At 33.7% G+C, this 72,089-nt stretch overlaps 1 protein-coding gene across 1 annotated transcript; it reads left to right on the forward strand.

Moving 5' to 3' along the window:
• Positions 1-26,781: 26,781 nt before the first annotated feature.
• LOC149555950 (malate dehydrogenase) lies at positions 26,782-33,341 on the forward strand. The gene is made up of 7 exons (XM_089830075.1): positions 26,782-26,875; positions 30,916-31,074; positions 31,283-31,458; positions 31,824-32,101; positions 32,246-32,381; positions 32,494-32,605; positions 32,856-33,341. Exons 1-7 carry the CDS (start codon positions 26,833-26,835, stop codon positions 32,948-32,950), a joined length of 999 nt encoding a protein of 332 aa, XP_089686201.1. The 5' UTR covers positions 26,782-26,832; the 3' UTR covers positions 32,951-33,341.
• The last annotated feature ends 38,748 nt before the right edge of the window (positions 33,342-72,089 follow it).

Here is a 72,089-nt window from a genome sequence, read left to right on the forward strand (position 1 = left end):
AAGAGTAATAATAATTAATTATATACAAACTAACACCTCCCCTTAAGTGAAACTTAGGGGAATACACTTAAGCACACAAAGCTAAATGCAAGATGTAATAAAGAAGAGATAAGTACAATTAAGAAGAGAAGAGTCATGTGACCCCCCCTTAGTGAAATATCCAACACCCCCAAGAGATCTTGCAAATGAAGATACTTGACCTCAGTGAAGGGCTTGGTGAAGATATCTACAATCTATTGTTCTATAGGACAATACTAGAATGCAATGACCTACTCATGAATCAGCTCTATGATGTAATGCATATGAACCTCAATGTGTTTTGTGTGTTGATTTTGCACTAGATGTTTTGAGATTTCAATGGTACTCTGATTATCACAATGTATGACTATGGATCTAGGTGTTCTCAACCAAACTTCTTTAGAATATTTTGTAACCAAATTGCTTCTGTAGCCATAGTGATAGCTCCTTGATACTCAGCCTTAGTAGATGAAAGGTCAATAGTATTCTATTTTTTGGGTCAGAACCAAGATGAAACATGTATCTTGAAGTGCTTTTGCAAGAATCAAGATCCCCTACATAGTATGAGTCTGTATAACCCACTAATTGTAGTCTAGCACCAGCTGCATAGCATATCCCATATGTATGTGTAGCCTAGATATAGTGTAAGATGTGTTTGGTTGCCTTCTAGTGAAGTTCATGTGGCTTTTGCATGAAGCGAGAAATCATGCCAACTACAAAGGATATGTCAAGGCATATATGTGTCAAGTAGATGAGACTTCCAACCAACTATCTATACAAAGTAGCATCAACAAGTAGAGTGGAACATTGTGCTTCTAACTTAACACTTGAAAGAAATGGAGTAGATGTAGTCACTCATGCAAAATCGAGCAAGTAGATCAAGAGCATACTTGGATTGAGATAATGTGATCCCTGATGAAGATTGTTGTATCTCAATACCAAGGAAATAATGAAGTAGACCCAAGTCTATCATGGAAAATCTATCTAGCAAAGCAGACTTGACACTATCAATGATGGATGTTGTACTTCCTGTAATGATTAAGTCATCAACATAAATCATAAGTAGTAAGTGAGAATTATCCCAGTAAAGAATGTAGACATTCAAATTTGAATGACATCTGGTGAACCCTGCTAAGAGAAGGAAAGAATCCATCTTGGCATAGCAAGCTCTTGGAGCTTGTTTTAGTCCATATATAGACTTTTTTACTTGCAAACCAAAGTAGAATCCTAAATGAAACCCTATGGTTGCTCCATATAAATCTCCTCATAAATATCACAATTCAAGAATGCACTCTTCACATCCATCTAATGAACAACCCATCTCTGAGCTATAGCTATAGCTAGTGTCAAATGAATGGAGTTCATTTTTGCAACTGGGGAAAAGGTCTTAGTGTAGTCAATACCAGTCACCTGAGAAACTTTTTGCAACACATCTTGCCTTATACTTATCAATACTTTCATCTGTTGCAAACTTGTTCTGATAGATCCACTTACACCGAACAAATTGTCTTCCCTTAGGAAGAGAGATTAAATCCCATGTGTTGTTTCTCACAAGAGAATTGTATTCTCCCTCCATTTCTTTATCCCATTTTGGAATTCCTAAAGCTTCTTTGAATGATTGAGGATTGGAAGCAACTATAATATAAGCATGAGGGAGTGATTTGTGTTGTGATCTTGTCCTCCTAGTATCTGAACGATTCCCTACCAATGGTCCTGTCGCATCCAATGTCTACTGAGCCCATTTTGGTCTAGTGGAAGAAGATGTAGAAGTAGAAGGGATTTCCTCAACCTCATTTGTCTGTTGTCTTTTTTTGGTTCATGGATGGACATCTTCCAAGTCACTATCATCACTGTCACTCTCTTCAATGGAGGAAGAAGGATGAGTTGAATAAGTAAAGCTTGGACAACTTTCTTCAAAGTACACTCCTCTCATAGAAAATTTCATGTGTCTCTAGATCCATCAATTTGTAGGCTTTATGAGTGATCTAATTAGGATCTAGGACTATTACAGAGGAATGCTAACTAATTAGATAAAGTTAATTTAAAAATTTTAATGAATCAAATTAACGTAATTGAAAAGAAAGAACAACACAAGATTAAATGAGATAATGAGAAATGAGAGATAGGGACACAAGACATTTGATCTCGGAGTTCATCCAGTAAGGACTACATCTTCGGGTCCTACTCCAATAGGGGGACCAATCTGATTAACTCCAAAATTAGGTACAAGTGTTTACAAAAATCACTCCTTTTCAGTACAACAACATCACGATGTTCCAAAGTACAAGACTGATCACTTCACAAATCTCCCTTACTCTCAGCACTTGGACATTCTCTCCATTTTTCAAATGACCGAGAAGAGTCTCCTAACCCTCTTTTTATACAAAAAAAAAGCCAAAATAAGGGTATAACAATAAAGTATAAAAGTAGGGCCTCTAACTAATTACATTTCGTAAATATCCTTTTACCCATTTAGGAGATTTGGTTGTATCTTATTTTAGGGGTTGAAAAATAACCAAATAACCTTAATTTATAAGGTTGAACAATTTTTTGCTTCAAAGTTAAATTAAAAATCATCTCCTACCACTTTAAGTGGCACTAATGGTGTAGTAGTGACCAAAGTTTTGGTTGGCTGGTCGATTAGGGGTTCAAACCCTGCTGATGGCCAACCTTCCAATGGCTTAGGCTTTTTTTTTCTAATGTTTAAATAAAACATAATGCTCTAAAAATTCAAATTCAAATGCATGGTATAGTGGCAATTAGTTTTCACTTGTAAAAGGGTAGTTGTGGGTTCAAATCCCACTAAAAATTTTTGCCACCTGCTACCTAGTTGTCCTATCAAAATGTGATGTCATGTTGACATCATCCAAATTTAAATTTTTACCTAAATTTCAAACTGTTATATCTTTCACATACATACTCTGATTTTGACGAAATGAATGTCACTAGAAAGCTCTTGACGAGATCTTCAATTTGAAATCCATTGTTGACCACTTTTGAGATGATTATTTTTTTACCTTTCGATGACCTTTGTGCCTGGTTTGACCAAATTTTGACTAGCCATAACTTTTGCATACAAACTTTATTTTCATCCGTTTGAATTGCATTGGATTTAGAATTTTGAGAACTTTAGCATGGTGCTGATTTTTGGAGTTTTTGAGATACTTCAATTTTGGTGAAAATATCCTCCAAATCAATCCTCCCCACTAAAGAGATTTCAAACCTCCAAAAGTTTGGATTACTCAGAAAGTAGGCGAGGGTATAGTTCCCTCACTTTAACAATCTCCATCCATCTTGCATTGCTTGGATGCATCCCCTTCAATCCCACCCAAAAGTATTCAACTGGTCCTCTTCATGAAGTTCTGACATTCCTGTCTAGGATAACATCTTCTGGCAATTCTGACATATACTCGGGTGAAAGATCATCAACTGATGGAACCTGAACACTGATGTCTTCATCCAAGATCATTAGAGGCTCATACAACTTCAGATTCTCAACATTGACAACTGAGTAAATTTTCATGTATGGAGGAAAATTAAGGTGGAAAGCATTGGTACCAATCTTTTCCAAGATCTCAAAAGGACTATACCTGATAGGCTTGAGCTTCCTTCCTTCACCTTGCATTCTTTCCTTGCTAATATGTAACCAAACTCTGTCACCAACTTGGAAATGGTGATTAATGTGATGCTTATCATGGTGAGCCTTGTATTTCTCCTAGCTCTACTCCAACTATGCTTCTACTACCTGATGGATTGCTTGGACCTTTTGGATGAACTTTAAAGCCCTTTCTACATCATGGCATTCATCGACAATATTGTCCTTCCAAAAAGCAAAATCTATTGGTGTCTTAGACAAATAACCAAAGCAAGTCTCAAAAGGAGACCTCTTTGTAGAAGAATGTGCTACATGGTTGTAAGCATGTTGAACATAATGAAGACTTTCATCCCACAACTTAGGATGCTTTCTGTAGTAACCTCTAAGAAGATGCACAATTGTCTTTTTCACTACCTCTGTCTGTCTGTCGATCTACGGATGAAAGGTTACACTTTTCTTTAACTTGGTATCCATGAGGCCCCACAATGCTGACCAAAATTCCCCTAAGAATCAAGAATCTTGATCCGATATAATGGAAGTGGGTAACCCAAAATGAACCCATACATTTTGAAAGTACATATGTGTTGTTAGTTCGGCAGTGACCTATTTTTTAGAAGGCATTACAATACACATTTTGCTGAACTGATCAACTACTAGATACAAATAATCATGAACCTTCCTAGGCATAGGTAATCCTCCCACAAAGTCCATAGACACACTTTCTCATGGATGGGATGGTACAGGTAATGGTGTGTACAAACCTAATTTCCTACTACTTGGTTTGCTACTTGCACACATTATACATCCTTTTATATAGTTAGTGATAATTTCTTGCATATAAGGCCAATAACAATATTTTTGCAATTGAGTCAATGTTTTACTTACCCCGAAATGTCCTACAATCAAAAAGGTATGTGCTTCCCAGATTAGATGTGCATGTTCATCTTTTGGAATGCATAGTTTTCCCAAGTGGTACAAAAAATTATCCTATACATAGTAATCTTTCTCTTCTACATGTTTACCTTGGATTAAAGCTACATAGATATCCTTAAAGTTCTCATCATTAGCATATTTTTCTTCAAAACTTTCATGAACTATAGAACTATTCTAAAGGATTATCAAAGAATTCATAATAGGAGATCTAGATAGCATGTTTGCTACTTTGTTATGAACACCTTTCTTGTACTTAATCACCAAATGAAATTGTTCTAGGAAACCCATCCACCTAAAGTGCCTATTTTGTTGCAACTTAGATTGTGAGTGCAAATATTTTTGTGGCTGGTGATCAGTGTGGATTACAGTTTCCTTTCCCATTAAGTAGTGCTTCCATTTTTTAACACTCTAAACTAAAGCATAAAGTTCCTTATCATAAGTAGGATAGTTACTACTTCTAAAAAAGTTTTAGAGTGGTAGCAGACTAGTTTACCTCCTTGCATGAGTATAGCTCCCATGGAAAACCCACTTGCCTCTGTCTCAATCTTAAATGGTTGATGTAAATCTGGTAAAGCTAGAACTGGTGTAGTGCTCAACTTTTCCTTCAAAGTGTTGAAAGCCTTCTATTTTGGACCTCTCCACTAAAAAGTTTCCTTGGTACTAGTTAATGCATGCAACGACGATGCAATGAAAGGGAAGTTTGTAATGAACTTCCTCTAGTATTGTACTACACCTAAGAAACTCCTGACTTTTGTAACTATCCTTGGCTTAGGCCATTTTACAATACATTTGACCTTCACAGGGTCTATTTTCAATTGACCATCTCCTATGACATAGCCTAAGTATACTAAGGATGTCTTAGCAAATTCCCATTTAGACATCTTTACATATAGTTTTTCTTTTCTCATTATGTCAAATACTTTCTTACATGAATTACATGATCATCCCAAGACTTACTGAATACAAAAATATCATCTAAATAGACTATGACAAAATCATCAATTAAACGATGAAAGACATCATTCATGACTCTCATGAATGTAGTTGGTGCATTACAAAGCCCAAATGGCATAACCAACCACTCATAAAGTCCTTGTTTTTTCTTAAAAGCAGTTTTCCAAATATCACTTTCTACAATTCTTATCTGATGATATCCACTATGTAAGTCTAGCTTAGTGAAATAAATTGCATGTTTCAACTGATCAAGTGAATCATCAATCCTAGGAAGAGGGTACCTATTTTTTATTGTTATCTTGTTTAGAGCCTCATAGTCAATGCACGTTCTCTAAGTCCCATCTTTCTTTGGAACCAACAAAATAGGGGAACCACAAGGAGAAGTGTTAGACTGGATAACTCCCTTCTTGACTAGCTCCTGCACTTGCTTCTTCATTTCTTCAATATGCAAGATTGTTAAATAGTACATGTCAATATTAGAAAGTGGCACATCTGGTTGCAACTAGATCTCATGTTGTATCTCTCTTTTAGGAGGCAATCCCTTCGATTTTCGAAACAAGTCATCATAAGTGGAAACAACTTTGACCATTTCAACTTTATGTTTTGGATCACATCCCTTAAATGCCTCAAATGTTTCATATTATTTGGCTCTTACAATCATCAACAAAAAATTCTTACTAGAGTTGACTAACCTTTTCATTTGACCAGCATTGACTAATGCTAGATTAGTCTTAACATTATGGGCATGTACAATGTATTCAATTTTATCTTTAAAAGATGATACTTATTTTCCCCCCTATAGAAGATAGCTTGTTGATCATACAAATAGAGACTCTTGAGTACAAGACAAAAAATATCTAAAGGGACTACATTAGCTTCTACCTCATCTACAAAGTTTGCAGTGATAGCAAATCTTAACTTGCATTGTTTAGTTACCTATAACTATGCATCATTGCAAACCCATCCAAGAGGATATGGTTTTGGATGAGGTGTTGTAGTCAAATTAAGCTTCTTAGCAACTTCCTTAGATATTAAATTAACTTGAGAACTTGCATCAAATAATGTATCGACCTTAGTATGCTTGATAACAACTTGAATGTGAAATAATTCATTCCTTTTCTTATCATTCTTAGGAGAAGATTTTTTACTTGTACTTGCACGTATGCTAGAAGAATTTGTAGCTAATGAGAGAGATATACCTTTTCCCTTACCTTGAATCCCAATGGTAATAATCCTTGTTTCATCTCTAGAGTCAGATCCAAGATCCTATTGAACTATAGTAGTAGTCTTTAGCCTCTTTTCAAGATGCAGCTTCCAGCACTTAGAGTCATCATGCCCTTCTTTCTTGCAATGTGAGCATGTGGGTTTCTCAACCTCTTTCTTTACTATAGCTATCTTTTTACCCTTCCCTTTGCCTTTGGACTTTTCCTCAAACTTAGATGGCTTTTTATCAAACTTATCAATAAAAGTACCCTTACCTCTTGACTCTAAATGTGTTGCCTAGACACATACTTCATCCAAATTACAAGGATTCAGGATGAGAATAGAATGCCTTAGGTAAGAATAAAGACCACCTATGTACTTTAGTAAAGTATCCTAAGTATACAATGGGACATTTAATGAAATAACCGTTTTACAAAATTCATGGGTATAATCCTAGATAGTTTGATCTTTCCCTTGCCTAAAATGTTGCTAGTTCATCATTAACTACTACATATGGCCTAGGGGGTAGAATTGCTTCTTTAAAGCACTAAAAAATTCTAACCAAGACAAATTGAACTTACCATGTTGTGAAGTTTCATCTTGAGTCCTACTCTTCCATCAAGTTAGAGCTACACCACCTAACTAAAGAGTGGCTAACTGAATTCTATCAACATCATCTACAAGGTTTTGAACTCTACATTAGACTTCTACTTGCTAAATCTAGTCATCTATTTTCTCAGCATTTAACTCCCCACAATATTTTGGCAAGTCAAACTTTACATCCAACTTAATTCGAGGCTTATGTCCACCCTTAAAAATATTAGAAGACTCAGAATGGGTAGAAGAAGGAGAAGAGCGAGGTGTGTTTGGAGGATCACAATCACTACTTTTCTTTTCCCTTTGTCCTTCCAAGCTACACGTCTTCACATATTTTCTTCTCTTTCTTGTACCAAAACTTCTACTATTGTCTACAAATTCTAAAGAGTCTTCTGGATACTTCAGTCTTCTAAACCTTGTCCACCACCTTCATTTGTCATTTGTGATGATGGTTTAGTCCTTCGTTTTCCAATCTCAAGATTTTATTCCTCGAGCTTTCCTTTGCCTTTCTCAATCCTAGATCTTGTTAGTATTCAAATCTACAATACTAGTCACACAAGGGCTTTAATACCAAATTTGGTCTAATTAGGATCTAGGACTCTAATTAGGATCTAGGACTATTACAAAGGAATTATAACTAATTACATAAAGTTAATTAATTTTTTTTAATGAATCAAATAATATAATTGAAAAGAAAGAACAACACAAAATTAAATGATAGAATGAGAAACGAGAGATAGGGACACAATACATTTGATCTTGGAGTTCGTCCGGTAAGGACTACGTCTCGAGGTCCTGCTCCAATAAGGGGATCGATCTGATTAACTCCAAAATTAGGTAAAAGTGTTTACAAAAATCACTCCTTTTAAATACAATAGCATCATGTTGTTCTAAAGTACAGGACTGATCACATCACAAATCTCCCTTACTCTCAGCACTTGGACATTCTCTCCATTTTTTGAATGACTGGTAAGAGTCTTCTAACCCCCTTTTTATACAAAAAATTAGCCAAAATAAGGCTATAACAATAAAGTATAAAAATAGGGCCTCTAACTAATTACATTTTGTAAACACCATTTTACCCATTTAGGAAATTTGGCTCTATCTTATTTTACGGGTTGAAAAATAACCAAATAACCTTAATTTATAAGGTTGAATGGTTTTTTGCTTCAAAGTTAAATTAAAAATCATCTCTTACCACTTTAAGTAGCACCAATGGCATAGCGGTGACCAAAGTTTTGGTTGGCCGGCCAATCAAGAGTTCAAACCCCGCCGGCGGCCAACCTTCCAACGGCTTAGGCTTTTTTTTTTTTCTAATGTTTAAATAAAGCATGGCATTCTAAAAATTCAACTTTGAATGCATGGTATAGTGGCAATTAGTTTCCACGAGTAAAAGGGTAGTTGTGAGTTTGAATCCCACTAAATTTTTTTGCCACCTACTGCCTAGCTATCTTGTCGAAATGGTGATGTCAGGCTAACATCATCCAAATTCAAATTTTTACTTGAATTTCAAACTGTTATATCTTTCACATACAGACTTTGATTTTGACAAAACGAATGCCACTAGAAAGCTCTCGACGAGATCTTCAATTTGAAATCCATTGTTGACCACTTTTGAGATGATTATTTTTCACCTTTTGGTGACCTTTGTACCTAGTTTGACCAAATTTTGACTAGCCATAAATTTTGCATACAGACTCCATTTTTGTCCATTTGAATTGCATTAGATTTAGAATTTTGAAAACTTTAATGTGCTACTAATTTTTGGAGTTTTTGAGATACTTCAATTTTTGGTGAAAATATCCTTTGGATCAATGAGAGTCCACATAACCAACAAAGATGCAAGGTTTACATTGATGTTCCAATGCCTTGTGTTTCTATGGAGGTATTTGTGCCCATGCTAGACAACCAAAGACTCTAAAATGCTTTATAATAGGCTTCTTTCCATTCCAAGCTTCAAAAGGAGTTAAACCATCCAAAGCTTTATGAGGACTCCTATTCTAGATGTAGTTTGCACAATTCATTGCTTTAGCCCAAAAAACTTGATCAAGAGACTTATGTAGTAGCATGCAAGCGATCATCTCCTTCAGGATTCTTTTCTTCCTTTCTATGATGTCATTTTGCTATGGAGTGTATGGTATTGAATGCTAAAGGTCAATTCTCTCTTGAGTACAAAAATCTATAAGTCTTGAGTTCACATACTCCCTTCCACTATCTGTTCAAAGAACCTTGATGGCTTTCTCTGACTTCTTTTCTACTTGAGCCTTGAAGGTGAGAAATTATTCAAACACTTCACTCTTATGAGCCATGAAGAATACCCAAGTATAATGAGAATAGTCATCAATGAAGGTGAGTGCATAGAGAGACTTTCCAAATGATGGCATTGGAAATGGGTCTGCCACATCACTATGAACAAGGTCAAGAACACTTTGTGCTCTCCAAGACTTCCCCTTGTCAAAAATTTCTTCTGGATGCTTCCCACATGTGCAACCTAAACAAACACCATCTGAGAACTAGACTTGAGGTAGACCATGAACCATGTTCTTGCTGCTAAGCTATTAAATATACTTGTAGTTGAGATGTCCAAACCTCTCATGCCACAGTTTTCTTTCTGTATTCGAATGAATTAATAAGGCTTGTGCATTAGATTTAGGCACAAAGGAAGAGCAAGTGTAAAGCCTTGAATCTTGTTTAGCTTCACCTATGACAACCATAGAATCATGTTTGATTCTTTTCACAACAACTGAATTTGGAAGAAATTCAACGTTGTTTCCACCTCCATAGTGAGTGATTTGGTAGGCTAAAAGAAGGTTGGAGATAAGATTAGGAACATAGAGAACATCATTGAATGCTCCACTTTCCATCTCAACTTCACCTTTTCCTTCAACTTCTACTTTAATATCACCCCCCACAAAGATGTGAGGTACCTTTGAAGGTGTTATTGAAGAGAAATCTCTCTTTGAACCTCCCATGTGATGTGTGGCACCTGAGTCAATAATCCATTCCCCCTAACTGACAGTGTGTGTGAGTAAAGCTTGCCCTTTTCTCTTAGACTATGAAGATGAAGACCCCTTTTGCTTATAAGCATTAGGCGATGGAATATTGTGCTTCTTCATGATGTTTTTCAATTCATCAATCTGCTTATGATAACACTCATTTTCATCATGACCAATTCTTTTACAATAGGCACACTTCTTCTTTTCCTAATTATTGTCCCCCTTTTTGTTGGTATTAGGAGAAGACTTGCCTTGTTGTTGATTTGATTTAGGTGGTGACTTTTCTGTGTCCCATTGTTTGTTATCTTTCCTCTTCTTCTTTTTACCCTTGCCTTTGTTTGAACTTTCACCAGTTGGATTTTTGGAGCTCTCATTGTTAGTCACCAATGCCTTAGACTTTGAAGACTTGAGAATCCCCATTATTATCAACTTAGCTTGTTCATTTTCTGACAACTAGACATATTCATCAAAAGTGAGTTTCTGATAAGAAGCCCCTAAGGTTGCCTTTGAGGTATTGAAAGTAGAGACAAATGTGGAGTAATATGATGGAAACTTATTCTGAATTAGATAAATCAACCTATCATCCTTAATGGGACTACCACAATCATTAAGTTTTTTTCTCAACTCATTCACCTTAATGATAAAATCTTGGATGGAATCGAAGTTCTTAGGATCTAGGGAGATAAGTTCATCTTCAATCTTGTAGACATCCTCCTTAGTCACTTTCCCATATAGCTTTTTAAGGGCATACCAAGTTTCCTTAGATGTATCATATTTTATGATCTAATAAAGGATCTTTTAATCAACCCCTAACCTAAGGATTCCTAGGGCTTTACTATCTGCTAATTCCCGAGCATGGATATCACTTTGAGTTACTTTATCACCTGTGGGTTTAGGAAGAGATCCGTCTACATATTGAGAAACTTCTTTGTTCATTCACACCATTTTTTAAGTGACCATGTGGCATAATTATGTGGTGTTAATTTTGAAACCTTAATATTTCCCATAATGCAAGGAAAGAAAGATAACAACAAAAAGAAAGCAACACAACACCAAGAGACACTCCCCCTCCCCATTTCAGTCAATCAAATAACACCCCCCTCCCCCCTAAATGAATGCTTTAGGCACTTTATACTTAGTGCGATTATAATAGCCACTTGCCAATTTAGGGCTTAAGTGGACTTCTGATTTTGTTGTTTACAACATCCTCTTGGAGTTCAAATCTAGTACTTAGCAATGTTTCTTAGATATACAACAATTTTGAAGTTTGATCAAAGCAATACAATGCAAAAAATGATCTATTTATGAAAGTGGTATTTATGTCCACACAAGCCTATAATCTGATTGCAGATATGGAAAGTAGACAAAAAATTATGCACTTTCAATAAAAATAAAACCTAAATATGTGTCCAGATGAGCCTGTACGGAGCCTCTGAGGTTGTAAAAATTGAGATTGGCAATTTTTAGAAAAATTTAGGAATAGAGATCACAAATAGCCTACACCAATGTGTAGATCATGAAATTCTACCCCAAAACAAAAAACATTGCTTGAAACAAGGAGTTCATATGAGGGAGATATCGCTATTTGAAAATCACCTTTGTAATTATTTTTCCTGAATCACCACCATCACACCTCCAAAAATCAAATGACTCTAGATTTCACCTCAAATGTCCAATTTTGATGAAACAAAAGTTGATTTGGGGGTTTTTGACCTTCTAAATGTGATACCAATATCTGATTTGCACTAGCAAGCTCCAATCTTGACCTGCAAAAACAAATCTCTCCAATGGCTATGCAATGAAGCTCCCGTGGCTCTAATACCATGTAAGAATTTTCCTAAGGAAATAATTCAACACCAAGATCAAGAAGCTCAATAGATAGCACAAGAGAGACTAATGATTATCAAATTAAAATCTGGATATCAGATGAATACACACTAGAAGTGCCTTGTATATAAAGGTAATTAGAATGAATAGGATTCAACAAAGAGATAAACATCACAACTAAGCACATGTCCACCAAGAGTGGATTATCCTCCATTGAGCACAAAAGTTTGTGCAATGATGAGAGGATAAGTTTACATAGGAGTATCTCATAAAGAGATGTTATAGACACTATGTGCTCAAATAAATTGCTAACTGCTATGTTGTCAACAAGACAACTCATATGTATATGCATATTCCTAAGTAAACTTAAGTGTAATAATAGTTAATAATTTACACTAACACATGTATACATTTTCACACAAACTTACACACACAATTTTCTAGAGAAATAATTCTTTTCTTGATAAAATATATTTGATGCAGTGAAATGCAAGAGAATCCCCAAAACACATGTCCTAACCCCCAACAAATAACCACACAATAGAATATACACAAAAACATAGAGATTTAGATCCAAAATAACACCAATTCTCATAATAGAATCATCATATTTTCATGCAACATGCCTGACTATAAGGCCTTCCAAGTTACAATCAAATACAAAGTAATTACAATAGTAATTCTGCAAGACCTTGCAAGATCCAACCACTAGCTAGTCTAGATCAACACTCTAGTAGAGAAATCCAAGAAGAATCCAAACTTGTGCTCATAAGCCACCAAGCAACCTTCTTGTTTCCTAAGCCACAACTACTCCTTGCTCCCTCTATGTTCGATGATGATAATGATTCTAGAATCCATAAAACCCTCTACTTATACTAAACCAAGCCACAAGTCAACCTATCAACCCTTACATTAAATAAACACTCATATTAAACACACCCTCAAGCTACAAGTTGACTTGGCTACAAACATTAAATATATGAAAGTAATGAAATACTTAGGACAAGCCCCAAGTTTACAATGCATAACTAACTAAAGCGACCACATAATAATTTGTACACTTAGATATAGGTTCATGTGTCATCCAAGGATCCAAATCCAAGAGTGCCCGAGCTAACTCCCACAGATCGAAGCTCACAAATACAATCTCCTTTGCTAGAAAATTAGGAACACTTGACCAAATGTCACCAAAATGGCTCTAACTCCAAGATAATAACTCCAAACTCTATGCGCACTTAGGGAAAGGTTGTCCAATATGTCTCAAATACATCCATAACTGCGCAAACCATAACTCCACAACTTCAAGCATGAAGCTCCTACATACATGATTGTTGACTTCACTAGGATGCTCGTACATCAATATTTTATTTTATTTTTTCTTAGAGGGTGTCCTCACGATCCAAGCCTAGTGGGTTCCCTTTATGGGGAGAACTTGGAATGAGACTAATCCCTTTGGCCATAGGATAACTAGCACCTTCCCTAACTGTCCACAACGGGGTAATAACAAGCAGGGGAGCCGAACTCATGACCATGGGGATCACCCACAACCTCAAACCAACTCACCTAACCCATGGGGGATATTTTATTTTATTTTAAAAGACAACTATAATTCATGGATTTTGTATTAATCTTTTTTCCAAACCCTAACTGGTGAATTCATATTTTCTAATTCCTTTTCCTATAAGTATCTTAAGAAAACCTAGGGTTTTGGCAGGTTGTAAACATAGTTTTCTTTAATTTGAACACAAGAATTTCTAGATATGTATTGTTACCAAAACAAATTCTACAATGAAATCTATAATTGCTCTTACAAAATTTCTCAAAAAGAGCATAACAATACCAAATTGATTCTTTTCTCCTTACAGTGAGCAACAAGACCAATTCATAGTTTCAACACCCCAATTCATGCACAACCTAACAGACAGAAGGACATAATCTTTTCAAAAGGAAAGATTACAAGAGGTTTCAAACCCTACCTTAATTCCTCTTGTTGATCTATAACAACAAAGGCTTGATTAACAATTCTAAAATACTCTAGTTTAAAAATAATTCTTTAACTTCAAACCTAGACCCATAAAACCTATAACTTTTAAACCCTATGTCTAAAATGACCAAAAAGCCTATAACCTCCATAACCTTGATAACATGTCCAACCTTTTTTTAATGACCAAAATAATTCCAAAAAAGAAAACATAATCCCTTATAGTTTCTAGAATATGCAAATCCTAAAAATGGATAACTCAACTTAAAATAAAATAAAATAAAATAATCATTTTAATTAAATATTTTTCCTCATGCAAATAACTTAATTTTATTAATGTATTCTTAGAACTCACTTGATTAATTGTATGTGCAATCAAATCACATAATAATATTTTAGTTAACAACTAATATTTACAACTTTTTTTTTTTATCGATAAGAGGCCAAAGCCAAGGCTAATTATTATTATTTATTGTTATTAATTATTTCAATTATTAGTTAAGCTTGAGTAGATTCAAACCCAAAACTTCTCAATTAAGAGGCTCACAATTTACCATTATGTTGTAGGCTCTTGCCTAATATTTACAACATATTAATAATAATATACCAATTATTATTTTAAAAAAAAATTGTAACATATCACACATTTATTGTTACTAATTACACAAGGAATATATAGAAGCATTTTCTCTCCTTTTTCCTTCTCATTATAGACTTAGTAATCTTTTACCTTAGTAAGAAATTGATTCAGTGTAAGGGATTACTAGGCTATCGGATTCAAGAGTAGGGAAAGGTCATTCTAAGGTTATAATTCACTCTTTTATGAGTGTTCTTATTAGGGTTATGTTGTCTACCCTATATGTTTTTGTTTCTTCATAAACTTTTAAATTTAAATTCATGACAAGTTATAAGCTTTATTATAATTTTGAAGATGTTTATAGATGTAAGTTTCGAATTCAAACTAATTTTTAATAGAGGAACTTATTATTTAAGAGGATAAATTATTTAGTGTATATTTTATAAACTAAATGATAATCATGATTTATTTTTATCTTTTATGATATATATATATATATATATATATCATTTTATTCATTCAAATTCTTTTGTCATATCTCTGCCAAACATCTGCAATACCATATTCAACTTGTGCAGGGTATTCTTGTAGATCTTCAATTTTTATGCCCCATCTCTCTCTTTGTTTACATTTAGGCTTTCTCACTACCCTTTCTATCTTGACCCTGTTGTCTTCTTGTCAATCAGTTTGCCTTGTATAAGTTGCCTAACATTTTTCTTATTTTCTTCCTTATTTATCCCATGTATAAAAACCTATCTTCAAGTACACAATATTCAACCTACTTCATGCATCTTATCTCATAGCTCTCTTTTCAGTTTTCTTTTTTATCTTTTAGTAATTTATGTTATTGGTTTCTCTTTGTTGGATGGAATCTTGCATGATTTTAAGGCATTACGAGCTATCTTGTAAATAGTAATTTAAAAAAAAAAATTCATAACAGTTTATCTAGATCAACTCTTTCTATTGAGATTTTGTAGCCTAGATAATATTTTCCTTCATTTAGGAAGAGATTATAAGGTTATAATAATCCAATGGAAAGTATTATTTATGATCTCATTGAATCTATTTATTTTATTATATTGTAAGTGATTCAAATCATCCTTAACTTGCATGAGATCTTTATGTTTTATGAATCAATCAAATTTTAAAATGATAACATACATATAAAAACTTTAGTCTTTTACCGTTATGTTATTTATGAAAGATCCAAGTTGATTTAAATTGTAAGAAGTTAAAATTAATCATGCAGATTTAGAAAGTATATCAAGGATAATATTCCTAACAAGTTAATAGCTAAAATGTTTTAGTTTGTTAATCTTATATGCTAAGACATCTCATAATAAATATTTATTTTTTTCTGAATCTTTCTATTAATACTCTCTAACAATGATCTTAGCCTTTTGTATGGAGAATTTTGAAGACCTAGTATTCATAATGTTTACAAATTGATGGCTCAAAAACAATCCCAAGTTTCAAGGAGTAAAGATCACCTCATTTTAATTAATTAATGCTTATGTAATCCTAATGGAAATGTATACTAAAATAATTTATTTTTTAAAGATATGGATAAAAATGTATGCCTTCTTAAGACCCCAAACTCATATAGGGGCAAAAAAAAATTGTAGTATTTTTAAAATTAATAAAATAATTTGGTAATAGCCTTTTATTGAGCAAAGGACAATTTTATATATATATATATATATATATATATATATATATTATGGATTTAAAGTTTAATTTACATTTAATATTTAACTAAAACCTCAAATATTATAATTAAACTTTTTAATTACTTCTCTTAACTAAATATAAGTATTTAATTAATTCTATTTAATTAAATATCTTTATATTTTATAATTCAATATTGTCAAAGGAATATATCGCCAAAAATGTACAGAAAGCAAGTAATAATCTAGATAACCTAGGTATTAAAGCTAACATACAAGGATTAGTTCATCCAAAATGTGGGTAAACAAAGTAGGAAAAGAGGTAGAAAATCCTTAGCCGCACTTAGAGCAGCTACAAGTGTGGCTGGCAACCAAGAAAAAAATTAACAATCTGTTGAATGTGGGAAAGGGGAAGCTCTCTTCTACATAATCATGAAGTTAACAACCTGGAACATAAGGGGTCTTAATGTCCCTGATAAAAAGTGTTTACAAAAATGTAACTTGTCATTATTTGAATATGATATAATTTTAATTCAAGAAATAAACTTAATAAAGAAGGAAAGAAACTCAGAAGATATTGGAGTTTTGGAAAACATAATTGGTTGAATCAACTAGGGCCTCTAGGGGGATAGGTATTAAATGAGATCCTAGGAGGACATAATTCAATCCTCCCATTTCAAGAAGTAATTGGCTAGGGAAGAAGTTAAAATCTTTAAAAGAGAAACTCAATTTATTCTAATAAATGTATATGGACCAACTCCATCATCGAATAAGAAAGAATTATGGAATAAAATAAGTAATTCTCTAGAAATAAATCCTTTTGAAAATATTTTTATTGGGGGAGATTTTAATACTATCCTAGAAATTGGAGAAAATATAGGTGGAACCTCAACCATTTCCTACGTTATGCTAGACTTCAAAATTTGGTTTGCAAAAGCACATTTTATAGATATCCCAACAACTAATGGAATTTTCACTTGGAAGAATAGGCGAGTGGGTTTTTGTAATATAGCAAAAAGATTAGATAGATTTATATTCAAAGGAAACTTAATCTCTTTTAATCACCCTTTTGGTACAATCATTCTTCCTAATGCAGGATCTAATTATTACCTGGTTAGGCTAGAAATAGGCGAAGCACATAAACCATTAAGAAATATTTTTAAATGTGAAAATATGTGGGTTTTAGACGAAGATCTTTTCAATAAAATTAGGTAGTGGAATGACAAGGATTTTGAAGGATCACATATGTTATGTTTTATATCAAAACTAAAATCTTTAAAAGAATAAAATTATAAATGGAATAAAGAATATTTTAATGGTCATTTTTAAAGAAAAAATAGAGAATGGAGAGGAATTAAGAAATTTAATTGAAGAAGTTATCAAGGGAGGAATGGACAATGATAAATTTATCAAAGAAAAATAACTTTTGGATAAACATGAAATTATTCTAACAAAAGAAGAAATATTTTGGAAATAAAAATCAAGGAAAACATGGTTGTTAGAAGGAGATATGAATACAACTTTTTTTCATACTAGTACTATTAATAGAAGGAATATAAATAGAATAGTAAAAACCAAGGATCATATAGGTAGGGTAATGAAAACCCCTAATGAGATAACATCAAATTTTGTTAAATGAAATTCTTAATAATTACGAACCCTCAAATTTAATAGCTCATAATAAGATGTTAGGATCAATTCCTAAATTAATAATTTCAGAAGATACTAAGACCCTAAACAAGAAATTTACTTTATAAGAAATGAAAGAGGCCCCTTTTCAAATTAATCTAGAGTTTTCAAGCCTTTTTCTTTCAAAGTGTTAGGAAATCCTAGGAGATGATCTCTAGAAAGCAATTGAGGCAACTAGGAATTGTGAATCTCTTTTGACAGAAATTAACAATACCTTCTTAGCTTTAATTTGAAAGAATTCAAAATATGAGGATCTAGAAGATCATAGGCCCACAACTTTATAAAATACAATTTACAAGATTCTCTCAAAAGCATTAGCCAATAATAAACTTAAAAAAGTTCTCCCAAAACTCATTTCAAAGGAACAATCAAGTTTTTTTCCTAATAAGTCAATCTTTGATGGTATTGTTTATATTCAAAAATTGATTCACTCTATACAATCAAATAAGGAATCTTCTATACTAATGAAATTAGATATTTAGAAGGCCAATGATAAAGTAGATTGGAGGATTCTCTATTAAACTCTTGAAGCTTTTGGTCTCTTGTCAATGGATCAACATATTATACAATTCTATTTCGACTCCAAAAATATCCCTTCTTATAAATGACACACCCGAAGGTTTTTTAGTATTTTTAGAGGGATCAAACAAGGGGACCCTGTTTCACCTTTCCTCTTTATAATTATGGCAAAAATTCTTGGCAAATCAATAATAAAGGCTCAAGTTGAAAGGAAGATAAGAGTTATTAGAGTTACTGAAGAAGTTCTTGAAATAACCTAACAACAATTTATAGATGACACTATTTTACTAGGAGAAAGTACCAAGGAAGAAGCTCAAAATTTTAAACAAATAATAAAAAGTTACATGAAAGCTTCAAGACAAAAAGTAAATGACACCAAGTCAAAAATTTTCTTCATTAATACAAAAGAGGAAGTGGAAAGAGACATCTGTAGAATTATGGGATATAGAAAAGGAACTTCCCTTGTAAATATCTTGGGATTCCACTTGAAAAAAGCTATTATAGAAGGTAAATCTTGGGCCATGTTTATAGAAAAATTAGATTAAAAGAATGGGAAGTTGGAAAGACAAATTGTTAACTAAATTTGGAAGAATGACTATGATCAAAATAGTTCTTTCAGCTATTCCTATACACCATATGTCATGTTTATCACTACCCAAAGGTGTTAAAAGGAAATTAGACTCTAAACTTAAAAATTTATTCTGGCTAGGAATCAAAGAAAAGAAAAAACAAGCTTTGATAAAAATAGAATAAAATTTGTAGACTTAAAGAGTAAGGAGGCTTAGGAATTAAAAAATTGAGTTGGAAAAATGAAGCATTAAGGGCTAAACTTGTTTGGAGAATGTTCCAAGAACATAACAGTAAATGGGCCAAAATTTTATATCATAAATATTTAATTATTAGTAATCCTTTATCTTTGTTTAGAACAATAAATCCACCAAAAGGATCAAGAATTTAGAACTTTATGTTAAATTGTCATCCTTTAATAGCTAAAAACCTAACTTGGGATATTTGTTTAGGACAAGAAGCTTTATTTTGTGAGGGCTCATGAGATGGGCTTCTTTCTCTAGATAGTGCAAATCTACCATTAAATATAAAATATATCCTGACAAATCTATGGGGTAAGTATGTGAGTGATTACAAAATTGAAATAAATAATAATCAATATGGAGAATGTCAAGGAAGATCTTTAGATGAAATCCATTAATCAGATTAGGAGAAACATATATTTAGTCAAATTTTAAATAAAAGCCAAACAAATCATAAAGAAAGGGAATATAAACTAATTTGGGGAGCATCAAAAGGTGGAAACTATAAAGTTAAGTTAGGGTATGAAAAGATAATAAACACAAAACAATGGAATTAGATTGATATTCCTCTAAATTTATATTGGGATCCGATATGTCTTCCAAAATCACACATCTTCCTTTGGAAACTCAAGTCAAAGGAGAATTCTAACAATAGATAGGTTTACTAAAATGGATTTTGAAGGAACACCAAGATGTCCTTGCTGCGAAAAGGAATTTGAAACTATTAAACACCTATTTTTTAAATGTTCATTTGCTAAGGAATGTTGGTATTGGCTATGTAAGAAATTCAACTGGAATTATGTATTTCCTAAAGAACTTTTAAACGTAATAAGCAGTTGGCCAAAATATATCAGTTCTAATGTTTAAATAATCTATGGAAAATATCCCCATCTATTCTTCTATGAGAAATATGCAAAGAAAGGAACATCATATTTTTTTGTAATACAAAGATGGATCTAACACCCTTCTTTAACAAATTAGAGGCGTGCATTAGTGAAGTAGCCAATAATAATCTCATAAATGTATATAAGGAGGAAGGATCCTTTTCAGATTGGGATGCACAAATGCAAAAAAATTGGTTTAATCTAATAAACCTCCAATAGCTTATACTAAAACAAATAATATTGCTAGGAAAGAATGTAAATGGTAACCTCCTCTTGCAGGATACTCAAAATTAAATTTTGATGGGGCTTCTAGAGGTAATCTAGGATCAATAGGCCTAGCATGTATAATTTATTTAGATAAGAGACTATGTCTAATTAAACATTCCAAACCCTCAGGATAATGTCTAACAATCTAGTAGAATTAGAAGCCCTAATAGAAGGCTTATGACTTAGTCAAGATATCAAAATTAAGAAAGTAATTATAGAGGGAGATTTAAAAATTATCTTAAATGCGTTAAGAAAAAGGGAAACCCCTAATTGGATCCTAAATTCTAAACTTGAGTATGCCTTAGATATAGTTGATAATTTTGAAGAAACAATCATCAAACATATTTATAGAGAAGGTAATAAAAATTTGATAACCTTGCTAATAAAGGAACGGATGGAGAAGAGATATTAATAAGATAAAATTGATATGTTAACCATTAGGCAGGCAATGGTGCATAGATAGTAATAATTGTAAAGGGAATTTTTACTATTAGGGATATAATCTAATATAAATTAAATATAGATGTTCTAAATAATAAAAAGAAAAATAAAATAAAATAAAAATATGTATAATCAAAATAATTTTCTAAAGCATATTTCAATTGTACAATAGATTAAAAAAAGCTAACTTATATTTGATAATATTAATCACATTTCTAACAACTTGATCTTAACTTATTTTATTTTGACAAGTAGTTCAATAAGGATATTAAAAAATTAGAACTACAAATTTGAAAATTAAAAAGTTGATGTCAAATGATTAAATTATTTAAGCTTTAGTCAAAGATAATTATCCATCCCTAATCCTAGACACCTCATAAAAATGGATATCGAATTTATTTTTGCTTTGGTCCTTATGGCCTTTTAGCTATCAGTAAGAATGGATATCAATTTGGGCCTTAATGCCTTTTACCTATCAAAATAAATAAATAAAAGGAATATAATTAATTTATCATTTAATTAATCTTATTTAATTCCTTAACCATTCTAACACCAAAGTCCACATCAAATCACATATCAAGCAATGCAATAAACATGCTCAAGAGAGGGGTCATGAGTTCATGCCACCTTGATGAATTTAGTTGGGTAGTTAATCATGTACTTGTCCACTATTTTAAGAAAAAATATGACTTAGGTTGGGATTTGGACATGAACATTATCTCCCATCTCTTACCATTGAGAAATTGTGATAGTTTGGCAATTCAAGGAACTTGATGCCCAATACTTCTAATCCTGTATAGAAGACAACCATATGCATACATGTATATGTTGGAAATATATAGGATAGGCTAAGTTACTGAGAGGGGAGGGCTGAATTAGTAACCAATAAAACTTAATCCTTAATTAGCAATTAATTCTTCATGAGTATTCTAATCTAATTGCATGCATGAGAAACTAAAAACATAAAAGCATTCATAACACTTTTGACACACAATTTGGTGACCTAGAAACCTTCCAAATAGAAAATAAAACTAGAGTGGGGATGATACCCACAAGCTTTAGTACTGTAGTATAAAGTTACCATGTTAAGGCTTACAAAGATCGATTCTGATGATCTACCTTGTTAGGAGCAATAAGGATTGCTAGGTCCACCTTGCAAAAGGATTTACAAACATACAATGAAGTATGCACTCGATAAAGAGATTTACAAAAGATTGTTAAGTCTACCTTGTAAAAGGATTTAACTGATCCACTTGTTAGGATGAAATAGTAGTTGATCTTTGATCTGCAACTTGGTTTGTTGAATGAGATTCCTTGAGTGTAACAATCACCTTGCCATGATAGATAAATCTTTGCTGCTCCTTATATTGCTGTAGCCTTTTATTTCACTCTTCTTCTTTTCTCTGCTTGTTACATTGCTTCATATTATCTCATTATATGTGATATAATACATTACATATATATACCAATCTAATTTACAAAACAATAAAGTCTGCTACAATACAAGTTTACACAAAATACACAAAGTCGTCCCAATTGTAGGAACTCAGGTTCTAAAGACTAGCTCAGTGAAGTTCTAATACTCGACATCCACTATTAATGCTCAACATCATCATGCACTCGGTAGACGTAGAAGCTTGGCCCATACTGATCACTTCCAAGTAGTCTTGAACTCAATCTGCATTGGTGACTCAGTGAATACTGTGAAACTTGACATTTAAACCGAGTCACTTGATTCTGACTACATAGCTCGGTAAATGCTATCACTATGAGCTCAGCATAAACTGAGTCACTTGGTTAACACTAAGTGGCTCGATCAACATTGGATTCACATTGTTGTAACTGCAAGCTCGGTAAGCATTGCACAACTTGGTTTCCACTAAGGAACTCAGTAAAACTTATGAAGCTTGGTTTACACTACTGATCACCATTATAGTAGAAACTGCTCAGCATAAACTGAATACTATTTCTTGGACTCGGTAGCAACTATAGAACTTGGTAGAGTTTGAAATACTTGGTTAACACTATTAACTATACAATATGCTCAGTAGATACTTACAATCTGAATAAGTGTGTCACTAATAACAAACATTATTGTAATGTCAACAATATACATATAAAATAGATAACAACAATGATCAATATATCATGTAGATCCCATAAGAAGGTGATTGTAACTCTCCCTCAACACATTGGGCATGTTGAATGGAAAAGTAAAGTATACATGCTAACCATACACATGCAAGTATGGGGTTACTAACCAGTCAATGCATCAATATAAATGACATCATAGCATATAGATCATCATCATGAAAACAACCATGACAATAAACTAAAAACACAGAATGTCTCAAAACTGATTAGTGAATTGTGATATATAAATGAAATCATAATGCGATGCCATACATCCATATCTTGAAGTATTGTGTTGAAATAACTAACACGCACATGAAAAATGACCTAAAAGAGTTTGGCAATATGAACTAAAAACAAAACTACGGGTAAGAACTACAACCTACTCCACATTTTTCTCTATAGATGTGGGTGTGCCTAAATTACCTTGTAACATATATCTTAAGTTGTTAACTTTTGATCTCATTGGACAATGATAAATGAAAGACCATTTAAGTAGATAATCACAAAGGGATTTGGTTAGTATCCTTTTGTCAATATATTTGTACCATCCAACTTGTATTTTGTATAGTAGTTGATAATTCAAGCCTTTTGTGTGTGTTTCTATTTATATGTGTATAAATATGTGTGCTCCCACATATACACACATATATGAGCATGTATAGATATGCATACACTACATACAAATAAACATATAATCACACTACAACTAATCAAGTAAAAATAATATCATCTAAAACTGAGTATATATGTGCATACATACACACAGAGAGATACATACATATATAAATGATGATTTTGTGCTGAATGTTAGTGCACTTGATAAATATTTGATATCCTATTTAAAAAAATTAAGAACAATTTTAAAGTTATCATTGGCCTTTGACAAATTCTTAAAGACATTCAAAATATTCTGGTCATTAATGTTCAAAAGGATGAGACAAATTACAGAATCAAGAAGCAAGAGTGTACATATTATAAAATTGTGTTTATAATAAGAAATGAGATTTGTATCCACAAAAAAAAATCATAAAACTCTATATAACCTTTCCCAAAATTGATAAATTATTTTCATATAAAGTGAAGTACAAAATAAACATATCAATTTCAGTCCTAAAAAAGATTTTATCAATTTTAATTTCTTATATTAATATTTAATTAATAACTTCCCAATTATCATTCATTAAAATATTTTATTTAAACCAAACTTTATACATTCCTTTTGATTCACCTAAATAAAAATTTAGAGAATCATTTATTTTCTATTATAAAGTTATTGTATTAAAAATTTGTAATTCCATTAAATGCAATTAAAACTAAATTCTTTATTACAAAATTAAAACTATGGCCTAATAAATAAACTTAAAATTTAAAAAACAAATAAACAAATAAAAAAACTTTTGATTTAATAGATTATAAAAGAAATCATAAATCATATCACTTTGACTTCTATCACATTGCAATATTAGGTAGGTGGACCCTTTACGAAGGCAAAAGTCTAATAGAGGAAGAAACAATTCAAGGGAAGTAGACTACCAACCAACTTATTTGTTCTTCCATACCTACTCTAGTGCCTTTCATACAAGCAAAAAGGCTACCAACCCATATTTGTGTCTACATAAGAAACATGCAAATAAGAGTTTATCAATTTTTCAAAAATAACATGAATATATAAGAAACATTCAAAGAAGAGTTTTTTTTTAAAAAAAAAATAACAAGGGTACATGGAATTCAAAGAATAAGAATGTGCTTTAAAAGTTCATTTTGCATCATGGTTAAGCAAATATTCAAATGCCACTTAACCGAAAGACACCACTTTCTTATATTTCCATGGAAAAGGCTCCCTTTTGCATGCTTTTTATATTCCTCTTTGTAAGGAGGATAAGTTTAGATCAATTATCACATTTCTAGATTGAAAGGTTTTTTTGATTAAGAATTAAGAATTGAAAAGTATACACTATATTAAAGTCATTATAGCTATGATCTTGATCTCATTTCTTAGTTATGTTCTTTGATCTTATCTATTGTGATAGATCAAAAAATAGTTTCGAGCAGATTTGATTCTTGCATTCATTTAGAACTATCTACCTTAACTTGTAAACCAAGAGTCTATTGATGTATAAAAGATAGCTTAAATAATTAATAGTTGAATTTGGTAATATGATTGATATCTTGAGATATCAATATAAAAGTTAGAAGTGTGTGCTTTGAAATGTACATTTTAATCTATGATCTATTGATGTAGAGATCTTATAAATAAAATTTGAAATTATATATTGATTAAAAATTAGATAGAATTTAAGCTTTAGAACATGAGAGTTTGGAACAAAATTGTAGTACAATCTTTTTTATATTTAGCTTAGTTGGTTGAAGCAATGAGTTCTCATTGTGGAGACCCTAGTTCAAATCCCAAGAGGGACATCTTTGTGGAATTCTAAGTTGTGACCCTTGGTCTTCTATTGGTTACATTTGTCTCATTGTAAAAGATGGATTCTAAGTTGTGTAACAGTTGGAGTTTAGAACTTCCTTGCACCTTAGTCAAGCCTTAAGACACAATTAATTATAAAAGTAAATGACAAGGAAAGTAGATGTTGATGTCGGTTAGTCATAGATTATGTGAACCTACAAATTATACATATGAATGTGTTGTCTTATTAATATTTATACAAAAACATTCACACAATTGAATTGTAAATATTTTGTTACAATCAATGATAAGAAATCTAACAAATTCAATAGTTTTTAAGATTTTAGTATAAATCATAGGCACACAATTCAAACTCTATTTAGTTTGCATATTGATAAGTTATAATTATATTCTTATAGACCCTAAACTAATGTTACTTACAATTTTTTTATATAAAAATTATAATTATAAATTTATACAAGAAACACATGTCTAAACTAAAATATATTTTAACAGAAAAATACTAAAAAATAATAAAATATTAAACTAATGTGTTAAAATAAGCTCCAACCAATATCCTTACAAATATATTTGTATAACTAAAGGCCACACAACTAAGCCTACCACATCACCATCATGAAACAAAATAACCAATTTTAATAATCTTACTTTATTTCTATATTCAACATATAAAACAATTAAAAAGCCAAACTACTCCAATATAAAAGACAATAACAAAAAATCAAATAATGCATATACTCACCAACCTCAATGTGCACCAACCTCCACCAATAAAATGTTTTGACCCATAGATATAGCCCTCAACCTAATCTAAATGAAATATTATTGCACTTACCTTTTTTTAACTTTTTCTAATGATCCTATATAATTAAGAGAAATATTGAAGTAATACTTATACAATAACTTGATTTACTTGATTTGATCATAATTAAGATTGAAAATTATATTTATATTGGTAATAGAAATACTTTATCAAGGTTCTGATTCTTTTTATAGACCACTAATTTGAACGTAATCATAATAGCTTCAGTGACAGTCATATGATAATGAGATCATAGGATTCCCTTGAAAGCCCCTCTGACTCGCCTTACAAGCTAAAAACCAAAATCTCCGCTAAACTTAGACCAACAACTATTTCAATGATATCCAAGTCCCACGTCATTGGGCCATCCCTTGCTTTAAGCTCAACAGATAGCATCAAGATTCAAGATTGAAAAGAAAAAAACCCATATAAAAGAAACCCATTTTGCTTCTCTGCACTTCGTGTTAGCAGCCGGTGCTTTTCGAAGTTTCAGAGCTCAATTTAACAGAAAAATGGCGAAGAATCCAGTCCGTGTTCTGGTTACTGGAGCTGCAGGTATTTTGATTTATAAGTCTACCCATAGAAGAAACCCCTCGCAGTTTTCTTTGTTGTGGGTACGAACATGTTGGCTATGTTTATTCTCTGATAATACCATTTCGAAGAATTTCAAAAAGTGTTTGCTGAAAAGTGTTTTGGGTAGGAGTTTTGTGGTTTATTTCGACGGTTTAAATGTTTCTGTTGAAATTCTAGATCTGTATCAGTTATGTTGATCCACAAACATATCCATTTAAGCAATTCATTATCTACACGTTTTTGGTTGGGTATCATTGCGTTGGTTTGTTGCGCTGATTTCTAACATAGAATAAGAATTCCGATCTAAATTTTTGATATGCAAAATTTATGTGATTTGCTTTTTGTTTTTTTCCCTTTTTTTGGGTAAAAAAGTGATCCTGATTTTAGATACACATTATGTTTGTTCTTTCCTATCCATGGATTCTTGATGGTCTCATAATGTTGGTTATTTTGATTGACTTTTTAAACTTTTACATCTTATAATTTGATCCAAATTATGTTCATTCTGATAGATTCTTGAATCCTCGTGAGATCATTATGTTGGTTATCTTGATTGACTTTTAAATTTTAATATTTTATAATTTGGTCCAAGTTTTAGGCCTGCAGTAGTTGTGTCCATGCCAGATCTGCCCAGTTGAAAAAACGGTGGCTGTTTATTTATTTTTCATCAAATATTAATATTGCAAGAAGTGTATTCGTTCCTATATTTAATTAAAAAAATAATTAAAACCCATTTCCTAAATATGTTGTCAAATCGTTTTGTTTGATTGCTTCAGCGTTTTTTCTTTCAACATTTGAGTCTTTTGAGACATCTATCTTTTTTATAGTAAATTTACCAACACGTGTAATTGTTGAAATCTAAAAGACCTAATTTGTTGGAGAGTTCTGCTTCTGCAATATTTTTTGAAATGCGTTTTGGCAAGTTTCGGGCTTCCTTTTTTATTCAGCTAACAATGCTTAGGGGATTATTCTGATCTGCTTTAGCCTTTTGTTGAAAAATGTAGTCTGTACACTTCCATTTTTAATTTGAGGGAGATATTCGATAGGATGTATTGAGATTCATACTAAATTTTGCCAGCCCATTTTGCATTTGGATTTAATCTAAAAAGGTTAGGCAAAATGAATAACTCGAAACTAAATCAAGATCAGCCACAAGTTAAAAGAAATCACCGGGACTGAAACCTCCGTGCTCCAAATCCTGTTTTCTTTGTGTCGGTTCCACAATATTGAAAGTTCAATCTTAAAATGAAGGAGAGTGGAGTAGTTTGTTTAATTTTTTTATTTTTTCTAATTCATTATTATTACTATCGCCTTTGTTTTCTTAATTGATTGCCAAGTTTCTGGAATTTAGTGAGCTGGACTCTTTAGGGCTTACTCGGCTCAGGGCGAATAGTTATTAACGGTATTGATGAAAAGTTGTAGCCATTAGAATTATTGTTTAACAAATTTGAAATTGGATGCGGATTTTTGGAATACACATGTTTTAGTTTACCATTAAATATACTTGACACATCGTAGTAGATCATACACTTCATTTTTCCCTAAATGAAATAGCGTTGACATCCTTTTGGTCATGCATCCAAGTATATTTGCTTGAGTTGAAGATTGTTTTAGGGATTTGCAGTTTTGTTAAAAAAAATTATTGTATGTTTATTGTCTTGATGTGATATGTGTATAGATTGTTTTTTTTGTTGTTGTTGAAGGTTCAGCTTTGGACTAGCCTCTTTGATAAAGAACCAAGTACTGAGGGGTATCCATTCCGCCTAATTTGCCTGGGGCACAATCCCAGCATCATTACTTTTAGATGTCAGGGGCCTTGCACTCAGCAAGACTTGATCCCTAGTGGGCTCTTTGTGAGCCTCTCCACTCCACCAGTAGACAAAGGGACCCTTTGACAGTGAACAGGTTTTTGAAATCAGTTGTTGGGTTGAAAATGAGGTTTTCACAGTTAATGATATAGAGTAAAGCGTCTGGTATCTGTGTACATCTTGACATTTGTGCCATCCTTAGCCATTATGGGATAAGCATATCTTACCTTTAAAGTGCACGGCTTCATAAGTAGTTCAGAGTCCAGACATCAGCCATATGGACAAAAATATCTCTTTACATTTTGACATTTGTTGCCATCCTTAGCCATTTTCTATGGGATAAGCATACCTTACCCTCAAAATCATATGGCTTCATCAATAGTTCAGGCATGATCCACATATACAACAATCAGTTCATGAAAATAATGTTGTGCTGTCTATAAACCAACTAGCCAATGCCTTTGAACTGTACTCTATCCATTATTCATTGGATTTTGGGGACTCATTTTGCCCATTTGGGTAGGGTAAACACTCTTTCTGGGTATGCGAAAGCAAAGTTCATAGAAATTTATCATTTGCAGAGTTGGGGTAATTTCTCATATGATAAAGTGTAGCTCCTAGTAACTGAAATGCCCGGCTTCTGGCAAATGGTGTACACCACTTGCTGGAGAATTTCGCTACACCCAAACTTTTAGCTTACACATTCTAATAAGTCTGTGATGTATTTCGGCCCTGATATTAACCATCTCAAAACAAGCCATGAGTATTCTGGCATCTGCTGTTACTTGTCTCAGTCGGACACATCGAGAGATTTGATAAATGGGCCTTAACTGCTGGTTGGATAAAATAGAAGTACATCAATACATAGGGTGTGTGTTTGAGAACCTTTTGCGTCACTCTGACAAAAAGGATCTTACTTGTCAAGCCTCTATCAGTGTGTGTTGGTTAGAATGTTGACACCTCATAAGCACAAATAGTGCTGGTTTCCCAGTTTCATGAACTCAAAGCTCAAAAGCATCACAGACATGAACTATACTGGTATTTTAATGGTATCGCCCTTTGATAAATAGGTTGCTGAATGCACGGTCTTTCTGTTCTCGGGTATCTTGAAGTCAATACTGTTGTTCTGTGATAACATTCCAAGAGTGCCTTTTCATCTTCATCATGTGCTTAAGAGGAGTTTTGGACCTTCAAAATTTTCAAAGGATTTTGGAATTTTCAACTTGCAACAGATAATAAGATTAAGTTGATGTTTAAAGTTATACCGAGCAATTGTCAATTTTCTATACCTATTTGCCATTGTGAAACTCAAGTTTTTCATTTTAAGTGAGTGAGGAATTGATAATATGAAGCACTGAACAATGATACTTTGTGTGAAGACAATCTTGAAGGACACACACCAAAGGCTATTGGTGGGTGCTGAAAATGAAAGCCTTGGGTTTATATGGTTCCATGCAAGTTATTAAATTATTGATAGCAATTTTAGAGTGCCTTCCATCTTTCATCTTGTGTTTATGAGGTGTTTGGTACCTTCAATTTTTTGACTAGTCTTGGAATTTTTGACTTGCAACAGATAATGAGTTTAAGTTGATATTTTTATTTTAAGTTGTACTGGGCAATTGCCAATTTTCTATACCATGTTGCTGTTAGGAATTTTTTCATTTCAAGTGAGGAAGGAAATGTTTATGCGAACTGCTGAATAATGGTACCTTTGGGAAGATGGTCTTGAAGGGCACATCAAAGGCATACTGAAGTTTGTGTAGCAGTTGTCTTATTTTGTCAGTTCTTGTTGGACTTTTGGATGGGATTGCGGATCCTTCATTATTATAGATATGTTAGAATTCTGTAAAACTCAATTAGCCTGTGCCAAATCGCAAGGATATATGATAACTTGCAGAACTAGAAATTTTTTCTTCTTGTTTACAAATCTTGTGAAGTTTCTTATCATAATTTTAGTTTTACTTTCTTTATAACCTTTAAATGATTAGATGCAGAATAGAGATTACATTTTCATAGATGAGGGCTTGGTATGCTAGAATGGCTGTGAGCTGCTGGCAATGTACAACATATTTGCTGTACCTCCTTAAGTATGTTAAAACAACATTTGTGAGCATAGCCCAATAACCAAATGTCCTGAGGCGGGGCTCATGGACTGGAATTATTTCAAAAGTTGATCTGCCTTGTATATGTGGCTTACAAAATTATGTGTTGCAGGGCAAATAGGCTATGCTTTGGTTCCTATGATTGCTAGAGGCATAATGTTAGGTGCAGATCAGCCAGTTATTTTGCATATGTTGGATATTCCACCAGCAGCAGAGTCTCTGAATGGAGTGAAAATGGAGTTGATTGATGCTGCCTTCCCTCTTTTGAAAGGTAATACGACTAGCTGTTTTTTTTTAACAGAAACAGATTCAAGGTAGTTAATGCGATTGATTGTTTGCTTACTTTGTCAGCAATCTTTCTAGGAGTTTTAGTAGTACAGCTGTTTTTCTTTTTTGCCTTTTGGTGTATCGAATCATGCCAAATTCATTATACTGGAATCAATTAGACATTAATACATATCATTGTTTTTGGAATAAAGGTGTTGTTGCGACTACGGATGTTGTTGAAGCATGCAGTGGTGTGAACATAGCTGTCATGGTTGGTGGATTCCCAAGAAAAGAGGGAATGGAAAGGAAAGATGTAATGTCCAAAAATGTATCAATCTATAAGTCCCAGGCCTCGGCACTGGAACAACATGCTGCTCCAGACTGCAAGGTGATTTCATTTCGTAATTTGATTTGCAAGCAACAGTCAAAGTTTCTTGTTCTTTGAAACTATTTAATAAATATAAATTGGAGAGTTCACTGTCTTGTGTCCTTGCAATTTTTTTTGTCTCGTATATTTTGCCCGATATTTGATTTGTTGATGCTCTTCTTGCAGAAGGTTTGATGATTTTTTTTTGTTGTCGTTGTTTTCTGAAAATGGATATATTAAATGTATCTTGGTTCTAATTGTCTTTCACAATATTTTCATCCTTAGATAAAAAAATTGTAGTGTGAAAATTATAATAATCTTGGTAATTGCATGCTTTTCTTTTGGTGCAAAACTAATATGGCTCATTGAACTCCTTTGCTTCTCAGGTCTTAGTTGTAGCCAACCCAGCAAATACCAATGCACTGATATTGAAAGAGTTTGCTCCTTCCATTCCAGAGAAGAATATTACATGCTTGACAAGACTTGATCACAATAGGGCTCTTGGACAAGTTTCGGAGAGGCTGAAGGTGCCTGTTAGTAATGTGAAGAATGTTATAATTTGGGGAAATCACTCTTCAAGTCAGTACCCTGATGTCAACCATGCAGTTGTTGAAACTGCAGCTGGAGAGAAACCAGTGCGACAACTTGTTGCTGATGATGCATGGTAAAAACCTGAACAAATGCAACTTTGTTCTGTGGATTACTACGAGCTTTTGTGTTCAATTTGCTTTTTGGAAGTATTATTGTTATATCTTTAATATCCCAGTTGAACTTGTTGCTAAATGTGTTCATCCATTCACTTTTACAGGCTGAATGGGGAATTCATTACAACTGTACAGCAGCGTGGAGCTGCAATTATCAAGGCACGGAAGCTCTCGAGTGCATTGTCTGCTGCTAGTGCTGCATGTGATCATATACGTGATTGGGTACTTGGTACACCTAAGGTAGCAACTCCTGAAAATGTTAATCTCTACTATCACAAACTCATTATACTTTTATAATCTGCAGGGAGGGCTTCAGTTATTTTATCATTTGAATGATTGTAATACATTACAGGGTACATGGGTTTCCATGGGAGTGTATTCAGATGGTTCTTATGATGTCCCATCTGGTGTTATCTTTTCATATCCCGTTACTTGTGAAAATGGAAAGTGGTCCATCGTACAAGGTAATAGCTAAAATCCTTCTTGACAGAGCAATTAAAAGTGCAAAAAGTCTAAAAGTCTCTATACCTATTAAACTTCTCTTTACCTATTAAACCTTATTCAAGTATGTTCTGTTTTTGTAAAATAATTTTTACTTTGTAAGAGGATTGGTTGTTGATCTGGTCTGTCAGTTAATGCATAATCACATGTATGTTATTTCTTAATTGATAGCTGCACATTGTTCTCATTTTGAAATGCTGGTTACTTTTACAGGACTTCATATTGATGAGTTTTCAAGGAAAAAATTGGATGCCACTGCAAATGAACTTGTCGAGGAAAAGGCCTTGGCCTATTCATGCTTAAGTTGAAAAATGCTCCTTATGTTGACCTGTTAGTGCTAATGGATCAGAATAAATAAGATGCATAGGATGGCAAAGTATCTAACAAATCGTTGAACAGTAGAAACTGAACAACTTTTTCTCAGACAGATTACCAGCAAACTTGTTTACAGGCTAGGAATATCATCTAAATTGTCTTTTGGCTCTACTTATCTGTTGCTGTTTGATGTCTAATACAGAAAAAGTATGTTATATCGAATGTTCAATTTTTTTTCATCCAGATTATGCATCTGAAAATTTTCATTCTAGGGAGTTGCAGAAACCCTATGCATTTTTCAGTTGTTATGATCTGTTTTATCCTTTTGTATGAATGAAAGTTGGAGGGAAGGAGTAAAATATGTTACCCTTTATATTTTGAACTTTTCCGACTGGTATATACCATTTTCAAGGCTTCATTGTGATGTCATTATTTGTAAGAGATTTTACTTTGCCACGACTGGTATTGTTCATTATAGAGATTTCGCATTGCCATGAAAAATGTGTTTTTGTATTGAAGGTTATGTTAATGTTTTTATGATTATAAAAGTTCTGCGATTATGTCATAGATACAGCGTATCACATTGTATTGTGCCCTACTAAAATTCACCCTAGTTTTATACCCTACAAACACAATTGCAATAACTAGGTTTAGAGAGGCATTTTACCAAGATATTTTGTCCATTGTGCTGTGAATATATGTCAAAATAAGGAAAGAACGAACTAATAGTATTCTTAATATAGTTTGGCTTAGACTATAGGAATTGGGAAATAAAGAGATGTACAATCCTTACTAGAGATGAGTTCTAGATTAGGCAACAGTATAATCATAATGCATTTTTAGGATTATGGAAGAACGTACTTATATCACTTAACTCTTGAGGCCTTAGCCATAATGAGGAACGAGGTAAGAAGACACGATGAGGTGCGGGCATAAATGCAGAAACTCAACCCATTCTCCCTTGACCCCGTGGTTCATAGGGTTGGCGTACTGAGCCAAACCTTTACACTGTTCCCTTTCACCACTTTACCTTAATTAACTCATATGGTTAAGGATCCTTTTCCTTTCCTCAGCTATCAAAATAGCTATCCAATGAGTGAGCGAAGGAATTACAATATGGTGCATTTAACTCAACTGAAGGCCCAAGAATCTTTTGTCCCTCTTGGCCTCATGCTCCATGAGGTGTTGTATCTAACAAAGCCTAATCATTCCGCCTTATTGGAAATACTTTCCGTCTTACATATGGTTAATTAGTTATGTTGCCGAATATGCTTTTGCATTATAAATATATATTGCAAATGAAGTATACAAAGCCTTGATCAAATATGTAACTTATATAGATCTGATTCAAGGCGATAGTATGCAGTTTAATTATATTTATATCATGCATAAATATGGCAGAGGATCGAGTATTTATGTAACCTAACTTTGCCTTTCTCAAAATTTTGTGGAAATTTCATTCCTAAATTTTTAACACCAGCTTATTTGGCAAGTCCTTTGCATAGAACTAAAGTTCTAGGGCTATATCATCAATTATGCATGCTACATTAGCATGCTTTTGCCAATGTGTTTAAAACAATGCAAAAACAAAGTGAGACCAATTGTCATGCAAAAGAAACATCCATACTTGGGTAGCTAATGTGGCATCTCATGGTTGATCGCTGTTAGAATTTAGGATATATTTCATTCAATTGTGGGTAGTTATCATCATTATTAACCAACAAGTCACAATTAAATGTTGTGAAAGATATTGGACATTAAATTAACAGTTGTGGATATTAAATTAATAAGTGAGGGTAATGTTATCAACAATTGCTATTACAACTATCAGAACACATGCAAGTAGTGGATCCTCTTACTTATATATGATTGAGTTATAATATAATATATGATTTATTTGTATTAATATAATGCCATTATATGTAGTGCAAAAACAATGCAACATTTATGTCATTTTAGTGACCATTGTGAAGTAATTATTTGCATACCAATATGTTTTTGAAAGGCTATCAATTAGTAATGTTTTCATGTACCATTTATTATAGATCACAATTTATATTTATGGCCCATTAAATGAAAAGTACACAAAAAATAGTAGTTTCATAGAAGTTGTTATAAACCCTCAATAACTACCTATAAACATAAATAAAGTTTAGAAAGATCAAACAAAAACTTGACATCAACGATGTAATACCCACCCATTCGTTATCAATGTTGTTTATGTTGTCAAGCTCTTTCAAACCACTTCTCATGTGCATGTTAGTTCTTTGGTTATATTTGATGATGCAAAATATTGATACTAAGATTATTTGATTTATATCATGGTGGATGGATAGTGATGATTATTTGTATATGATGATGCTATTTATATTTAAGATGTTATTGACCTATAATTGAATGTGTATGGTTGACATGTATGTTTTATATTTTTGTTTGACATGCTTGTTGTGGTTGAGGGATCTATAACATTTATGCAAGTAAGGTGGTATCAAGCATCAACTTCCTTGATTTGTTAGGATCTTTTTCACTTTCCTTTTCTACTTCATTGCCTTTTTTGATCTATGGATTTTCATTGTAGGTAATTCAGGGATGTCATCTTGGTTGTTCATAATATGTTCTATCAATTCTACAATGATTATTTTAGGGACATCAATATTTCTTGTGGCATTTGTTGTCACCTGTGAAAATTGTGTATTGCTTCTCTTTGGGATTTTGACTTGGACGCCCCTAGTATTAGGTGGCGATGCCCATCACCTTTTGTTCTTTCTTGTAGTCCTTTTCTTGTATTACTTTGAGTTACTTGTGCAACAATAGATTGACCTAGTTTCTTCTTGTCACTTGTGCAAATTGCATATTGCTTCTCTTGGGGAATTTGATTTGCAAGCTCCTAGTTTTAGGTGGCAAGGCCCATGCACGTTTTGTTCTTGCCTGTGGTCCTTTTCTTGTTTTACTTTTAGTTACTTGCACCACAACAGATTGACCTAGTTTCTTCTGCACACTTGAGGATGAACTTTTCTTTGATAGACTAATTGTTGGAGCTAATGAACTTCCTCCATGTTTATCTACGGTAACTATATAATCTTCCTTCTCCAACTATTTTTCCATTATCTTGGTCACATCATCTCCCTTTCTTGTATCTCCCTATATTATCTTATACATCTTTTCTACTTACTTGTTTCTAAATTCTCATGCTGGCACCTTGAGAATTCTTTGCACTTCAACATTAGCTATGGCAAGACATATATCAACAACTTTTTCCCTTGGCTTCTTATCATAATCTAAAACATAAGCCTTTCTTGCATCATTAGGTAAAATACATTGTTAGGAACTTTAGATTCAATTTCAATTACATGTTTTTTGAATCTAGACAAATACCTAGGCTTCCCCTCTTTTTCTCTCTCTTATTCCTCTTTATGTATTTTTATAGATCAACATTCAATGATGATTTTTTCTTTCTTTGAATCTTCTTTCCTTACTAAGTCTTCTTTCTATTATTTTGTTTACTTTCCTTGTCTTCACTTCTATTTTCTTCTTTTCAACAAGCTTTATCTTTTTGTTTTCTCTTGGTTTGTCTAGAGGGAGACATTCTCATTAGTTTCTCAATAGCTAGAGAGGCTTTCATTTGTTTTAAAATTCCGCTCCTTGATTGTCTAGAAGGGGATGGTGAAATAATATGTTTGCAATTGCACCTTCTATCTCCATTGGTTTCTTCGTGGTGCATTGGCTAGTCATTAATTGTGCTACTTTAAGTTCAAGCAATAGTCCTACAACTCTAGCTTTTTCTACTACTTTCCTCAATCTTTTTGTAGATGCTAGTGCTTCAAACTTATCATGTAATAAGTAAGGTTTCTCTTGTATCTCCAAACCTTTCTATTCGTTCATATCTAGGTTCTTCCAAGATAGTTTCTACATGTATGACTATTTTCTTTTCACTAACCTCATATCTCCTTGGTAACATCCCCTCCTTAATAACATTAATTTCAAGATAGTCTCTACACGTATGACTATTTTCTTTTCACTAACCTCATATCTCCTTGATAACATCCAAGATGCTCTAGGCCCTTTAGACTCCATTAGACATTGGTTTGTTTCTACCATAAAAACATATTTTGCCCTCATATCTTTAAATTGGAGATTGGGGAATTATATTAAAGTTTTAGGGTCTCTTTGGTTCAAGATTTCTACAACCTTTAAATGAGAGATTGGGGAATTATATGAAAGTTTTAGGGTCTCTTTGTTTCGAGATTTCTACAATTCTCGATTTAGCCAGATCAAGGTTTTGCAAATCTTCATTCCTATTTTTGGGATTTTACTTGAACTGTTTGTTTCACTTGGAAGATGAGCAGGAAGACACATTTTTTGCATAAGCTTGGAGTTGCAGGAAAACTCCAAAAAGTAGTTCAATCTATTATTTTTACACTCCTTAAAAAGCATAATTAGGTTTTGATTATCAATTCCTAGTCGCTAGTAGGAAGTCTGAACACCTGGTTTTAAGACAAAATTAGAAGCTTGGTATTCTAATTCCATTTTACTAATTTGGTATCATAACAGATGCACTTCAGATTTACCCTGTGGCAAGGGGTTTTTTTATTTTGAAATTTGAAAATGCTGCAGCTGGGAACACCATTTTGTGTAATTGTTCTTTCTCTTGGGAAGGAGTGGTTTCCCCTTATGACCAAACCTTGGTATCAGGGGTTTGATCCTCTTACTGAATCCTTTAATAAAAATACCCTTATGGGTAAGATTGTTGAATCTTCCCCTTCATCTTTGGTTGGATTAAGTCTTGGAGTCCATGGGGCAAGCCATTGGGGATTTCCAGATGGTTGATACATATTCTTCTAATATTTTTAAAAGGATGTATGCTTGTATTCTTGTGGAGGTGGATGCTTCTAAGGGTCTTCCTGAACAGATTACTCTGTGGCTTCTTCAAATGGTTCTTGGACCTATAATCTTGATTATGAGGGTATTCCATTCAAATGCAGGAAATGTCATAAGGCCGGTCATCTTGTTGTGCAGTGTTCCTCTAATAAGGTTAGATAGAAGAAATCACCTTCTTAGTGGTTGGGGATTTCAGACAATCATTATTTAGTTCAAAAAGTCTCCAAAGAATGAGGTGTGGTAGATTGCTCACCTCAGATTGATCATTCTTTGGTAGTTGCTACTACTGTTGTCTTGGGTGCTATGGATGTTGTCTCTAAGGTCGATTTCGTTCAAAATGTTAAGGTTGCCCCTTCTATTATTGATGTCCTTGCCATAACATATTTGTTAGCACTGGTTCAACTACCTTATCTCCTTCTGCTTTGGGTATTGGTGCCCATGTTTCTCCTGGAGGGCTTTGAGGGTTAGTTGTGGTGCTACCCCTTTCCCTTATGTGGTTACTGATGTTGTCTACCCTTTAGTGGGGCCTTCGTGTTTTTCTTTCGATTGGCAAATGGTTGCTAAAAAGGTGGAGGATGGATAGACATTAGTTAAAGGAAAAAAGCCAAATCCTCCAAACTTTGTTTGATATGTCTTTACGTTCTCTTAAGATTGAGCCAAAATGATCTTGTTGGTCCTTTGTTGTGTTTAGCTAGGTTGGTTTTTGTTGGGTTGGGAACTATGGTGAGTTACTCTAGTTTGTTGGGCAGTGTTCCACAGTTGTTTTAAGATCTTTCATTGCTATATATTTCTTTTCTCTTTGTACAAGGTTTCAGTTCCTTTTAAAACCTGTTTATACTTGATCAAAACAAACACAAGTTTTTTCAAATCTGAAACATGAAAAAGCCAATTCTCATCATCTTCCATGAACCAAACAAACCCTTAAAGTAATCCCATAACATACCAATTCCAAAAGTAGTACTATTTTTCGCAAATGGTTTATGATTTGACTAATGTACTATTCCACTATCAAAAAATTCTTTCATGAAGTAGAAGAACAAACATAAGATTATGGTGACATAACCAAACACATTCTTCTTATCCTTCTTATTCCTCTAAATATTTTCAATCACCTATAACCTCATCAGTTCAGATAAACCATACTGTTTTCCTTCCTTTAACATCTCATATACTATGTATAATACCTAATGTGATTATAGAATTTCCCCTATTGGCGTAATAGACCTTGTAACCAATGATCATGAAAGAAAACTTAACATCATCCTCAATTATGTCATTTATCGGCATTCCCCTCTTGTCTTGAATATTTCCAGTGGGAATATTAACTTTATCCTTCTTTACTCCTTTTACTGAGGGTACATTTGCTTGTGCACATAGTCTAGCCATAACTTGAATGAATTCTTTTTTGATTTTGAAGAGGCATGCATCAATTAGGTACATTATTTTTCCATGAATTATTCTTTTAGCACGTACCTAATTCAATTAACAATCCAAACTTGTGGCAACCTAGCTAATTGATCAAATTTCCTCTTCACAAGGTTTTCAAATTTTAGTTTTAGTATGTGATTGTTGTTTTGAGTCAACCAACTTCATAACACAGATTCTTGCTATTATCTACACCTATGTCATCAATTGGACAATTTATGCATGCCCTAGTATCTCTACAATGTAAAACTCCATAAGGAACATTGAAAATGCATAATCTAGATCAACTTCAACAATCTCATATGAGTGCTTCTCAAACTCATACATAGTTCTCTCCTTAACTTCATCAATTCTCAAAGTTTCCATTTCAAATTACAAATTTGTACTAAGTAGCATGAAAAAATACCTTTAGATGGAAGTAGGGTTTCATGATGAGATGCTTGATCAATTCCTTCATCACCCAAATATAGCCTCAAATCATCTTTTAATCTCTTTAAATTTCATTCTTATGGATGCAATGCACCAAATGAGACACACATTTATATTATCTATCCCCTTTTCACCTAATTTCACTTTGCAATAATGCATATGTACTAATTTCTTTGTAATCCTTCAACTCACTATCTGCAACACACAATTTAATTGTACATCCTGAAATATATTTGGAATTTATCTGTTTTAGTTCTTATAGATTCATCTTTATCTCTTCTAACTCATCCATGCATAAATTTTTTAAGCATCATCCATGCATATGTACTAATTTCTTTGTAATCCTTCAACTCACTATCTGCAACACACAATTTAATTGTACAACCTCAAATATATTTGAAATTTATTTGTTTTAGTTCTTATAGATTCATCTTTGCTGCAGTGGCAGAGAAGAGAAACGCTATAGGAGGCAACATTGTTGAAAATGTAATAGGGAATTTAATGTTATGTTTTAAATGCTTTTAGTTTTTGAAGTTTGTAATAACGTCCTACATGTGGTGGCATACCTAGAGTAGCAGTTCGATAAGCTCTCCAGATATAGCCACCTAGGACCAGGTGTGTGGATCTTAAATTAGAATAGTTTTTTTTAGTTCGTAGGTGGAGTGTTTAATGATTTTTAGAATCCAAGAATAGGTAGTAAGCAGTTTTTTGGAATATTCCTGACTTAGAAAACGACTGTCTAATATTGGTAGAAAAAATGTTTCAGATTCTTATCCTTTTTTTGGATAGGAGACGTTCTTCTTTTCTAAATAAGAAGAAAACGTTTCACATCCTTTAAATAGGAAAAAGAAAGTTAGTTTTAAGGGTGAGCCAGTCGGCTATGTAAGACACGAATCGAATTTGGAGAGATATGGAATGTTCTTTTTTTCATTTTTGTCTTTGTGCAAGTTTTCGATGGTCTGAGTTTTGAACGGATTTTTCTTATCTTCTCACTGGAAACAAGTTGAGAGTTTGCAGAAGATTAAAAAGTTTTAGTTGTGGGTCGAATTCGGTATGTTTGCATAAAATTAGTCTCAGTGCGTGGGTAATATCTCCCAAATGCACTGTTGGATTTTCATGAGCTTTGGATATGTTATTATAGGCCTAATTACGCCCATCTTCACCAGAGCGATTGAAGATTTTTGATCTGCATCAAAAGTTATACATGTCTGTTCACAGGTCTATCTAGAGACAGCAAGAAGCAATGTTTTGCAGAAAAATGTACTCTGATGCGGGGTCAATATCTCGGGTTTGAACCGTTGGATTTCTCTCAAATTTTTATATGTTGTTTGAAACCTAGTTATGCAAAATATCAACGGTTAGATTGAGTAAATCTTTTCTGGTTCGAAAGTTATTCATGTTTGAGTGTGGGTCTATCCGAAGGCAGCAAGAAGATATTTTGGGAGATTTTATTTACAAAGTTTTGTTTAATTGAATCTGATTTTAGTGTGTGATCCTGGAGGTTGTAGATGTCCCTTGAAGCAACTCAGTTGAGTGACTAATTACTCCTGAGTTTTCCAAGGTGTGGCTCTGCATCATTTTTGGTATCAGAGCTTGAGAGTTGCAGGTTGTGAAGTTATATGTTGAACGCCCTTGATCAAGATTCCTCAATAGGGTCAAGCAAGATGGTGACCAATGCAAAGTTAGTGAAGAAAGTCGAGGAGCAAGAAGAACTTATCCAGAAAGAGAATAGAGAGTTGAAGGGGATAGTGGCAGAACTAGCCAGTAAGTTGGAACATATGTAGAATGTAGTTGAGAAGAAAGAAATGAAAGAAGAAATGGAAGAAGAGGAAGACATACCTGACAGTGAAGAAGATAGAATATCTGAGAACGAGAAGCCATTTTTTAAAGCTTTAAAGGCTTTGGGAGGAAAACTCGTGGAGTTACCTATGTTTACAGGAAAGATGGACGCTGAATTAGTGTTGGAATGGATTGAAGCCTTAGAGAATCATTTTGAATGTGAGAAAGTTTCAGAGTCCCAACAAGTTAAGTTGGATAAGTCCAGAATGAAGGGAGCAGCCCTTACATGGTGGAATTTTGTGCAAGAAGAAAGGGTAAAGGAGGATAAAAGAAAAATTTGTTCGTGGAAGAAGATGGTGTCAATGATAAGAGAGACGTATCTCCCTGAAGACTATGAGGTACAGTTGCATCAGAAAAGGAAGAATCTCAGACAAAGGGATATGGATGTCTGTACTTATACAGAAGAATTTCAGAAGTTAAGTCTAAGGTCAAAATTTGCAGAACCTGAGAGTATCAAGGTAGCAAGATACCTAAATGGTTTGAGGATGAACATACAAGAAGAGTTGCAGTTGCCGAGTCCTAACACCGTAGCTAAGTGCTATCAGTTGGCTTTAAAGGTGGAAGAGAAAATCAAAAGGAGACAAGAAAATAATAACAGAGGCAGAGAAAGACAACCATTCAGAGGAAGAGGTACATTTAGCAGAAGGAGTCCAAATTTTCAGCCACAAACGAAGATGCATAATGAAGATAATAAGTTTGATAATTTCAGAGGAAGTTTCATAGGTAGAAGGCCAAATTTCAGAGGAAGATCACCAGGAAGGACAAATGGACCAATAAGATGCTACAACTGTAATCAGGAAGGTCATATGGCACACAAATGTCCAGCAAAAGCAAGCTCTAGTACTCATGGTGAAAGGAGAATACACCTGGCACAAGAAGCGGATTTACAAGAAGATTTAGACAGTTATGGTTATCCAGAAAAGGGGGAAGCACTTATGATGAGAAGAACACTGTTGAAAATGCCTGTCAAAGAAGAACCACCACAAAGGAAGTCCATTTTCAGAACTACTTGTAAATCTGGGGGAAAAGTTTGTAAGGTACTAGTAGACTCTGGTTCTACAGAAAATTTTGTGTCTCTTGAAATGGTGGAAAAGTTAAAGCTACCAAGAATACAACACCCGTATCCTTACAAAGTATCTTGGTTAAATAAAGGACAACAGACTATAGTAGAAGAGCAAGCTTGGGTGGAATTTCAGATTGGAGCCTATAAGGATAGATTATTGTTTGATATTGTTATTATGGATGCATGCCATTTACTTTCGGCAAACCCTGGCAATATGATCTCAAGGCACATCATGATGGAGTGAAGAATACATATACCATTACAAAGAATGGAAAGGTCATTGAATTGATACCTTTAGTTGAACCAAGTCAAGAAGAATCAAAAGCCGCAGAAGCCAAAGTTATGGTGATGGGTAAGAAAGAATTCTTGAAAGAGGTGAAAGGAAAGAAGAGCCCACTCTTTGCACTGGTTCCAGTACTCAAAGACAAATTGCAGAATGATGCTGAAAATCAGACTGAGGAAGAAAATTCAGAGATGGAGTCTTCAAACTTGAAGGTGGAAGTGATAGAAAAGAAGAAAAGAGAGGAAGAAGAAATGAGAAAACAAAAAGAAGAGGTAAGCAAGATAGAAGAGGAAATAAAAAGTTTGAGAAGGAAACGTGAAGAGAATGAAGCTAAGTTGAGAGAAAATAAAATGCAGAAAGAAGGAGTGCAACAAGTAAATGTTGATGAAAAGAATAAAGAGGAAAGCCCTATGGGATTTGAGTGTGATAAAGTTATGGTTGGAACAATAATGTGTCATTTGAAAATAGAGAAGAGTACAATGTTGGAAGGTACTCCTTCAGAAAAGATTTTGGAGGCAACTGATGAAGCCTTAAATATGCATAATGAAGAAAAATGTCAAGAGGAATGGCATGAAGATGAAGCTAAGGAATGTGTAACAGCAAGTTCTAAAGAAGAATCTGATTTATGGGAAAAAATTGCAGCCATTGTGGGAGAATGGAAAAGGCATGGCAGTAGTACGGAAACTCAGCTTGAAGAAGAAAGGAAAGAGTGCAATACTGTTATTGTTCTTGAGCAAAGTTGTAAGAAGAAAGAGATATTTGAAAGTGAGATTACTACAGAAGATCAAGATGATGATAAATGTTTAATAAAGGAAGAAGAGATAAATACGATTCTTAAGATTCAAGATGTGAAACTGGTTGATAGTCAAGAAGCAGATAAGTTTATGGTTACTATTGATAAAGATAGATATGATGCACATTACATGGTGTATAAGGAAGCTCATATTCAAAAAGAGAACTCAAATAATCTTAATGCTGATGATATGTTTTCTTCTAATAATGTTTATGTAGGGATGCAGATTTCATGTATAGTGAATCATGCTGGAGAATTTTTTGTGACATTTACAGCATTAAAGAATCAAAGCTACAATGTGGAGAAGTTGGATATTATTTTTGTTTTTCTTGTAGATATGCTCATCCTAGTTTAAAGAAATTGGAAAGTTCGAAAGAAGAATGAGATTCATTTCTACAACACATCATCTCAAGAGGACTTGAGATTCATTCTACAGGGGAGTATGCTGCAGTGGCAGAGAAGAGAAACGCTATAGGAGGCAACATTGTTGAAAATGTAATAGGGAATTTAATGTTATGTTTTAAATGCTTTTAGTTTTTGAAGTTTGTAATAACGTCCTACATGTGGTGGCATACCTAGAGTAGCAGTTCGATAAGCTCTCCAGATATAGCCACCTAGGACCAGGTGTGTGGATCTTAAATTAGAATAGTTTTTTTTAGTTCGTAGGTGGAGTGTTTAATGATTTTTAGAATCCAAGAATAGGTAGTAGGCAGTTTTTTGGAATATTCTTGATGTAGAAAACGATTGTCTAATATTGGTAGAAAAAAGGTTTCAGATTCTTATCCTTTTTTTGGATAGGAGATGTTCTTCTTTTCTAAATAAGAAGAAAACGTTTCACATCCTTTAAATAGGAAAAAGAAAGTCAGTTTTAAGGGTGAGCCAGTCGGCTATGTAAGACACGAATCGAATTTGGAGAGATATGGAATGTTTTTTTTTTTCATTTTTGTCTTTGTGCAAGTTTTCGATGGTCTGAGTTTTGAACGGATTTTTCTTATCTTCTCACTGGAAACAAGTTGAGAGTTTGCAGAAGATTAAAAAGTTTTAGTTGTGGGTCGAATTCGGTATGTTTGCAAAAAATTAGTCTCAGTGCGTGGGTAATATCTCCCAAATGCACTGTTGGATTTTCATGAGCTTTGGATATGTTATTATAGGCCTAATTACGCCCATCTTCACCAGAGCGATTGAAGAGTTTTGATCTGGTTCAAAAGTTATACATGTCTGTTCACAGGTCTATCTAGAGACAACAAGAAGCAATGTTTTGCAAAAAAATGTACTCTGATGCGGGGTCAATATCTCGGGTTTGAACCGTTGGATTTCTCTCAAATTTTTATATGTTGTTTGAAACCTAGTTACGCAAAATATCAATGGTTGGATTGAGTAAATCTTTTCTGGTTCGAAAGTTATTCATGTCTGAGTGCGGGTCTATCCGAAGGCAGCAAGAAGATATTTTGGGAGATTTTATTTACAAATTTTTGTTTAATTGAATTTGATTTTAGTGTGTGATCCTGGAGGTTGTAGATGCCCCTTGAAGAAACTCAGTTGAGTGACTAATTACTCTTGAGTTTTCCAAGGTGTGGCTCTGCATCAATCTTTATCTCTTCTAACTCATCTATGCATAAAACTTTTAAGCATCATCCATCTTGGGGTCCTTAAGAATTATCTCTATTTTCTACCCCTAAGCCAAAAGCCTATGTTCTATTGCATCTTTTTTATCTATATTTTCTCATGTCATTGCACACCTATGGATTTTTCCTTTTCTTTACAAATATTTGATTTGTTCTTTCCCTTGTTTGTTGTTTCATGTTATTTCTATTAGTGATGTATTTGTACTACTTAGCTAGATGTACACATATGTTACATTTGAGACAAACAACCCTTCTTTTTATTTGATTGGTCTTTTTAATACTTTTGATTCCATAATAACTTGAAATATGCCCAAAACCATTCCATACGTAATATCTAATATTTCTTTTGTTAATGAAATAGTTATTTAGTTTGCTTTTACGATTTCATGCCTTATGACCGTGATTATGGCACTTGAAACATTGAACAAATACTTACCATCAAACTTATGAGCATTAGGCTATTTTGTAGGTACCTTCTTTCCTTTTTTTCTAATTATCAAATATGAGACTCTCGCATCTCGACTTTGAGATTTCACCCTTTTCAAATCCAATACCACTCTTACCATTAGTGCTCCTATGGTTTCCAAGTAGTGAATCAAGTTTTTCTAGCTTTTCTATATCGATTATGATTTTTTCTTTGTACTCATTTGCAACAACTAATTCATCTTTGAATAATTCTTTTATGTCCTTAGCTTCTTGTAGACTAGACATAAGCCCTTTTCACTTATCAGATAATTTATTTCTTTTTTAGGGTTTGACTCAGGATATCTTCATTCTTCTTCCTATCTTCAATCTCCTTGGTGAATCTCATTATCATTTATTCTATTTTGTTTGTTAATGATGCATTTTCTTGCTTGATTATTTCACGTCCCTCAATTTTTTCCTTCAATTCTTTGATCATTTGTTCATCATTTGGGCTCTCAGATATGTGTTCACATAGTTCTCTTCTCTTAGCTTTGGCTTGCTTCATTTGTTCTTCTAGGGTCCTAAATAACATCTCATACTCTCTTAATTTGATTTGCAAATTTTTAAATTCAACATCGAATTGGTCTAGGTCATTCAAGGCAATAATAACTTCATACAAATCTAATTCCATCTTTCCTTCCTAGATCTCCCTCGAGCTATTGGGCTTCCTCAAATGGACTATTCCCCGATACCAATTATTGGAAAGAGGTAACAGTGAGAGAGGGTGGGGGGTGTTAATGATTTTTCTAACATATTTGACCTTATTCAATCGATTCAATATAACCTAAATCTTAAACTAAGAGGCAATATGCATGAACAAAAAGTAAATAAAATCTCAACACGTTGATTTTTGTCATGGAAACCCTATTACAGGGAAACCTATGGTGGGGATGATACTCACAAGTCAAAATTTGGATGAAGTATTATCTTTTCCATATGTAGGGAATGCACTTGCATTTAAAAACCACTACCTAGAGCACACTATTCAATGCAATTATCCTTGATAAACCACCCTAAGGAAGTTACAATGACTTACAATGATCACTAAAATGTTTTGAATACAATGAACTAATTAAATTAGCATCATAGTATGCCTGATTATAGTTCCATGTAATTGCAATGAAAACTTAATACCCTAGATTCACTGATTTCCTTTTAACTCAGCTTTAATTTTCTTAGATTTGGAGTCCTTAAAAAACATTCCATTCTTTAATTGTCCATTCAAAAACCTAAACATCATTCAAATATCACCAGAAAACTTTCCCTAATCTCATCCATTTATTATATTCTTGTGCAATGCATAATTCATCTTGTAATGACAACATAAATGTATTCTTGGGAAATATAAACCATTTTCTATTTCACCATCCAAAATAGAATCCAAATCTTCATTTAAATAACAATAATAGTTGGTATACCTCTTAACATGTCATCTTAATTGATTCGACTAAGCTTTGACTAAGATTTAATGTATCACATCAATCTTGTATTATCTTTGATCTTGTTAAAATAATTAAAGAATCTAAAAGCCCTCTTTACATTGTCACTAGGTTGATGGTATTCCTTTTGGTGGTACCCTTATTCATGCCACTTGCATGGTGTATGTGATAACTTAAGAGCATCTTTTTTGTAAACAATTACAAAAATATTTCTATGATAAATCTAGTGTCTTGATTTAAACTTGCAATGGTTTTCTTTATCCTTCCCATGGTTCCATATCATTTCTCATGGAAGTTGGTGGTGAAACTTTGGATACTACTTTCATTATCATTCCTACTTTTGATCATTTTCAAGTTAAACTTGGTCCTCTTGATTTACTAGTGTAGGAGCACCTAGAAGTTGAGTGGGAGCATAAAGACACCAGAGACCAAGGATGGAATCCATGAATATATATGAGTCAATTATAATTCATTAAGGTGAATAATGACATTTCATGATATTAGTTATAATATAAAAGTAAAATCTCCTAATGGCTCTGAAAGGACCATAGGACCTAAAATTGAATGTAATGGGAAAATGATGTGCAATGGGATTAGAAAGGGTAATGGGATGAATAATTTAGTTACATGAATCCATTTGAGGGCTTTGGTAATGGATTGGAGTCTATGTGGAGTCATTTGTTAGGAATTCAAATTCAAATATTTGAAACTAACAACTAGTTGGGTTTTAGGTGGGAAAATTTTGCTTTAGTTTGTTTAGAAATCTAATCCCATGAAACTGATTGGGATTAGGTTGGGAAGTCAAATAAGATTTGTATAAATCTTGTGTAAGGCATGAAATGTGCAACATGGTAATTTGAAGGGACAGGTGTACATACTGTAGTTGAAATATTCATAAAATACAATGTTCTTGCATTTTTTTTTTGTAAGTTTGCATGTTTTGTTGATTTTTTTTCATTGGATTCATGTTGTGGATGAATAAGAATTTAAGTTTAAGTGTTTTCCAAATTATTTGATTGACTTTTTAACCTTGTGAAAACATGTTTCTCTAATAGTGTTGACAAAATTCAAGGAAGTTACATTGTTTTTTTTAATATCTATTTTGATAGTTTCAATGAGAAAAGAGTCCATTCTATGAATGTGTCATCTTTTTCTCATGTGATGGCTCTTGATAACTTGTAAAATATACCACTAACTATGAATGTGTAGGAAATATGAAAGTTAAGGGTTTACATCATGGTTAATCTAAAGGAAAGCCCATGAATATTGTGAAGAGCCTATAACAATAGAAGGCCTACTCAAACAAGGCGGTATTTTTATGATTGAAGATGACTAATATAATTAAGGAGGTGTAGAAACTTGGAATAGATTTTCAGAAGTGCTAGGAAATGCCTTAACTAGAAATCCCTAGTTTTAGGCATGTTTTAGTGATATTTTTGGAACTTTCATATCAAATGAGTGCTTAAGAACAACATGCTTCACCTCTATGAGCATCACCTAGATCTAATGAGTGATAAGTGTTCCATTTATTCTCATGAGAGATGGATTCATGTGTGAATCACTACTCATGAAATATGGGTCAATGAGTTTGACTCAAAAACTACATAGTTCAATCATGACAACAATATTACAATCCTTTTATTTTTATTAAAATAGAAGAATATTGAGAGTTGTGGAGTTGGGGGTCAAGTATTTCACATACTTTATCTGTAAAAGTGGGCCAATCTTCCCTAAAATAGTTGTCAAAAGTGCCATCACAGTAAGGTTGGTTCAAAGAAAACCTATTTGGTTTTGGGATATGTTGTATAAATATTAAAATGGTATTTGAGTTATTGACTAATTTGGGTGAGGTTTTGGAAAGTATGAGAGAAAATGAAGAAAAATAGTCTCTGAAGGCCTAATTGGCTAGTATACATAGTTGAAGAGTACAAGTTGGGTTTGAGTGCATAATGAGTGGGTAGAAGTTTGAAAGTAGTTTATTTAAATTGTATTGGGTTGGAATAAATGATTAACAACCTCGGAAACCCTAGTGAAGGTTGAGATCAATGATTTACCCTTTTGAGTCTTAAGGCACATTGAAAGAATTGGGAGAAACAAGGTAAGTTGAAAATATTTTAGCCTTCCATGCCTCAACCAACTAAAGTTCATCCTAATTATCTTTTTTGATCATATTAAGCCTTAAATATTCAAAATATTTTTGAATTAAGGAAACTTAAGGATGATCCTAGTTGTGGACTTATTCCTACATCGTCCATTCCTCCTTTAAATTCTTCTAATCCATATAATATTTATTATGCACATACTCTTCCTATCATATATCAACCTAGTGCAATTCCTTTGGTTTTTCCTCCCAAAGAAGAAAATGGCCCATTGTTGATTGATCCTACCCCACCCGAATACCAAGAAAGACTAAATATTAGCATCATGCTTGTGATTGTGATCTCAAGTGTCACATTAGAGACCATGAATGTTCTTTCTCAAAATATTTCTTGACCTCATACACCTTCTCACACTTAGCTTTCCTTTGACCAACCCATGCTTGAGCCTGTAGAGAAAGAAAAGTTTAAAAAATCAAAAATGAATAAACATGATAGTCCTATTCATATCTTAGATTCTTTTACAATAAATCTTGATGGAAAAATTCTTGATGATTATGTTCATAATACTAACAATGATATTTATGCTAGTGATTATGCTGATATGTATGAGACTATTGATATTGATCTAGATGTGCTTTCATAACAATTATCTATCTCTCCTAGTAACAAACACAATGACCTATCTTCACAACATCATCCTAGTTTGGAACTAGCTATTGTTTCATCACTCATCCTTAGAATTCTCATCTTGCAAGTTTTCTCCCTTTATGTGGTGGATTATGTGTGTTTTCCTATCTTAATATGCTTCCCCTGTGATGTGTTATATGTTATATGCTATATGTTTTGCTTATCTAAATGATATATTTTGTGTATGACCCTTGTTTCCATATTGGTTAAAGGTGACAAAGGAATTTCAAATATCACAATCCTTCTTCTATTTGTATCTCCCTTCTTCTATGTGATGTTATGTGTTATGTTGTACATGTTCCATTATTTGTAAATGTTGGCTCCATATACTTTTTGGTCTCGTGATGCTAGTGCAAAAAATACTCTTCTTTGTAACTCTTACATGTGTTTATTCCATTGTGTTGTATTTCTAATTCCCTTGGGAAATAAAGATATCTTAGTTTGACATAATACTTTACACGTTGCCATATTATCATATCGACCCCAGGGTTGGTAGATCCATTTTGTGCCCTCCTTTTATATATTCTCATTTTACTTAATTTTTAATTTCTTGGGGGAAGTTCATAATGGAAATGATTCTATTGGTTTCATTTATTCTCTTTTAAAGTCACTTCTTTGATTAAGGAGTTTCTAGTAGGTTCAATGTGGTTGCATACACTCTGCTCACATTTTTCTCTCACACACACTATTTTTGAAGCTACTTTATTCTTGGATCCATTACGAACATACAATGCTTAAGGAATGACCCACCTTTCTTTTTATCCCTTACGGGCATATAATCCTTAAGAATATATTTATCTCTTTTGATCCCTTATGTACATATAATCCTATAGGATAGATTACTTACTACAAAATCCCTTTAAGACATATAATCCTTAAGGACATATCCTAGATGGATCGAATAGTATGGTATACAACCTTCTAGAAATTTTAGTTCCATATTATTTTTGTGTTCCATAGTAATACCAAAAAATCATACTAGGAATGGTAGTAGCACTCCTTTTTCTTTGTGTGGTTCACATTAAGAAATACAATCTTACTAGGATAAGGTTGTTGGAAATTTGTTCAGTACTCCCCTCAAGATTCATGACAAAGGATTGACCAACTCTTGTGTAATATAAGTTGAGTGGTTGTATAAGGCATTAAGAGATCAGTCATTTGTTGCAATGACAACCCCACTTTAAAAATTGGTATGAGAGCTTGGTCATAGGTTCAAATCCTCGGATCCTCGGGTAACACTGAGGGAGAGATTGTTGGAAATTTGTTTAGTGCTCCCCTTAGAATATTGAAAAAAATTGGTTAGTAGATTGTCTTGATGTTACACAGAATTTCATATCTTTACTAGTTAGTGTATGTCAAGCTCACTCAGATGATGAAGACAGTTTCCTGTGTCTATCGAGCATTCTAATGTTTGCCAAGTTCAGAAGGCAGTATCTACCGAGTTTACTCATGTGTCGAAGAGAATTTAGTAGAAGTTGAGTGTTGACCGAGTTCACTTGGTTAATGAAGGAAATTTGGATGTAACAAGTGTTAACTGAGCTCACTTCATTAACATAGGAAAATCATTTATGAGTTAGTGTCTACCAAGTAGGGTCGACTAACAAAGGATTTTCTTGTTTTGGCATATTATGTTTATTGAATTTGTTTATTGGTTGTAGCCAACTGAGGAGATGAATATTAATTATTCTAAGGTGTATTCAAGCTGACTTGACAATGTCTATGATATAAGTATAAAGTCAAGTGGAGGATTAAATCTGTATGAGTGTATGGAATATAAAAAGATGCTTAGAGAAAGTGAATTGGAAGAATAAGCACAATATCCTTGTTGAGGTGCAAAGATACATTCGATCAGGAAGGATCAAGTATTTGAGCCAAAATTGAGATCTAAAATCAACAATATAGTTGCATCATAAATCAGGTCATATCTTTGTTAATCTCTAACCATTGTAGTAGTGAACTAAATCTCTTAACAAAGTTGGCTTAAAAACTATTTGTAAATCCTCTAAAAAGGTGGCATTTCTATATTGAAGTGTCTAAAGACCTCTAGCAAGAACTACAATCTCTTAACATAGTTGGCTTAACAACAATTTGTAAATCCTCTAACAGGGTGGCATTTTTAGATTGAAGTGTCTAAAGACCTCTAACATGACCACTCCTAATAGGGTGATTAAATCCTCTAACAAGGTAACACTTAAAAATGTGTTTTGAAACCTTTAATAGGGTTGGCTTCTATCAAGGTTCACTTTAGAAGAGTAAAAATTAATAACTAGTTGCAATTGGTGGTTTTTTCCAAATTGGGTTTCCATGTTAAATCTTGGTGTCACTTGTGTTCATGCTATTTATTTTATGTGTATGCAACTAAGTTAATTAAGGTTAATCATAGATAATATTTAAGTTTTGTATGTTCAATATTTTTTGAGTAACAGTTTTTATTTCAGTGGTTACCAAGTTACAACATATTGTTAGTGTTAATTGAGTGCCTATGTGTTAACGAAGTAACAAAAGTTTCAGAAAATTTTATGTTTTGTATTGATATCTAAGGGATCTAGGATTTATTTTTGTGGTAACTGATTCACCCCTCCCCTCTCAATTACTCCTCATATATTTCCAACAATTGGTATTAGAGCTTTTTGTGCTTACAGAGAAGGTTTCAAGGACCTAAGATAAAGATAAAGATGTCTTACAGAAGGGAGATCCCCAAGTTGAACAGAGACAACTTCAATGCATGGTAGAAACTTATGAAGTTAGATTTGGCAACCATTAGTGATTCATATCTAAAATATGTTAACACCAAGTATGTGGCACCTACTAGAGCAATGACTATTGAAGAAATCATAGAGAAGAAGAATCATAACATTATGATGATTGATATTGCTTCAACTCTCAACTATGTTGAATTTGGTGAAGTCAAATATCGTAGTACTACTTATGAGATGTAGATCAAGTTAAAAGTCATCTATGGAGGAGATGATAATGTAAGAAGAGCCAAAGCTAAAAGTATCAGAGGATAATTTGATCAAATAAAGATGAGAGAAGATGAGAACATTGCAATGTACAATGATAGAATCAAAGCCAGTGTTTGTGCAATCAAAGCCTAATGAGGAAAGATTGAAGATGAAACAGTGGTAAGTAAGTTTCTTAGAACACTTCTTCCTATATATGCGATTAGTGTTTCAAAAATCCAAGAAATGAGATGCAATCTAGAGAATGATATAACATTGGATGCAGTAGTTGGAATATTGACTACATTTGAGCTAGATAAATATGATAATTATGATCCTAATTCTTGTAATCTTGAGTTTGCATTTGAAGCCAAGTAGTCACTCAAGAAGAAAGCTAAAAAGTCTAAAAGAAAACAATCTGAAAGTGAAGAGGAAGACAGTTCTAACAGTGATCTTGAAGCCATTGAAGCATTACTTGCAAGAAGGTATCCCAAAGGCAAAGGAAAGTACCAAGGTAAAATTCCTTTAATTTGCTTTCCTTGTGAAGAAGTTGGTCACATTGCTATAAGGTGTTCAAACAGAGAACAAAAAGATGAAAAGAAGAACAAAAAATTCAAAGGCAAGAAGGATTTCAAAAGCTACAAGGACTACAAGGATAGAGGTAAGAAGTCTTTTTTTTTATGGCTAAAGATTTAGATAGCAATGATGATGATGACATTGTCTATATTGCTATAAAAGATGAATCTGATGAAGAAGAAGATAAAATGGCACTTATCTCTCATGTTAGCAAAAATGATACATGGATTATTGATAGTGGTTGTTCAGTTTGAACATATTGAACACTATGATGGTGGAAGTGTAAGATTTGGAAACAATGAACCATGTTGCATAAAGGGAAAAGGTTGTATCTCACTAACCACTGAACTTAGATGTGATAATTCTTATTGGGTTGAATGACTGAAGCATAATCTATTGATTGTGGCATAATCAAATAACATTGGATTCAAGGTAGAATTCATGAATGGGAAGGCCAAGCTACTAGATGGAAAAGGAAATCTGGTTGGGTCTGGTAACCAAACAAAAAGTAACTTTTTCTACCTAGATATTAGTGAAAGTTCATGTTTCATTGCTCAAGTAGAAGAAAGCTAGTTATGTCCTAAGAAGTTGTGTCATGTGAACTTTGATAATTTGATTAACATAAGAAAAAACAAAAGAGTGAGAGGTATTCCTTGTTTGAGGAAACTTGATATTCGCCTATGCAAAAATTGTCAAATTGGTAAGATGGGCAATATAAGCTTCAAAAGGAAGAACTATCATTCTAAAGAAATCTTGGAGCTGGTTCATACATACCTTTGTGGACCTATTCTTTTTGTTGATGATAATTCTAGAATGATGACTTTAATGTATCTAAAAGATGTGTCTGAAACTTTTCAAAAGTTTAAGTGGTATCTGGCAAGAGTAGAGAAAGAAACATGAAAGAAACTAAAATGTTTGAGATTAGATAGAGGAGGTGAATTCATTTCTAATGAGTTCACTGAATTCTGCACTCAAAGAGGAATCAAAAGACAAGTATGAGCCCCTAGTACACCACAATAGAATGGTATAGTAGAAAGAAGGAACGGATCGATCATGGATTGTGAAAGAACCTTGATGATAGAAAAGAATGTTGTCATCAAACAATGGAAGGAAGCAATTAGTAAAACAATGCATACCTTGAACGAAGTACAACTGAAGAAAGCCTCAAATAAAACTCCTTATGAACTATGATATGGCTAAAAACCTATTGTAATTTAGTTGAAAGTATTTGGTAGCAAATGTTATATTTTCAAAGAGACTAGGAAAGATAAATTTGATGTCAAAGGTGATGAAGGCATATTCCTAAGATATTCTAGCAAAAGTAAAACATATAAGTGTTTGAATCTGACTACTCATAAGATCATAGAAAGTACACATGTGAGAATTGATGAGTTTATTGAAAAGAGTAAAGAAGAGAGTAGCTAAGAACCGGAAGATTACAAAAAATTTATTTACTTTGAACCTAATACATTGCCTAATCCAATTGGAAGTTAGAAGACTTTACCTCCCAAGTCCTCAAAATCTCCAGAAGCTACCGAGTTGCAACAATTAGAACCTGAGTCATAGTTTGAAGGACTTGAGTCGCATTCAAAGGCTACCGAGTTGTAGCCAATGCAACTTGAGTCTAGATTTGAATCTGAAGGACCTGAGTCACAGAAAGTGGGACCCAAAAATTTTGCGGGAGATCATGGTAAGGAAAGTGGAACAAGTTCTAAATCTAAGGTACCTATATTAGCAAGATATGTCAGAAGGCACCATGCACCTGATCAGATCATTGGAGAGAATTAAGAAGGAACTATGACAAGGAACAAACTGAAAGGTACATGTTTTCTTATTGAATTTGAACCTAGATCAGTTAAAGATGCTTTGGATAATGAAAACTAGATTGAAGCAATTAATGAAGAGATAAAATAGATAGAAATGAATAAGACTTGGACACTTGTTCCTAGACCCAAGGATAAGAATGTAATTCGAACAAAGTGGGTTTTTAGAAATAAGCTGAATGAAGATGGAGAAGTTTCAAGAAACAAAACAAGTTTAGTACGCAAAGGTTATTCTCAAGAGGAAGGTATTGATTATGGTGAAACTTTTTTTCCTATTGCAAGATTAGAAGGTGTTAGGACCTTGATTTCTTATCCTACACATAAAGGATTTAAAGTTTATCAGATGGACATGAAACCTACATTCTTGAATAGAATTCTTGAAGAGGAAGTCTACATAGAGCAACCTGAAGGTTTCGTAGATCTCAACAAGAAGGATATGGTTTGCAAGTTGCATAAAGCATTATATGGTCTCAAGCAAGCTCCCAGAGATTGGTATGAAAGATTTCATAACTATTTGATGAAGATTAGTTTTCAAAAGACAAATAATAACATCAACCTATACATGAAAGAAGGACTAGGCAAGAATATTGTGTTGGCAAAGATCTTTGTGGATGACATATTGTTTACTGGAAATGATGACTTGTGCAAAGTTTTTTCAAAAGAAATGAGAAAGGAATTTGAGATGTCCATATTTGGAGAGAAAAAATTCTTTGTTGGATTATAGATTCAACAGAAGAAATATGGTATCTACATTAATCAATCCAAGTATATCAAGAAGATACTAAAGCAATTTGGAATGGAAGATTCAAGACTAGTTGGAACACCTATGTCTATTGGACATAATATTTCCAAAAATGATGATTCTAAGGAGGTAGATTAGACCACATACATATCAATGATTGGAAAACTACAATATATAGTGCATACAAGGCCTGATATCTCTCTTGTAGTTGGTATGGTGATAAGATTCTCAGCTAATCCTAAAGAAAATCATATGATGAAAATCAAAAGAATCATGAGGTATCTGAAGGGTATTGAAGATTATGGATTATAATACAAGAAAGGAGGCAATTTAGATTTGAAAGCCTTCACAAATGCTAACTGGGCTAGAAGTGTTGATGATAGGAAGAGCACTAGTGGTGGAGCATTATTTCTTGGTAAGTGACTAGTGTCTTGGACAAGTAAGAAGCAAAATTGAATTTATTAGTCTACAACAAAGGCAGAGCATGTTGTTGCAATAGGTACTTTTTCCAATGTTGTTTGGTTCAAGCAACTATTGGTAGGTATGAGGGTAGAGATCAAGGATCTAATGATTATCATCTGTGATAACACAAGTGTAATTAATTTATCAAATAATCCTATGATGCATACCGAAACCAAAAACATTACAATAAAATATCATTTTCTAAGAGAATTGGTGAGATTAGAATATGTGAATACTAAAGAACAAATTATAGACATATTCACTAAGCCATTACCTAAGGATGCATTGCTATATCTAAGAGGTAAGTTAGGGGTCATTTTTCTATTTGAAGCTCACTAAATGAAGTTTGGTGATACATCAACCAGAGCATGTTGAAGATTAGTCAAGTTGATGCAGTAATGGAAGGGAAAATCACATATGAATCTATACATGAGGTAAATTGATATTCACTGAATATTTTCTTTGGAATAAGATGTTAAGAGGGAGAGTTTGGATATCATATCACATAAGTTTTCTACAGATAGAGAGTATACATCAAAGAAATTTTGTTTAAAGATGTCAAAAAGGAAGAACTTGGTCTGATATCAAAAAGGGAGAGTTTTCTATTAGAAGAAGATATTGAAAACAAAGTTTGCTTATAGAGTGAGAAAATGACGTTAGAGGGAGTTCACATTGATAGAGGGAGTTCCCATAGATGAGAATCAGAATGAAACTAAGGATATTTTCCTTACTTTTATTTTGACTAAACTTTCATTGTATTATGACATGATTGTGTTGCCATCAATGCCAAAGTGGAAGATTGTTGAAAACAATTGGTTAATTGTTTATTATCTTTTTATGTTACATAAAATGTCATATCTTTGCTAGTCAGTGTATGCCAAGCTCACTCAGGTGATGCAGGCAATTTCCTATGTCTTCTGAGCATTCTAGTGTTTGCCAAGTTTAGAAGGCAGTATCTACCAAACTCACTCAAGCGTTGAAGAGAAGTTATCAGAAGTTGAGTGTTAACCAAGATCAGTTAGTTAACAAAGGAAAATTGGATGGAACCAGTCTTAATCGAGCTCACTTAGTTACCAAAGGAAGTTTATGAAGATGTAGTGTTAACTAAGTTCACTTAGTTAACATGGGAAAATAATTTTTGAGTTACTGTCTACTGAGTAGGGTCGACTAACGAAGGATTTTCTTGTTTTGGCATATTGAGTTTATTGAATTTGTTTATTAGTTCTAGCCAAATGAGGAGATGAATATTAATTATTCTAAGGTGTATTTAAGCTGACTTGACAATGTCTATGATATAAATATAAAGTCAAGTTGAGGATTGAATGTGTGTTAGTGTATGGAAGATAAAAAGATGCATAGAGGAAGAGAATTGGAAGAATAAGTAGAATATCCTTGTTGAGCTAGAAAGATACATTCGATTAGGAAGGATCAAGTATTCAAGCTAGAATTGAGATTTGAAATTAGCAATATAGTTGCATTAGAAATCAGGTCATATCATTGTTACTCTCTAACCATTGTAGCAACGAACTAAATCTCTTAATAGAGTTAGCTTAAAAACTATTTGTAAATAACAAGGTGGTATTTCTAGATTGAAGTGTCTAAAGACCTCTAACAGGCCACTCCTAACAAGGTGATTAAATCCTCTAAGAGGGTCATACCTAACAATTTTTTTGTAATCTTTAATAGGGTTGGATTCTATCAAGGCTCACTTCAGAAGAGTGAAAATCAATAACTCGTTGCAATTGGTGGTTTTTCCCACATTGGTTTTCCATGTTAAATCTTGGTGTCACTTGTGTTAATGCTATTTCTTTTATGTGTATGAAACTAAGTTAATTAAGGTTAATCAAAGATATTATCTTACATTTTGCATATTCAGTATTTGTCAAGTAAATTTTTTTATTTTAGTGGTTATTGATTTACAACATATTGTTAGCGTTAACAGAGTGCCTGTGTATTAATTGAGTAACAGATGTTTCAACAGAGTTTATGTTTTGTATTGACATCTAAGGGATTTATTTTTGTGGTAATTGATTCACCCCTCCCCTCTTAGTTACTCCTCATATATTTTCAACATGAGATTTGTGAAAAAATGCTTAACTGCCTCTTGTGTAATATAATTTGAGTGGTTGTATTAGGCATTAAGAGATCAATCATTTAGTAAAATGAAAAACCCACTCTAACAAAGCCCCCCTGCTCTCAATCTCTATCTCATCTTAATTTTTGATTTAGTTGGTAGGGGGCTTGACATTTCCTTGTCCCCTTAACCTTAATGATATCATCTTATGTATTTGATATTCTTTACCACAAATATGAGTTTGCCTCATACTCCCACTAAAGTGAGGGTTAAATTTATGGCCATAAAAGTTAGCATCCATTGATTTAGAAGATAGAGGACATATTAAGCTCCACTTTAGTTATTTCTTGTATCATGTATGTAATTATTGTGTATTTTATTTCTTATCTTTTTTTCTTTCCTTGATACTCTTAACACTTCTCAAATCTTGTAGATTCCACCTCGAAATCTATGCTTTAAGGTATGAAACATAGTTCAACCTATAATATGTATATGTCAAACCTATGTTGACCTACACCTCAAGGGTTGAAATTTATGCATTCTGGTCAATGCAAAGTATTTTTATTTTCCTTTCTAGTGCAATTGGCCCCCACAAATATGGACTCTAAAATTATTATAAAAGGAGGCCACTCTCCCTCATTTTTATATCTAATTCTTAGAAAAAAAACTATATCCATCAATTACAAGAAAAACATAAGATAGACATTCGGGGAATTCCATCTACAAGAAATATATTATGCACTCCAGAGTTCAAGAAAGAGAATTCATTGTAGGTAAATGTCCACCCATCAATAATTCATCTATTTTCTTTCATAGGTCTAATTTCTTTCTCTATAGGACGCAAAAGAGTTGGACAACAAGGAAGGAGATCTAGATCCATTTCTTCATTCCTCTTCTTCTCAACCTAAACAAAAAAATCATACATACATTCATGGTCTATGATTTGAAAATTTTAGAGCTATTCATTTATGAAGACATCCTACATTATATCAACATTAATTTAAGTATCTATCTTTGTGGATATAGTAGTTTTGTATCCATCCATGAGCATTTTGAAAGCAAGGTGAATATTTACATTTTTACATGCTTTTACTTATTTAATTTAAAGGTTAATCCCTATATAAGAACTTGATCAAGGAAATCCCCTTTTCCACAATAATTTCTTATTTTTTGTGTTCAAGTGCATATTTAAAGAATTTTGGATTCATATTTGCAGATCTAGAGATATAGTATTAGTTACAGTCCCAAGACCTTTAGATATAACTTTTCTAGGTATAGGTAAAACGTTTTTTGACCTATAGCTGGTATAGGTTGAACTTGTTCCAATATGTTCTTACATAGCTAAGATTTTGATTGCCAAAAGATGCAACCTTTAGAATTTTATGTCCCAATCTAGTTCTTACATAGTTTGATAGGGTTTTTCTAGATCTAAAGTCTCTTTCTCTACTATAGCTTGAGGTGAGTACATCTTCATTCTTTTTATCTCACAACATTTACTTTGATACACTAGATCTTATATATTGTTCATTTTTTTAAAGTTCTTAGTTTACTTCACAATTATATCTCTACATGCTTACATAAATAGAAATGACCCTATAATCTACATTTCACAAGACTTAGATCATGAATAGTGGCCCTTTATCTACTTGGGTACTTGTTAATAATTTTTTTGCCTCCAAAGGGGTTACATTTTAGCAACCCTTCCAATATATATATGGTAAGTGGTGGCCTATTGTTGATAACTATTTTACCACTAAACACATATAAAGAAATTCAAAAGGAATATAAAGAGACTAAAAAGATACTATAAAGATATGAATAGAGTAAAACTATTATGAATATAGTAATAAGGATAAACATGACTTTAAGAAGACCTATAATCACTAAAAAGAGACTAGGGTGTTATGATAGGCATTGAGCTATCATTTTGCATGATTCTTAATGGTAGGAATCCTTTCAAACTCCTCTCTTGAAAAATTGATCTAGGATCAACTCCAAGATTCTAGGCAATCTTGCAACCTACTAAAATCTGCTCAGTTGAATATAAATGTATTTGTTCACAGGGAGGCCTTTGCTAGTTCTAACCAATTTTAGATAATATTTTGAATATGTTTGCTATCTCAAAAGAAAAAAAATGCACAAAAATAAATATATTATTTTTGTATTTTTCTATTTTTTATTGAATGCAATCTAATAATCCAATTAACCAAGTGTTTGTAAAATCAAATAATGAAGATAGGGTAACATGAAGTTTTAGCAAATGACTTGAAAAGTAAATCGCTAATAGACATAAGCTACAAAAACAACATGTCTACGAGTTAAGCCTTTGAACAAATCAGTAGGTGTTGGAATATTCAAACATGGAAATAGTACTTATGAGAGGGGGGGGGGGGGGGGGGTGAATCATAAGTATCACACATTAGCCAATAAATTTTTTAAATATAAATAAATTGCATGCATGTAAATACATCAAGTAAACATGAAATTTAACACATGCATCAACAACTCATAACACTGGAATTTGGTAACCCAGAAACCCTCCAGGAATAAGAAGGTAAAACTGGGGTGGGGATGGTACCCACAAAAATTACTACAGCAATATTGTTCAACCACTTCTGATGGTCTACCCTGTTAAAGGATTTCCCTGTTAAAGGCTTTACACTGTGTCAATAGTGACCTGGTTAGAGGCTTTACAAACACTTAACATGAAGTGTCACCTTGTTAAAAGATTTTAATCACCTAATCAAAGGATCTTCAAAATAGTTGTTAAGCTAACCTATCATCATAGGATTATCATTCCAATACAATTGCTAGAAAGTATTAGGTATAATGAACCTGATAGATTACAATCCTTGATTGCTGAATGCAGGCACCTTTTTCACTTTCTCTGATCTTGATCCTTTTGTGATCTAATAATCCTCGCTTCTGAAAATAGTTTTCCTTTTTACACCCCTGTATGTCTACTCACATATATTTACAATGAAATTTCATCTTCCTTATAAAGACTTCAAAGACTTAGGGTTTAGTTATGGATCTACGATCCACATTGAATCTCAATTTCTCGCTCAATACTTAGTCTTTTACTGATTGGTTGCATGCCTTTATCATTTTTCTTATTGGCTGCATATAGATTGCATAGGAAAAATAAAAGATTCGATCTCATCATTAAATCCTTTGAGATTTTCCTTATGTCGGCTAAAAAAATTGTTTGCATCATAGTTTGTGCAATTTCAAACTTTTATGCTAATATTCTGTGTTACTCGGCTCCTGAAGCATTGCTGATGCTCGACACATGCTATTTCCTAGATAGCTCGACACCTAAACAAAACTGTATCACTCAACACTTATTAACACTTGGCACTTGTTACACTCAACACTTGTTACACTCGACATTTGTTACAGCTTGGCACTTCATCTTACTCGACACTTACTCTTGATCTTGGTTAAGTGTATTGACACTCAGTTGTCAAATTTATTCTTTAAGCTAACAGTAGGTAACCACTGAAAAAAGGAGCAACACTTCCTTAATTCCACTGATGCATTTGTTGATGGGAATTCAAAAACTGTAAGATGTTTCAGTTTTCATCAGATCTCAAGGCCATGGAAAGTGTGCTCATACAAGACAAAATGTTATGCAGGAACAATGAGGTGATCTCTTCTTGAACTAAATACATCAAGGAAATTTGTAAGACTGTAGAAAACACTAGAATTAAAAGATCATTCAATCAAAATAACACAATAAAACAATTGTCTCCATTACACTCCATGAACATACATTCACAAAATATAACACAGTCAGACAAAAATCACTACACTCCAAATGTGAGCACCAAAATCATATATTATTGCATAAAAACAATGACCCAAAATACATATTAGATTCCTAAATTTATAAGAAATATTATCCTCAATTTGTATTGAGAATGAGAGATATCTTTATGCAAACATATGCTTCTAAAATAATAAAACAAATCTATTTATGTACAAATTGACTCTCTAACTGGAGCTTAGTAGGACTCCATCCTTATTTATATTATTAAATGGATGCATGAGTCTTTACATGTCTTAAAACAAAGAAAGCATTAGAAAATAAAAAGAAGAAAGCCAGTAGATGATGTAGGAGTGTCTAGAAGTGCCAAAAATAGAAGCTCCATCTTCACTAGATGTTTGTAGGAGTTAAACTACCATCATAATGCATTTTTGGTGCATGGAAAACTCTAAATTTGAAACTGGTAGTTAACTGTCGATACATCTTTGACTCTTCAAAAAATTCTAGCACACCTTATGTAGTGCCTACCCTCGTTCACATCTTCTCTGGACATATTATTGCTATTGTTATCAGACTTTGATGGACTAGTTTATGTAGATGGATTAGTGGTATTGTTTTGACACTATCAGACATTATATTAGGGATTCAGTTATCATGTGATGAGATCATTTAGACTTCACATTTCATGTATGTATGATGATCACTATATTGTTTTCAGTTACTGCTGATGATTAGTTAGATGGTTGATTATCTTATGTGCTTTATTATGGATACTTACCCCATACTTGCATGTGTATGGTGTGCATGTTTTCTTATTGTATGGCATTTCTGATGTGGTTAAGGAAGGGAGTCGTAGTCACCTGCTTAGTCGGGATCTACACGATGCACCACTTCCTGCCATTGCCTGTTTAGCTTAGCACTATATATTTTATATGTACATGCATGGCTTTTTTGCAGGTTGCAGGTACCGGGTATCGACTTCCCTGAATTGCCAGGATGAACGTACCCTATTATACTATCTCAATGATAAGAGAGGGGAGATAAATTCTCAAGTCCAAATCCCAAACCCTAAAACCATTTGTCCTAGTGAGTTAGGACAAGTATCTGAGTTGAGTACCCACTGAATGTGTCGGATGACATATTTTGTAATTTTTAATCTTTTAGACTGATTTGGTATGAATTGTTCTATGATGGGTTTTCATATTTTATCATGAAGGTCCATGGTGGATTTTCTATTAACTAAGTTTTAATAAATAGATTTAATTAACAAATTAATTATTTGAGAGATTAAATATCATGATTTTGATATTTTGATTATTAATTAAAGGAGAATTAATTGAGAGAAAAGAATTAAATTAAAAGAAAATTAGAAATTAAAATAAATAATAATTAATTAATAAACAAATATTAATAATAAAAGTTATAAAAATTAAAATAAAAGTTATGAAGATTAAAGTGGGAGTTATAAATATTTAAATGGAAATTAATTTAAAAGTTATTGGAGTTATAAGTTGCATGGGAAATAATGCAGTTCCCTATTTTTCATGTGTCAACAACACGGGGGTTAGTGCATCAATTAAGCACATGGTATCTAAAAAGGCTGGAAATAGGTCCATGCTTAGTTGGCGATATCTTCCAGCTGATTCTAGAAGCATTCTAGGGTTATTCGAAAGCTCTTTATATTCGGGCATTCCTTAATAGCTTGGAGATAGTGGGGGACATAGCGTGGATGGTATGGTTAGCGTGGAGAATAGTTGAGGCATTGGAGGATTCGGGAAAATTTTGAATAAGGGAAGCTTGCTCTGCGGGTTGTCTGAGGATAAGCGAGTTTAGCATCAAAATCTGGGTAGATTCTTGTGATTTCATTATGATACTTCTGCATCTTGCTTTCCCCTGTCTTCTTCGTATTTTCCATATGTCTTCATTGTGCATTTTCAATTTGGGCAATTAAGTTTTATTTAAGGATTCTATATGTTTAGATCTGAAATAATACGAATTAGGGTTGCAATTTCATGGACAAACCCATTAGAATTAGCCATCAGAGAAATTTTTAAAAGAACAAGTTTCATAGAGAGGTTCTGAAAATGAAAGCTTGTATTTTTATAAACATACTGTGATTCTGTATATTATATATATATATATATATATATATATACATATATATATACATACATATATATACATATATATATACATATATATATATATATATACATATACATATATATATATATACATATATATATATATATACATATATATATATATATACATATATATATATATATATATACATACATATGTATATATATAATATATATTTATATATATTCACAACCTTGCTGCGGCAGAAATGTTTTAATAAATGAATTCCGCAACTTATGAAATCGCGTTGCAATTTTATGTTAAATATATTAATGCATGCTTGGGTGGGGGCGGAATCGCACCCCGTACCCGTGCTTTAAAGGAGCGTGCGGTACCTGTTGTGTAGTGTACCTACGACTGTAGTGGTCGCAGGGTACCCACAGCAATAGTCACCACAGTGACAGCCGACAGCATAATCGATTCGGCTTTGTTCTATGGAAACTTTGATAATCGATTTCCTTTATGAATCGAAATTAATAAAATTCGGTTCCATTTTTTATAAAATGCAAAAAAATAATAAATATTATATTATATATGTACGTATGTATATGTTTAAATATAAATATATATATATATATATATATATATATATATATATATATATATATTAAAAGATTTAAAGTTGTTAATAAAAGATTTATAAATTCATCTCTTTTTAATGATGAATAGTTTTGTAATTTTATAGTTTTAACTATTATGAAATTAATAGTTTAAGATTATAAGATATATGAAGCATATGAAAATTAAGTTAGTGGAAATGTCTTTTAAATGTGATAATTGGAAACTGAAGTTTAGAGGGAATTTTTAATCCATCAAAAGAAAAATTAATACATGGAAAAACGTAGGAAAATGTTCTTTCTCTAAACTTGGGATACAAAAACTGAGATTTTGCATATGAATTCAAATTTGAAAACATAGCAAAACCGAAACATGTGTTTACTTTGTGTATTCATTATGCTAATGTTTTGGGTTTTGGGTTGACTAGTGTTGACTGGTATAGGACGTCTACCAGAGGCTTGGGGGTTATGTGAATGTGATGTCTTGATGATGTTTTAATCTCGATCTTTATAAACCCAACCATGATTATGTGATGGAATGCTCTATGAATTGGTTGTGAATACTGATTGTTATAGTTAAGCTTCTTATGTCGGGAACCCTTGACTTAACCATTATTTTGGTCATCGATCAGTTATCCTTGGATGTATTCTAGTCGCCATGATGGGACTAATATGTGGATTTATTATTGATGATGTCATGATGTGACATGTTTTGACTCAACCATTTTGGAGTCTTCGATCAGTATGATTTTGAGATATTATGGTTATTGAGAACCAATGGATATTTTGATTATCAGTGATACTTTAGTTGCCAATAGAGAGCTGTTGTGTTCATGATTTTCTATGGATGTTTCTCATGGTGATTTGATGCTTTTATGCATATTTAATGATTTTTAATCATGGATATTTGTTGATCCTTACTATGGTGATTTTGTGGACTTTCTTTATGTTTATGATACCATGAGCATTAGGGTAGGATATCTGCATGTAGTGTCGGGAAGTGGCTTGCAATGGAGGCCGGGGCCCTAAGAGGCTACCAGGGTAACTCATTGTAAGTTGGTTAATAAGTGATAACATTCACACACTTATTACTAACTGAATGAACCTAACAAGATAAGAGTTTTGGTTCTCACCCATGCCTTGAGTGCTTGTATAGGCTAGGATGGGAGTAGAGAGAACGCATGGTTGCGACCTTGCATTCCATAGTATGCCTTGTCAGTATAAAAGGATACTAGTGGCTGCATGAGATCTGTATGGACCCGTGGAGTTTAGCTAACTGCGAGGGTAACTTGTACGAGATAAATGTGATGACACTTTCCCGCTTGCATAGTAGGTTCCTACATGTCATTGTGTGCCTCTAGGAAGTAGATGTCTATTTTGTGATTGGAGCCTTTGAGTTAGTATACTTTTAGGTTTCCTGGACTTTAGAGTCATGTGCTATGTGGTTTTGATAACCTGTTTTGGGACTTGAGATTATCTCCTCAGCACGATGGGAGTGGACCACTTAGGTACCACGCGGTCAGGTGGTAGTGTATTTTCCACTCTTATCATTTGAGATTCATTGAGAATTTGTGGTTAATGCGTCCTTCGTGATGGTGGATATGTATCCTTTCATTGATGATTAGCATATGTTAGATGATGATATCTTATGCTTGAGATTATCTCCTCAGCACGGTGGGAGTGGACCACTTAGGTACCACGCGGTCGGGTGGTAGTGTATTTTCCACTCTTATCATTTGAGATTCATTGAGACTTTGTGGTTAATGCGTCCTTCGTGATGGTGGATATGTATCCTTTCATTGATGATTAGCATATGTTAGATGATGATATCTTATGCTTTACTTTTTATGTTAGTAGGATGTTTAGGAGTGACATTCCTACTATGATAATACCGATGAACTCTTCGGTGCTTGGAATGTTACGCACAGAGGGATGGCTAGGATCCATGATGGTCTAATGATGCTATTAACGGTTGGGAGGAACCGTGCACTTAGTTTATTTATTTGATCTTTCTGATAGATGTAAATGGCTTTTATGATGATGTATCATGAGTATCATGTTATTATCTTTACTTTGATGTATCATGGATTAGAATAGGATGATGTACCTTATTCTACATATGTATATTCTTTTAAGCCTTCATACCCTGTGACATGTACAGTGGATGAATGGGCAGTTGGATATGTAATAATTGAACATTGGACTTATCATATTATTTCATGTGGATGTTGTACTAGATGGATTCATGTAAGTAATTCATGTTAAGGGGATCTTAAAGAATGTAATCTGTTGTATATGTTAAGTTTACTCTTTAGATGGACATTGCTATTGCTTCCGTTATTGTGCATAAGTTGTATGTGGTAGTTACTTTTAAAAAAAAAAATGCTACCAAACTTAGTGAAATACTAGGTTAATTCTTTGGATCCCTTGACGGGGCATTACATTTGGTATCAGAGCCCAAGTTTCTACATTGGGAACTCTGGGTATTTCGGAACAACTAGAACTTGAACTATTAGGTGTACCTCTTCAACTTGAACTAGGTAAACTGAAAACAGAACTTGAACTATACTTGTATGGTTCTCATACTTTAACACTTAGGTTTCAAAATAGAAAATTTACTTAGACCTAAACATAGAACTGAACTTAGTCTATTGTAACATGTGACTCTTGATTGTAATAGTACTCTGTACTGTTGCAGGATGGTATCTGGGACTAGGTCTTCCGTTAGAGGCCGAGGTCGGGGCCATGGAAGAGGCCGTGGTCGTGGTAGAACCGTCAGCGCCCATGAGTCTGCCCATGAGGGATCGGTTCGTATAGAGAGCAGGGAAGAGCACTCTAATAGGCAGTAGGAAGAGAGCCAAAGAGAGGACCAAGCTGATTCTGAAGAGGTTGGTCTGAGACAGTTGATGCAGACTATTCTAGAACGTCTACCTCCTATTCAGGAACAGCCTAAAGTGCATCAGACAGAACAAGAGCATAGACCCAGATCTAGAAGCCCTCGGAAGGATCGTCAGAGGTCCATTGTGTCCACTCAGATGAAGGATCTTTCAAGATCCAAGGTTAAGCCTTTCAATGGGCAAGGATCTGGTTATGTGGTCGAGCAGTGGATAATTTCTCTCGACAGGATTTTCGCTATGCAAGACTTTGACAGCAATGTTAAGGCAAGATTTGCGATCACCAATTTAGAGAACCTTGGAGCCACTTGGTGGACAATTGAGGAGAAGAAACTAGGGATTGATATGAGCAGTGTCACTTGGGAACTATTTTTGGAGAGTTTTTGGGAACGATTCCTACCAGAGGAATGGAAATAGAAAAGGGAAGATGAATTTCATAATCTCAAGCAGTGCACTATGTCAGTGACTGAGTATGAGTGTAAGTTTTATGAGCTTATGTCTTTTTCAGGATTCAGTGAAAATTTAGCTCAGTTGACACAACATTTTATTAGGGGTTTGAACAACCGTATTATTGGGGGTGTCAAAGTATTTGAGCCAAAAAGCCTCAAGGATGCGGTACATCGAGCAATCCTTGTTGAGCAAAGCGTCAACCTTGGTCAAGGTGGTTTTGTAGGAGCACCAGCAGTGTCATGATCTAAAAGAAACTTTAATTCAGATGGCAACAAGAAGCCTTTCTCTTCTAAGGGAAAATAGTTTCACCAACAGTCTCGGTAGACGCAACAACAGAAGGGATTTAATTCTCAGGCTCAAGGTGGTGGCAAAGGTTCTAACTTTAACAACAATCGCAATGCTCAACGCAATAAATAAAATCAACCCAATCAGCCAGCTCAAAGTAGTCAGTCGTTTATTAGCAGGAACAGTCGACAGCAATCAAATGTACCACCTATGGGTAGAGGGTCTGGCAGGAATACATAATTTTTTTCATGTGGACAGATTGGTCATTATGCAGCTCAGTGTCCACAGCGAGTGCCTCAGTTTTCTAGACCTAGGCCTATAGCCTCAGAGTCTACAGTAGGTGATACAGGCAGAGCTCATAGAGTGTTTGCAACAGTTGATCACCGTCAGGCGGATCATCAGGGTACAGTGGTTGAGACCACAGGTGCTATTCGAGGTATATCTCTTTTAGTGTTATTTGATTCAGGAGCTACAGATTCATTTATTTCACCATCTATAGTTTCTAAGTGTAAGCTGGATGCGGTGAAGCAAGATCATGGTTGGCAAGTGGAACTAGCCTCAGGTATCAAGGTCTCCACGAATTTTGTAGTTCATAAGTGTGGGCTTAGCTTAGGAAGCTTTGTTTTGGTAGTGGATCTTCAAGTCATACCCCTTGGTTCCTATGATGTGGTTTTAGGCATGGATTGGCTTGGAACTCATAAAGCCAGTATAGATTGCAGGAAGAAGATAATTATGTGCCAAGATGACCAAGGGAATGATGTAAGGATAGTTGGGATACCAAAGCCTATATCTCTGCGGATAATTTCTGCTATGCAAATGAAGCGACGTTTTCGTAAAGGATTTCAAATATTTGCTGTTATGGTAAATGATCTTGATGAGGAAGATCCTATGAGGAAGACTTTAGGTCACCCGATTTTGCAAGAGTACGCAGATGTTTTTCCAAGTGAGATTCGAGGCATGCCTCCAAAGAGGGATATCGACTTTAGCATTGATCTAGTTCCTGGAGCAGAACCTATTTCTAAAGCTCCTTATTTCATGACCACACAGGAACTGGGAGAGTTACGTCTTCAGTTAGAGGAACTTCTGGCCAAAGGGAGCATTCGACCTAGTGTATCACCATGGGGAGCTCCAGTGCTCTTTGTGAAGAAGAAAGACGGTTCTTTGCGCCTTTGTATCGATTATAGACAGTTGAACAAGGTGACTATTAAGAATAGGTATCCTTTGCCTAGGATTGATGACCTATTCAATCAGATCAAGGGGGCTACAGTTTTCTCCAAGATTGACCTTAAGTCAGGATACCACCAGCTTCGCATTAAGGAAGCTGACATTCACAAGACCACTTTTCGAACTCGCTATGGCCATTATGAGTTCACAGTGGTACCTTTTGGGTTGACTAACGCTCCATCTGTATTCATGAGTTTGATGAATGGTGTTTTTCGATCATATCTGGACAGATTCGTACTTGTGTTTCTTGATGATATATTTATATATTCCAAGAATCAGAAGGAGCATGAGGAACACTTGCGGTTGGTATTGCAGTGCTTGAGAGACAACCAGCTTTATGGTAATGCAGCCAAGTGCGAATTCTTCAAATCAGAGATTCAATATTTAGGGCATGTTATCTCAGGTGATGGTATATCAGTGGATCCTGCAAAGATTCAGGCGATAATAGATTGGCCAACACCGACTAACGTGTCAGAGATTCGTAGTTTCATGGGTTTAGCTGGTCATTATCGTAGATTTGTCCAGAACTTCTCTAGGATAGCACATCCTATCACTTCTCTTAAGAGGAAAGGAAAGAAGTTTGTGTGGACAGAGGAATGTGAGGAAGCGTTTCAGAAGCTCAAGGAACTTTTAACGAGTGCACCCATTTTAGCAGTACCTGATCCAGAGGGAGATTTCTTGGTGTGTACAGATGCTTCTCTTGAAGGTATTGGGGCAGTGTTAATGCAGAATGGACGAGTGATAGCGTATGAATCACGCAAGCTCAAGGATCATGAGTTAAATTATCCTATGCATGATCTTGAGTTAGCTGCAGTAGTTCATGCTTTGACAAGATGGAGACACTTCTTGTTGGGGCACAAATTTGAGCTACACAACGATCATCGCAGTCTTTAGTATATTTTTACTAAGCCTAATTTGAATGCTCGCTAGAGACGATGGATGGAGTTTTTATGCGAGTACGAATTTGAGGTTAAGTACATTCAAGGTAAGGAGAACGTGGTGGCAGATGCTTTGAGTCGCAGGAGACATGTGGTATCATCTATGACTCTTAGTGTTGATTTGAGGGGTCGGATTCTTCAGGCACTTCCCAAGGATTCATGGTATCAGGAAGTGTGTAGAGAGATAGATTCAGGAAGACCCTTGGAAGGAAAGTTTGTAGGCTATGTTCGAGAATCAGATGGTCTTTTGAGACATTTGGGGAGGATTTATGTGCCTTTAATGGATGAGCTTCGCAACTGGATTCTAGCAGAAGCCCATCGTACACCATACTCAGCACACCCAGGTGTTAAAAAGATGCATGCTGATTTGAGACGTTTGTTCTTTTGGTCCGAAATGAAGCGAGATATTGCTGATTTTGTGGCTAGGTGTCTTGAGTGTCAGAGAGTCAAGGCAGAACATCAGCACCCGGCTGGACTTTTGCAGCCAAATCTCATTCCTTCTTGGAAGTGGGATATTATTTCCATGGATTTCATTGTAGGATTACCTTTGAAAGTTCGTCATCATGATGCTATCATGGTCACGGTTGATTGGTTGACTAAGGTGGCACATTTTTCACCTATCAGGTCTTCTTATACAGCAGCTTCTGTAGCTAGTGTCTTCATGCGTGACATTGTGAGATTACATGGTATTCCTAGAAAGATCATTTCTGACAGGGATCCTGTATTCACATCTGCATTCTAGACATCGTTGTAGCATGAGCTTGGAACGCAGTTAAACTTTAGCTGGGCATATCATCCAAAAATTGATGGTCAGTCAGAGAGAGTTAATCAGGTGTTGGAGGATATGTTACAAATGTATGTGATGGATAGGCAAACACAGTGGGAGGACTATCTCTATCTAGTGGAGTTTGCTTACAACAATGGATATCATAGTTCTATTGGCATGGCACCTTTTCAGGCATTATATGGTCGTCCTTGTTGTACACCCTTGAGTTGGGAGAACCTTGAGGATCGCATTCTGTTGGGTCCTGAGATGCTTCGTGATATGGAGCAATAGGTAGTGCATATCCGTGAGCATTTAACTACGGCACAGGATAGACAGAAGAAGTATGCTGATGCTCACAGGTCTGATAAGCAGTTTGCAGTAGGAGATAAGGTTTTCTTGCGAGTGCGACCGCGAAAGAGTCTGATCCGATATGGAAAGGGTTCTAAGTTAGCACCTCGTT

This window comes from Cupressus sempervirens, chromosome 5 (genome assembly GCF_028749045.1).
Source record: "Cupressus sempervirens isolate cs-2001-9-10 chromosome 5, ASM2874904v1, whole genome shotgun sequence".
In the NCBI taxonomy this organism is placed as follows: Eukaryota; Viridiplantae; Streptophyta; class Pinopsida; order Cupressales; family Cupressaceae; genus Cupressus; species Cupressus sempervirens.

Excerpts from the sequence above, each read along its gene's own strand:
- LOC149555950 (XM_089830075.1), top strand. The coding sequence starts at position 26,833 with ATGGCGAAGAATCCAGTCCGTGTTCTGGTTACTGGAGCTGCAG. Across the intron at positions 31,075-31,282 it reads TGCCTTCCCTCTTTTGAAAG|GTGTTGTTGCGACTACGGAT; the intron begins GTAATACGACTA and ends TTTGGAATAAAG. Across the intron at positions 32,606-32,855 it reads AAAGTGGTCCATCGTACAAG|GACTTCATATTGATGAGTTT; the intron begins GTAATAGCTAAA and ends TTACTTTTACAG.